This window comes from Amblyraja radiata, chromosome 5 (assembly GCF_010909765.2).
Source record: "Amblyraja radiata isolate CabotCenter1 chromosome 5, sAmbRad1.1.pri, whole genome shotgun sequence".
NCBI classification, from domain to species: Eukaryota; Metazoa; Chordata; class Chondrichthyes; order Rajiformes; family Rajidae; genus Amblyraja; species Amblyraja radiata.
In genome coordinates, this window is record NC_045960.1 from 27368033 (window position 1) to 27440121 (window position 72089).

Here is a 72089-nt window from a genome sequence, read left to right on the forward strand (position 1 = left end):
AAACAAAGTATAATGCAAATTGAAGGAACAGCACCTCATATTTACAGTAGCTTGGGCAGCTTACAACACACTGGTATGAATATTGATTTCTCTAACTTCAAGTAACCTTGCATCCCCACTCTATCCGTCCCTCCCGCACCCAAGTCATTGTACTAGTTTCAAAGTCACCTTGTTGAGTCTCATTGTCTGTAACTAATTTTCACCTTGCCCACAGTGAGCAATGGCCTGTTTCCTTTATCATCGTTAGTTTTTGGCATATCTTTCATTCATTTGTTCTCCCTCTCTCTACATCACAATCTATATCTCTCATTTCCCTTTTCCCTGACTCTCAGTCCAAGGAAGGCTCAACCCTATTCCTTTTCTCCAGAGATGCTGTCTGACTCGCTGAGTTACTCCAGCTTTTTGTGCCTATCTAAAAGCTGACATCTCCAGTTCCCTTCTACAGAGTATGAGCTACCTTGGGTTTAGTTTACAGGTGACACAGGCTTTGGTAGCATCTAATAGAAGGTAACATTGACATGTGATTTTCATGAAAAAAATCTCTTTACATTCAGGACAGGAAAATCGTGTATTTGAGGTTGTTTCTCACAGTTCCAAACGGTATTTTATTCCCCAACCAGAGGGCATAGGTTTAAAGTGAGAGAGGGAATATTAAAAGACGATTTGGTAGTCAAGTTTTTTTTAAACACAGAGAGTGGTGGGTGCCTGGAATTCATTGTCATACGGTCATAAGTGATAGCAGAATTAGGCCAATTGGCCCATCAAGTCTACGCCTCCATTCAACCATGGCCGCCATTCAATCTCTCCCTCCTAACCCCATTCTCCTGCCTTCTCCCCATAACTTCTCTCACTTGTCCTAATCAAAAATCTATCTATCTCTGCCTTAAAAATATCCACTGACTTGGCCTCCGCAGCCTTCTGTGGCAAAGAATTCCACAGATTCACCACCCTCCAACTAAAGAAATTTCCCCTTGTCTCCTTCATAAAAGAATGTCCTTTAATTCTGAGGCTATTCCTAGACTCTCCCACTAGTGGAAACATCCTCCCCACATCCACTCTATCCAAGCCTTTCACTATCCTGTACGTCCCCCCTCATTCTTCTAAACTCCAGTGAGTACAGGCCCTGTGTTGACAAACGCTCAACATAGGTTAACCCGCTCATTCCTGGGATCATTCTCGTAAACCTCCTCTGGACCCTCTCCAGATTCAGCACATCCTTCTTCAGATATAGTGTACACAATTGCTCACAATATTGTCAGGGAGGTGATGGAAGCAGGTATAATTCCAATGTTTAAGAGACATTTCAACAGGTACACGAATAGTCAAGCTATTGAGGGGTAAATACCACGTACAGGCAAATGACATTAGTTAGATTGCCGTCATGGTTGGCACAGACATTGCGGGCTGAAGAGCCTGTTCCTGTGTTGTATTGTTACTGTTCCAACTATGTAGGAATGAACTGCAGATGCTGGTTTAAAATGAAGATAGACACAAAAAGCTGGAGTAACTCAGTGGGTCAGACTGCATCTATATTTTTCAGATGGAAGAAGGGTCTCGACCCGAAATGTTACCTATTCCATTTCTCCCCAGATGCTGTCTGACCCGCAGAGTTACTACAGCTTTTTGTGTCTTCCTTCTGTACTGTTCTATGTTCTATGTAGCTGTTCACACGATGAGATTGCATGAGATGAATCACACTCTTGTGATCCTGGAATTCTTCACACTTCCCTTAGAAACTATAACATTTGGAATCACTTTCTGGGACAGGTAATTGCCTTGGACAGGACATGTTTAGAGGGATATGTGCAAACGCAGGCAGGTGGGATTAGTGTAGATGGGGCATGTTGGTCGGCGTGGGCAAGTTGGGCCGAAGGTCCTGTTTCCAAGCTGTATGACTCTCTTGGACTCTATTTGTCTTTCACATCCTGAACTATGATTGAGAGAATAATATAACCACGACTTGCATTGCAAGGCCTGAGCTTTGAGTGTCTGACACAAAGTGCCATTGTTTTCTAAGGAGGCCCTTACTGAACAAAGCTAGCAATAGTGTTGACAGAATTAATTCATCTTCCAAAGCACGTGGAAAGAATGTTTCCACTAGTGGGAGAGTCTAGGACTAGAGGTCATAGCCTCAGAATTAAAGGATGTTCTTTTAGGAATGAGATGACGAGAAATTCATTTAGTCAGAGGGTGGTGAATCTGTAGAATTCTTTGCCACGTAGAATTCTGTGGAAGCCAAGTGAATGGAAAATTTTAAGGCAGAGATAGATAGATTTTTAATAAGTACAGGTGTCAGAGGTAATGGGGAGAAGGCAGGAGAATGGGGGTAGGACAGAGAGATAGATCAGCCATGATTGAATGGCAGAGAAGACCAGATGGGATGAATGGCCTAATTCTACTCCCATCACTTATGACCTTATGACCTTATAATCATCCTGACTGTGATTTCAGAGCCAAATGCCGTATGCAATTAGCCTGGACTTCTGCTTGTGTTATATCTTAACGTATGGAAACGGTGGAGGCTGTGTTTCATCTTTTAGAAAGTGTATTTATTTTACCCAAGCTTGCTGAGTTCACAAGCCTAAACAACCCTTGCCAGGATCAACTAAAATGGCATCTGCCAAAGATCAAAGAATTATACTAGAGAAACTCCCAAAAGCGCGATGAGCCCTGTTAGTTTTCTACACTGCCTTATATATATACCTGTATATATTTCTACATAAATGATATGCACTGCCAATGCCCATTCAGCACAAAAAGATCTGAGAGACTGCTGAAAATTTAATAAAAGGCACCGCTATTTGTTGCTGAGTCAACAAGATACTGAGCAACCAAAAATATTTACAACATTTATCCCATCTCATCAAATTGTAGAGGCAATCTGAAACTAATCTTGTTGCCCCCTTGGTCTCTGCATAACCTATATATGGAGAACTGAACAAGCCCACAAATTCATGAACACAAAAGGACACAAAGTGCTGGAGTAACTCAACGGGTCAGGCAGCATCTCTGGGGAACATGGATAGGCCATGTTTTGGGTTGGAACATTTCCAATCTGAAGAAGGGTCCCGACCTGAAATGTCGCCTATGCATGTTCCCAAAAGACGCTGCCTGGCCCGCCAGGTTACTCCAGCACTTTGTGTCCTTCTGTGTTCAGTATACAGCATCCTCAGTTCCTTGTTTCTACTCTTGAGCACACCAATGGTCTTCATGACGAGGGCATTTTTGAATTGTTCTGTTAAGCCTCTGCGTACAATTCCTACAGTAACCGGCCGGCACGGTGGCGCAGCGGTAGAGTTGCTACCCTACAGCGCAAGAGACCCGGGTTCGATCCAGACTATGGGTGCTGCCTGTACGGAGTTTGTACGTTCTCCCTGTGACCGCTTGGGTTTTCTCTGGTTGCTCTGGTTTCCTCCCACACTCCAAACACATGCAAATTTTGTAGGTCAATTGGCTTCTGTAAATTGTCCCTAGTGTGTAGGATAAAAACTAGTGAATGGGTGCTGGTCAGTGCGGACTAGCTGGGATGAAGTGTCTGTTTCCACGCTGTATCTCTAAATCTAAAACAAAAAAAATAACCCTTCTACAGCTAATATCAAAGTCTTGTTCCCCTTTTTAAGAGGAGGCAAAAGAACGTTAACAAAGGTGCCATACAATTACAGTGCAGAATATTGGGGGGGAATTTCTGTTACCACTTCCTGTACAGCTTTTTCATTTTGTACTTAGTATATTGTGTTATGTTTGTATTATGTTCCCTTTTAGTATATTTTAAGAATCGTGCCCCCGTTATTCCTGTTTCCAATTCTTTTGAAAAATGCCTTTGTTCAACTTTGGCCTGGATTTCATGATCACTGTGAAAAAGGAAATAGAACCACGAAGGACAGCCAAAGGCATCCTCATCCTCGATGGACACCAAATGCTGGAGTAACTCAACAGGTCAGGCGGCACCTCAGGAGAAAAGGAATAGGTGGCGTTTCAGGTCGAGACCCTTCTTCAGATGAAGGGTCTCTACCCATAATGTCAACCATTCCCTTTTCCCCAGAGATGCTGCCTGACCCACTGAGTCACTCTAGCATGTTCGGCATCAGTAGTTCCTTCCTACGCATCCTCGTCCTCTCCATCCAAGGATTGACAAGTTTTTTGAAGGATGATGTGAATATTTAGCAATAGTGTACATCATTCATTTCCATCGCTGCCTTTTGTCCAGCGTTGGATCCTCTGGCCCAGCAATCACCTCATCACCTCTTGCATTTGCATTGAGCACAGTGCTGTTTAGTAGTTAAGAGTTTCCATATTTTCTGTTGTTAATTCAACTCATTTTTGATCCTCTTCAGATGCAAAGTCCTTCGGATCCTAAAATTCTACGAGAACCCGTGTCTTGCCTTCTACCATTGTTAACAGAGCTCTTGACTGCACTTAATCCATTTCCCACTGTCCTGAAAACGTCTGCTCCTGAACAGAGCAAGTTGTCCTTGCCCGCCACCCGTCTCTGCATTCAATGGATCATCCTTCACAACATCCACCAGTTCTACTAGATTCCAACATCAGACACATATTTTTCCCTCTGCCCCCTCCCTCTTTCAGCATTCTGAAGGGGTTTGTCCCTTTCTGGCTCCCTTGAGCATTCATCTATCTTCACAAACAACCCCCTGCCATGTTGCACTTTCCCTTCTGATCATCGGAGCTACAATACATGTGCTATCATTGCTTCCCATTCTACCGTGCAGGGACCCCCTTCAAAGTGAAGCATAGCGGCAGGGTGGCACAGTTGTAGAGTTGCTGCCTCACAGCGCCAGAGGCCCGGGTTCGATCCTGACTACGGGTGCTTGTCTGTATGGAATTTGTACGTTCTCCCCGTGACTGCGTGGGTTTTCTGCGGGTGCACCGGTTTCCTCTCACACTCCAAAGACGTACAGGTTTGTACGTTAACTAGCATCGGTAAAATTGGAAATTGTCCGTAGTGTGCAGGACAGTGCTATTGTACGGGGATCACTGGTCGGCGCGGACATGGTGGGCCAAAGGGCCTGTTTCCACGCTGTATTTCCAAACATATTTGCCTCTGCTCCCTTCCTCCTTCAGCATTATGAAGGGGATTTCTTCCTTTCTGCCTCCCTTGAGCATTCGTCTTTCCTCACAAACAACCCCCTGTCATGTTGCACTTTCCCTTGTGATCACAGGAGCTGCAATTCATGTCCTATCATGGAATCCCATTCCATGCAGGGACGCAGTCATTCCAAGTGAAACAGTGATTCACTTGCACGTCGTCCAATCTAGTGCACTGGACTTGGTGTTCACATTGTGCTCTCCTCCATATTGGGGAGACCAAGCAGAGATAGGATGTCTGCTTCGTGGAGCACCTGCGTTCAGTCCTCAGGGGTGACCCTGAGGTTACTGTTGTCTGCCACTATAATGGTCCATCCTACATGGAAAGGTCAATGTGTGGCCTTCTGCACAGTTACAAAGAGGTCCTCTGCAAACCTGAGGAGCAACATCTTACAGTTATGAAGTCCGGATGGCACAAAGACAGTCATGAGAGTCATAGACAGGGTGGACAGTCAGAACCTTTCTCCCAGGGTGGAAAAATCAAATACTAGAGAGCAGAGCTTGAGATGAGAGGGGTAACATTTAAGGGAGATGTGTGGGGAAATTTTCCTTACACGCAGGGTGGAGAGTGGCTGGAATGGGCTGCCAGGCCTGATGGTTGAGGCAAATACGATAGGCGCATTTCAAGGTCTTTTGGATAGGCATATGGATGTGAAGCAAATTGGATATGTATTGTATTGTACAGGCAGTTAAGAGTTGATCTTGACATTATGCTCAGAACAGACATTGTGGGCCAAAGGGCCTGTTCTTGTGCTAAAATGTTGAAAAATTCACGGCGACCATAATGAGGCCGCGACTAGTTCCCAGAATGCGGGTACTCCTCACACCTGTGAAGGCGACTCCCCGGCAACCACAGGCAAACATGTGGCGACCATGTGGCAACTGCTTAGTCTCCTGCAGTCGCCTAACAAATCGCCTAAGTGGGACAGGCCCATAAGGCAGCAACTACTGCTGCGCCACCGTGCCGCCCCTACAGAAACCAATTGCCCAGTACATACTTGGAGTGTGGGAGGAAACTGGAGCACCCGGAGAAAATCCACGAGGTCACGGGGAAAACGTACAAACTCCATGCAGGCTGCACCTGAGGTCAGGATTGAACCCGGGTCTCTGATGCTGGGAGGCAGCAGCTCTACGACTGCACCACCGTGCTGCCACTATTTAAGGCAAACACTGGAACCATGTTGCGTTGCTTGTCTTGTTGTGTAGATTGGCTTTGTGTTAACAATGAAATCAACAACATGGGGTGGCACAGTGGTAGAGCTGCTGCCTCACAGCACCAGAGACCCGGCTTCCACCCCGACTACGGGTGCTGTCTGTACGTAGTTAGTACGTGCTCCCCGTGGCCTGCGTGGCTTTTCTCCGAGATCTCTGGTTTCCTCCCACACTCCAAAGGTGTACAGGTTTGCAGGTTAATTAGCCTGGTATAGATGTAAATTTTCCCATTGTCCCTGGTGTGAGTAGGATACTGTGTTAGTGTGCGGGGATCGCTGGTCGGTGCGGACCCGGTGGACCAAAGGGCCTGTTTCCACGCTGTATAAACTAAAATAAACTAAACTAAACAATGGAACACTTGACCTTCGTGCTCAGCTTCAGTTTCAGTGCTGTTATTAGATGGCAAAAGCTGGCTCCCTGGGCTGTGGAATTCCAATGCCAGTGACACATTAGAAGATTTATTTGTGGCTCCTCTGCTTTATCTTATGCGTTTGGTTTTGACACATTACGTTCTCAGTTTGTTTCCCTGGTCACCTGCTGTGTGAGGAATGACTGTATTCCCCAACGCATTGTTTCCATTGAGCTCCAATGGCCTTTCCACTTGTTGCTGAGTCTCACGGATTACATTACAAATTCTTGTTCAATCCAAATTGCACAACTAAGTGAGATACAAAATGCTGGAGTAACTCAGCGGGTCAGGCAGCATCTCTGGATAGAAGGAATGGGTGACCTTTCGGGTCAAGACCCTTCTTCAGAGTCAGAAGTTCGAGAACCAAGATGTCCCAACTAATTTAGTCCCATTTGCCCGTGTTTGGCCCACATCCCTCTAAACCTTTCCTATCCATGTACCATGTATCAAAGGGCATAGGTTTAACGTGAGAGGGGAAAGATTTGGAAGGAACCTGAGAGGTAGCATTTTTACACAGTCTGAAGAAGGGTCTCGACCTGAAACGTACTCCATTTCTTCTCTCCAGAGATGCTGCCTATCCCGCTGAGATGCTCCAGCATATTGTATCTATCTTCGGTATAAACCAGCGGCTGCAGATTTATGCTACACATTTTTTCCTACACATTTTTACACAGAGGGTGGCGGATATATGGCATGAGCTGAAGATAGACACAAATTGCTGGAATAACTCAGCGGGACAGGCAGCATCTCTGGTGAGATGCAATGGGTGTCGTTTCGGGTTGAGACCCTTCTTCGGACCATGTGCTGCCAGAGGAGGTTGATGTAGGTACTATAACGACAATTAAATTACACTTGGACAGGTACATGGATAGGAAAGGATTGCAACATGGGGCATCTTGGATGGTATGGGCAAGTTGGGCCGAAGAGCCATGCTGGATGACTCGATGATTGATACATTTATCTCCTTTGGACAGTTTCAGCTATTTTCATTGCAGATTTCAGCTTCATTGCTGTCTTCCTTCACTGAGCCTGCCTTTGTTTGCCCTGATAAGGGTGACAGAATTGTGTCTTCCTTATCCTATATTGTGAGAGTGTGTGATCAAGAGATACAAAGCATTGGGCTCAATTTCAACACATTTTGCTGAGGTGGAGAAAGAATTTGAGTATAGGAGCAGGGAGGTTCTACTGCAGTTGTACAGGGTCTTGGTGAGACCACACCTGGAGTATTGCGTACAGTTTTGGTCTCCAAATCTGAGGAAGGACATTATTGCCATAGAGGGAGTGCAGAGAAGGTTCACCAGACTGATTCCTGGGATGTCAGGACTGTCTTATGAAGAAAGACGATAGACTTGGTTTATACTCTCTAGAATTTAGGAGATTGAGAAGGGATCTTATAGAAACTTACAAAATTCTTAAGGGGTTGGACAGGCTAGATGCAGGAAGATTGTTCCCGATGTTGGGGAAGTCCAGGACAAGGGGTCACAGCTTAAGGATAAGGGGGAAATCCTTTAAAACCGAGATGAGAATAACTTTTATCACACAGAGAGTGGTGAATCTCTGGAACTCTCTGCCACAGAGGGTAGTCGAGGCCAGTTCATTGGCTATATTTAAGAGGGAGTTAGATGTGACCCTTGTGGCTAAGGGGATCAGAGGGTATGGAGAGAAGGCAGGTACGGGATACTGAGTTGGATGATCAGCCATGATCCATATTGAATGGCGGTGCAGGCTCGAAGGGCCGAATGGCCTACTCCTGCACCTAATTTCTATGTTTGTATGTTTCTATCCTCAAGCAGATGTTAGTTTTGGAGTGTTAGAGCTTATTTAGTTTGTTAGTTTTAGTGATACAGTGTGGAAACAGGCCCTTCGGCCCACGGCGCCTTCGCTGACCAACAATCACCTTTACACTAGTTCTATGTTATCCCAGTTTCACATCGTACACACTAGGGGCAATTTACAGAAACCAATTAACCTACAAACCTGCACAGGTTTTGAATGTGGGAGGAAGCTGGAGCACCCGGAGGAACTCCACGCAAAAACCCAAGGCAGTTAGACAGGTATATGGAGAAGACAGGTTTGGAGGGATATGGATCAAACGCAGGCAGGTGGGACTAGTGTAGCTGGGACATGTTGGCCAGTGTGGGCAAGTTGGGCCAAAGGGGCGGTTTCCACGCTGTATGACTCTATGACTCTGAGTTAGGAAATTTGCAGCCCAACCAAAACCAGTCTATAAGTTCATTGTTGAATGAATGAACTTGCCAGACATTATGTTATATGTCTAGGTGATGTGCTATAAAATTGATTTGTGTGTGGACTTGTCAACGAGTATACTATATTTAGATTCACTCCTAAACAGAGTTCACCCCGGACAGAATGTGCAAGACTGCAACAAGACTGGAAATACTGCCAGTAAATTTGGGAAATTCCTTTCAGTGACGGGAGCAGATGTTGCTAATGGTTTATTATTGTCACTTGTATCACGATACAATGAAAGCTTCGGAGTACTACGTGCAGTACTAAATGTAACCATGAACGCTCTCATCCACAAAATGGGCCCAGCACCTAAACCTGAGGCACACCATTAGTCACAGGCCTCCAGTCCGAGAGGAAACCTTCCAATAGACAATAGATGCAGGAAAAGTCCATTCGGCCCTTCAAGCCAGCACCGCCCTTCAATGTGATCATGGCTGATTATCCACCATCACTCTCTGCTTATTTCCAAGAAGCTAAGTTTCAATCCATTCAGCTATCTCTCCGTGGGTCCCATGCGATCTAACCTTCCAGAGCAGCCTACCATGCGGAACCTTGTCGAATGTCTTACTGAAGTGCTGGAGTAACGCAGCAGGTCAGGCAACATGTTACAGCTACAGAGAAAGTGCGTGTACGTGTTCATGCTTAGAATAAAGCAAATGTGAGAATGTAGGAGTTGCTCTCATCAGGCACATGTTTAGTTCAGTTTAGTTTATTGTCACTTGTACCGAGATACAGTCATTAGCTTTTGTTGCGTGCAATCCAGTCAGCGGAAAGACAATGCATGGTTACAATCTATCCATTTACAGTGTAGAGATGCATGATAAGGGAATAACGTTTAGTTATCAATGAGGTAGATATTAGTTCAGCACTACTCTCTCGTTGTGCTAGGATGATTCAGTTGACTGCTAACAGCTGGGAAGAAACTGTCCCTGAATCTGGCGGTGTGCATTTTCACACTTCTGTAACTTTTGCCCGATGTGAGAGGGGAGAAGAGGGAGTGGCCAGGGTGCGACTGGTCTTTGTTTATGCTGCTGGCCTGCAGAGGCGGCGTGAAATATAAATGGAGTCAATGGAAAGGAGGCTAGTTTGTGTGATGGTCTGGGCTGCGTCCACAATTCTCTGCAATTTCTTGCGGTCTTGGATGGAGCCGTTCCCAAACCAAGCTGTGATGCATCCTCATAAATTGCTTTCTATGCTTTGTAAAATGCTCACATGTCACACGAGAACAAGGGCTGTCTAAAAGGGGATAGCCGTTAACACTGCCTGGCAACCATTCAGCTCAATCACAGCCAGTCGAGAACAGCTTCATGCTCTCACTGCTGCAGAGCAAGCACAAAGCTGTCACTGGCAAGAATAGGCACGGCAGAGTGTGTGGACAGCTGCAAAACCCTGCTCTCCACACACTAAGGGAGTAAACCCACTGGACAAAGGCTGTCGACACAACATTGCACACAAAATTTATGCCAAAGGAAGCAACCAATCAGGGGAGGGGGGAAACAGTGACTTTAAGATGAAATGCGTTGGAAGGAACTGCAAATGCTGGTTTACACTGAAGATAGACACAAAATGCTGGAATAATTCAGCGGGACAGGCAGCATCTCAGGATAGAAGGAATGGGTGACGTTTAGGGTCGAGACCCTTCCTCTGATGTGGACATCAGACATCAGTCTGAAAAAGGGTCTAAACCCAAACCGTCATTCATTCCTTCTCTCCAGAGATGCTGCCTGTCTCGTAGAGTTACTCCAGCTTTTTGTCTATCTTCAGTGACTTTAAGGCTACTTTTCAGGTGAATGCCATGAGACGTCCATGAGAAAAGACATACACAGCAAAAGAACATAGAACATGGCGGCACGGTGGCACAGTGGTAGGGATGCTGCTTCACAGAGCTAGAGACCCGAGGTTGATCCTGACTACGGGTGCTGTCAGTGCGAGGTTTGTACGATCTCTCCAGATCTACGTGGGTTTTCTCTGGGTGCTCCGGTTTCCTCTCACACTCCAAAGGCGTACAGCAGGGGTGGATATGGCCCCCTGGCCGAATGCGGCCCGTAACACGAAATCATACGGCTCGCAGGCGTACTTTATTTTCCGTAGTCATCCGGCCCGCAGACTTCCTTCATCTCCGGTATCTCCCGGGCCTGAGGCGCCCAGGCGCAGTGATGCAAGAAAGCGAGGAGGCCACAATTGCGGTGCCGCCGAGCACCAGAGCGGGGCCGAGCGCCGAGCTCTGGCTGTACCGCATCCTGTGCAAAACCGCCGGCATGGCCGTGCGCCTTCTGTATCTGGGCTTCACTGTCGGGATCGGGGTTGTCAATAGGCCGGGGACGAGTGAGTGTGAGTATTTGAGCCACTGCCTTCAGGACAGAGCCAAGGCAATGGTCCGTAGGTGGGCCGTGTTCGTGAGCGCCCGTAACTAGGGGCCAGTGCTCCGGGTGGCATCCTCGAAGGAGCAGGAATCATGTGAACACGTGATTTGATGCCTGCCATCCGGGGTGGGATGGGGGCGGGATCCATGTGAACACATGGTAGATGTGGCCCTCCATCCGCTCACAGACATGCGTCCCGGCCCCTGTGCAGAATAAGGTTGCCGACTCCTGACGTACAGATTTGTAGATTAATTGGCTTGTGAAAAAAATGTGAATTGTTCCTAGTGTGTAGGATAGTGCAAGTGTATGTGGATCGCTGGTCGGTGCAGAGTTGGTGGGTCGAGGTGCTGTTTCCACGCTGTATCTCTAAACTAAACAAAATATTGATCAGTACTGTGCAGTATCAGGGCCCTTCAGACAACAATGTCCATCTCCGCTGCCTGCATGTCATCCTTATTCCTCCATTCCCTGCATATCCATGTGCCTATCTAAAAGCTTCTTAAATTCCACATCAAATGCAGCTTATCATAATAGGGTGGCACGATGGCGCAGCGGTAGAGTTGCTGCCTTACAGCGCCGGAGTCCCGGGTTCGATCTTGAATAGGGGTGCTCTCTGTACAGCGTTTTTATGTTCTCCCCGTGACCACGTGGGGTTCCTCCGGGTGCTCCAGTTTCCTCCCACATTCTAAAGATGTGCAGGTTTGTAGGTTAATTGGTTTCTGTAAATTGCCCCTAGTGTGAAGATGTGAAACTGGGATAATATAGAACTAGTGTACAGGTGATTGTGGGAGAAACATTTTTGGTCTCTTCCTTCGGGGGGATGTGACCTTTTCATGTCGTATCCCCCCGTCTCCGTCTCCGTCTGCGCTGAGGCCTAATGGCGGAGCTGGCGGCTTCCAACTAGGACCGACCTCGAGGCTCCGGAGGCAGAGCCAGGACTTACCAACGCAAGGCTGGCCGACTTCGGGGCTGCGGTGGCGCAGTGGCGGCGGCGACCCGACTTCCAACCCGACTGCGGGCCCAGTGGATGACAACATCGGGAGCTCGCAGGTCCCAGGTTGGTGACCTGATTTTCCGGAGCTCCCGCAACATCAGCTTCATCCGCTGGACTGGAGGGCGGCAGCTTCGGCAGCTTCGACCACCCCGGGCTGTGGAGTTTGAACCGGCCCGCTCGCGAAGTCGGATTCAGCCGCGGGGACTTACTTACCATCACCCGGCGGGGTCGCAACATCGGAAGCCTGGATCGCCTCAACGCAGAGGGAGAACAAGGAGGGAAGAGACAAGGACTTTAAGACTTTTGCCTTCCATCACAGTGAGGAGGACCTGGTGGACTCACTGTGGTGGATGTTAAATCTGTGTTTATTGTGTGTTTTGTTGTTTTATTCTATGTTATGACTGCAAGGCACGAAATTTCATTCAGACTGAAAAGACAATAAAGGATACTTGATACTTGACTTTACCGGCTAGATACAAAATGCTGGAGTAACTCAGTGGGACAGGCAGCAACTCTGTAGAAGAAGGATGGGTGGCGTTTTGGGTCGAGACCCTTCTTCAGACCCGAAATGTCACCCATTCCTTCTCTCCAGAGATGCTTCCCATCCCGCTGAGTTACTCCAGCATTTTGTGTCTATCTTCTGAATGTAAGCAGCATCTGAAGTCCCTTCCTACACAATACATTTAGAGTGCAGTGCGTCATATGACTGTGCTTAATGAGACAGCACCCCTGGGGGTAAAAGAGCCCCGGTCAGTGACAGCCTGGTACTCTCCATACATCTCCACTTCAAACATTTCCCCCTCCCTTAAAAGCTGCCATGATCTCTCTTGTAATTATCCCCTCAGGCAGCAGACAACACCTCGCAGCCTGAAGAAGAATTTCCTTCCTCGTTCTCACTTACTATCTCAAATTGACAACCTCTTCCCACTGACTCTCCCGCCAGAAAAAAATAATGCTTCAACATGTATACCATCAAAATGTCTCATTATTTTTTAATTATTTATTGGCGTGGATGGGCGTGTAGGAAAGGCAGTGCTACGGTGGTCATGGGAGATATCAATATGCAGGTAAATTGGGAGAATCAGGCTGGCACTGGAGCCCAAGAAAGGGAATTTGTAGAGTGTCTCTGAGATAGTTTCTTAGAGCAGCTTGTAGTGGAGCCTACCAGGGATAAGGCAATTCTAGATATAGCATTGTTCAATTAACTTGATTTAACAAGAGAACTCTATAACAAAATCCTTCTTCAAATTCCTAATTGAGGAAGGACATCCTTGCTATTGAGGTAGTGCTGCATAGGTTCATGAAGTTAAACCCCGGGATGACGGGACTGTCATATGAGGAAAAATTGGAAAGAGTGGGCTTGTATTCACTAGAATTTAGAAGGGTGAGAGGGGATCTTATGGAAACGTATAAAATTATAAAAGGACTGGACAAGCTAGTTGCAGGAAAAATGTTCCCAATGTTTGGGGGAGTCCAGAACTAGGGGTCACAGTCTAAGAATTAAGGGGAGGCCATTCAAAACTGAGATGAGAAAAAACAACCAGAGAGTTGTGAATTTGTGGAATTCTCTGCCACAGAAGGCAGTAGAGGCCACTGGATGAATTGAAAAGAGAGTTAGACAGAGCTCTAGGGGCTAGCGGAATCAAGGGATATGGGGAAAAGGCAGGCACGGGTAACTGATTGTGGATGATCAGCCATGATCACAATGAATGGCTTGAAGGTCCAAATCGCCTCCTCCTGCCCCTCTTTTCTATGTTTCAATGTTTAACAGCATTTAAAAGACACTTGCACGGGTACATGGACAGGAAAGGTTTAAAGGGATATGGACCATACCCAGGCAAATGGGACAAGCTTAGATGGGGTTTCTTAGACACCATGGATGAGTTAGGATGCAATACTGCTGATGTTACCCTGAACAAGTTCATTGTGTTTCTTCTACGTTCTGCCATTATTTATACAGCCCATACAGGCAAACACAAATATTGTCTATTTCTCATGCAAATGTATGGAAACCATCTCTGTTGGTGAATCATCGACTTGAATTTCTAACTCCTTCCACCTAATTTGTTTAGGTACGCAGCTAAGGCAGTAGCTTATTCAATTTAAGTCCATTGGCTCCAGGCTTTGCCCAGTTATTAAGCATATATTTTGAAAAGAAGACACAAATTGCTGGAGTAGCTCAATGGGTCAGGCAGCATTTCAGGAGACATAGATAGATGGCGTTTTGGGCTGAAACCTTTCTTCAGACTGCAGTTCCTTCCTTCACAAACTGAGGCAAACCTTGCATGAAGCTTTGTAGTCCTGGCCCCCTATCAGACCCACCAGGTTAGTTTCAAGTTTGCATAGTTTGGCCCATTTTTTGTGTTGGAATGTGTTTCTTTTGACCAACAATTTGCACGTTTTTTTGAAGTTTAGTTTAGTTTAGTTTAATTTAGTTTATTGTCACATATGCCGAGGTACAGAGAAAAGCTTTTGTTGCTGCCTCACCAGTCAACAGAAAGACAATGCATAATTACAATCAAGCCATTCACAGTGCATAGATACACAATAAAGGGAATAACGAGTCTGAGGAAGGTCTCGACATGAAACGTCACCCATTCCTTCTCTCCAGAGATGCTGCCTGTCCCGCTGAGTAACTCCAGCATTTTGTGTCTAAGTCCGATCAAAGATAGTCCGGTGGTTTTTATTACCAATCTTCATCAACTGAAAATCATGCACTTACTTTATCAGCAATCTCACTGATGTTATATGAAGATAACAGTGTTTTATTTTTCCAAAGCTGGAAAGACACATAATTCTCCAAAGGTTAAACAGTCACAGCCTGTTGTTTATTACTGGAAGAATGACTAAAATATGCAAACCACATACAGTGCTTGTTCCAGCTGTATCATGTGTCACATATTGTCACCCTGTTCCATTAAAGAGATATGCCTGTGCGGCAGATTCCCTGCTCTAATGAATACATTACGTGACGGGGTGGCACGGTAGAGCAGCGGTAGAGTTACTGCCTTAGAGCGCCAGTCACCCGGGTTCGATCCTGACTTTGGGTTCTGCTGTCTGTACATTCTCCCCGTGACCTGCGTGGGTTTTCTCCGAGATCTTCGCTTTCCTCCCACACTCCAAAGACCTGCAGGTTTGTAGGTTCATTGGCTTGGTATAAATGTAAATTGTCCCTAGTGTGTGTAGGATAGTGTTAATGTGCGGGGATCGCTGGTCGGCGCAGACTCGGCGGGCCGAAGGGCCTGATTCCACGCTGTCTCTCTACATGAACTAAAAGAACTAAACTGAACCAAACCCTTCCTGACAACCTGCTCCATATTATCTCTAAATAAGCCGGCAGCAAAGATAACATGACTGTCAACTCTTCATCATGTGCCAAAGGTGTGGAATGTTCTCATAGCTGTTGACAGAATCAACCACCCATTTTAAGGTCTCTATGTTCCATCCCACCCCTCCCCCATCCTAGTTCTCCGACCAGTTCCACTGTCCTCCTGATTAAATATTACTGATTGTATGCTTCATTGTCAGCTTCCCCTCAGCAAACAATGTACCATTCTACATTTCCTTCATCTCATCCCCTTTTGTCTGTCGTTTCCACGCCTTACCCTTTCATATCTCTGTGTCTCTTCTTCTTCTTGCATATGGCGTGCACAGCCTAAAGTTGTATGACAACTTGTTCTATTTGATCTTATTTGATTGTGCACGTCGGGTTGATTGCATTCGTCGAAACAGGGCGGACCACGTGAAGGTTGCAATCTCCAACCCCATTTCTGTGTCTCCTTCTGCCCTGACTCTCAGTCTGAAGAAGGGTCTCGACCAAAAATGTCACTCTTTCCTTCTGTCCAGAGATGCTGCCTGTCCCACTGAGTTACTCCAGCATTTTGTGTCTGTCTTTATGACCTTCATAAACAATACATCGGACAAAGGATTTGAACTTTAATCTGTTTTTAAAGGTGATTATGGAGCACTCCAGTGATAAACAAAATGGGGATTTCTGATAAGGCAATTATTATTCGGCTGAGGAAGTCACCGGAGAAAGGATGCAAATTCCCCAGGGCTTTGTTAAGGAATTATTGGTTGCATCCTGGCCAGCATCATTATGTGATCATTATATTATCCGCAGCGACAGGAGGAATGTGTATTTTTACATCGGAAATGGAATTAGGAGAATCAGGGCGGCACGGTGGTGCGGCGGTGGATTGGCTGCCCTACAGCGCCAGAGTTCCGGGTTTGATCCTGAATACTGGTGCTGTCTTTTTCCGGAGCTTATACTGTGATCACATGGGTTTTCTCCGGATGCTCTGGTTTCCTCCCACACTCCAAAGATGTACAGGTTAGTACGTTAATTTGTTTCAGTAAGTTTTAAAATTGTCCCTAGTGTGTAGGATAGTGCACATGGATCGCTGGTCATTGTGCTCGGAGGGCCGAAGGTCCTGATTCCGCCCTGTACCTCTAAACTAATCTAAACTAAACTAAACTAAACTAAACTAAACTATACCAAACGAAACACCACCCAACCAGATGTTCCATCACCATCCTGTACGCTGAATCTTCACCATCTGTGATTTGGCCGACCACAGTGGCGTCATCGGCAAATTTATAGAGTGCAGTGAAGTTGGCTTAACTTACTCTTGAGTCTAAAGAGAGTAGAGCAAGGGGCGAAGCATGGAGCCTGGAGGTGCATCTGTGTGGATGTTCATTAAGGAGGAGATGTTGTTACAACCTAACTTAGGTCTGCCGTTGAGGAAGTCCAGGATCCAGTTGCATTGGTCATTTGTTCGGGTATTGGCTTGGTGCAGCTGAGATTAAAGAGATAAGAATAGCGACATGTATGATCTGTCATATTTATATTGATTAGAATGATGGAGACGGCTCTATTTCTATGTTTTGTTTAGGTTAGAGATAGCGTGGAAACAGGCCCTTCGGCCCACCGGGTCGATGCCGACCAGCGATCCCCGCATATTAACATTATCCTACACATACTAGGGATAATTTATACATTTAATAAGCCAATTTCCCTACATACCTGTGCGTCTTTGGCGTGCGGGAGGGCAACAAAGATCTCGAAGAAAACCCACGCAGGTCAGGGGGAGAACGTACAAACTCCGTACAAACAGCACCCATAATCCGGATCGAACCCTGGTCTCTGGCACTGCATTCACTGTAAGGCAGCAACTCTACCGCTGTGCTACTGTGCCGCCCGTGTCTATTCAACCCACAAGTAACTGACTGATACCCAAGCCCAAATGCTCCAGCTTCATGAATGAATGAATGATTGAATAAATGAATGAATGAATGAATGAATGAATGAATGAATGAATGAATGAATGAATGAATGAATGAATGAATGAATGAATGAATGAATGATACTTTAATGTCACATGTGACAAGTCAGTGATATTCTTTGTTTTGCACATCCAAGGTATACAAAGAGTCGCCACATAAAGGGCGGTGTCAAAGTTACAAAGTAACCCACGTCGGGTCCTCCTTTGTTCACCCCCAAACACTCCCCCCCACTCATGGCGGTGGTTCCCCCACACCATTGCATTTTAGGTGGTGTTCCATATAAAGAGGAATCCTATCCATTGCTTTTGCCCATAGATTATTATTTACAGATTATTGTGGACAGGTAATGTCCCTCCACTGCACAGGCAATGTCTTATTGGAACAGCAAATATAATAACTTTATTTCATTTGTCATACGGTCATAGAAACAGGCCCTTCAGCGCAACTCACCAATGCTGACCAAGGTTCCCCATCTCAGCAAATGCACAATGAAAATAAATGGAAATATATTATGTACTTTCTATCCCCAATTACTGCAGGGAATTCACAGCCAATCTGAAATAAACACAGAAAATGGTTAGAAGAGAAATAACGGGAAGCAATAATGCAGCATTTTTTGTTGTCTAGAAAAAAGCTTTTTTCCATGAAGTATCACTATATCTAGTCATGCTTGCAAATATTTACCATGTCTGTACTGATGTTCCATTATAGTCAATATAAACTGCTGAAGCTGCAATAAGGCAGACATTTACATGGAAATCCCCATGTGCCAGCCCAAATGCATTAGTAATAATGAGGACGGGCCAATTTATTGCTGATTCTTTGAAAGGAAGTCAAGTTCCAGATATTCTTAAAGGGCTATAATAGAGGATTACTATGAGAGCTTCAAGCAGTGGGATGCAAATCAGGGCTCATTCAGAATAAGGAGACTACATTTATTATTTTTTTATTTTTTATTTATTAGAAGCAAGTGTACAAAATATAACCAGTGGCATATGACATAATACAGTTATTGTACAGCTTGAATATTGACTTTTATCTATAGTTAAGAGAAAAGAAGAGAGAAAAAGCAAGAGAGATAAAAAGTGGAATGAGCAAGGATAGAACCCCTAGACTACCAAAGTGGTGTAGCCAAAGAGTGAGTACGTAAAATAAATAAGGAAGACGTAGAGAAATAAAAAGACAAAAACAGAAAGGAATACAAAAGGTGATGATATACCTGCCTCACATCCCTCCCCACCCATCACCCAAACCGTAATTAGATTTAACTCCAAAGTTGTGTTGCACCATACTATCCTTGTAATAAATCAATGAATGGTGTCCATGTCTTCAAAAAATGCTCTGGTTTTTCTGCAAAAACAAGTCTAATATTTTCAAGATGTAGCGTCTCAGACATGTTTGTAATCCACATTTTAAGAGTAGGGACAGATGTATGTTTCCAAAATTTGAGTATTATTTTTTTTGCCGTTATCAGGCCATAATTGAGGAAACGTCTTTAAAATATTGAAAGCTTAGAGCAGGCTTCTGACGTTCCTAGAATAATCAATTCCGTGTTGGGGTCCAATTTTGTTTTTAGTGTTTTTGAGAGAATTTCAAAAATTCCTCTCCAAAAATTATGTGATTTTATGGAAAAGGTGAAGGAATGTGTTATAGTTGTTTCTTGAAGGAGACATTTATCACAAATTGGTGATACATTTGGAAAGATCTTATTCAGTTTAAACTTTGAATAGTAGAGTCTATGCAGTATTTTAAAATGAATTAACGAATGCCTACATTTCAACAAGGATGGCGGGAAGTATTTAATCCAGATGTGTAAACCAGTTGGCAATGCGGTCTGGAATCCAGATGTTTGCAATGCTCTGTGACGTGATCAATATATGGATCTATATTGCAGATGTTTATCGATGTTCACAATCAAACTATACTTCAAAGCATTTTTGCACTATGGCTAAATGGCATTTAAAAGTGAAAGGAATAATTTTTGCATAGTTACATAATTCACATCAAACCAATATTATCAGTATTAAAAATAATAGCACATTCTTCTTTTAATTACTGCAGATAGAATATAGTATATCAAAATGTGGAGTCATGCATTTTGGTAGTAGGAATAAAGGTGTTGACTATTTTCTAAATGTGGTGAGAATGCAGAAATCGGAGATGCAAAGGGACTTGGGAGTGCTGGTGCAGGTTTCCCAAAAAGTTAATTTGCAAGTTGAATCGGTGGTAAAGAAAGCAAATGCAATGGTAGCATTTATTTCGAGATGACTAGAATATAAAAACAGGGATGTAATACTGAGGCTTTGTAATGCACTGGTCAGGCCACATTTGGAGTATTGTGAGCAGTTTTAGGCCCCATATCTGAGGAAGGATGTGCTGGCATTGGAGAGGGTCCAGAGGAGGATTACGAGAATGATCCCAGGAATGAGTGAGTTAACATATGATGAGCAGTGCGAGAGGGGAGGTGAATACCGAGGTCAAAGTGTTGTATATGAATGCGCGAAGTATAAGAAATAAAATGGACGAGCTTGAGGCTCAGTTAGAAATTGGCAAGTATGATATTGTGGGAATTACAGAGGACATGGCTGCAAGAGGGCTAGGACTGGGAACTGAATATTCAAGGATTTACCTCCTATCGAAAAGACAGACAGGTGGGCAGAGGGGGTTGGGTAGCTCTGTTGGTGAGGAATGAAATTCAGTCCCTTGCAAGGGTGACATTAAAACAGGAGATGTGGAGTTAGTATGGATAGAACTAAGGAATTGTAACGGTAAAAATACCCTAATGGGACTTATCTACTGGCCCCCAAACAGTAGTCTGGATATAGGGGGCAAGTTGAATCAGGAGTTTAAATTGACATTTAGTAAAGGTAATGCTATGGTTGTTATGGGAGATTTCAACTGGGAGACTGGGAAAATCAGGTTAGTACTGGACCCCAAGAACGGGGGTTTGTGGAGTGCCTCCATGATGGATTCTTAGAGCAGCTTGTATTGGAGCCTACCAGGGAGAAGGCAATTCTGGATTTAGTGTTATGTAATGAAACTGATTTGATTAAGGAACTTGAGGTTAAGGAGCCATTAGGAGGTAGTGACCATAATATGGTCAAGTTTAATCTATAATTGGAGAGGGAGAAGAGTAAATTGGAGATGTCAGTGTTACAGTTGAATAAAGGGGACTATGGAGCCATGAGGGAGGAGCTGGCCAAAGTGGACTGGAAAGATAACCTAGCAGGGATGACAGTGGAACAACAATAGCAGGTATTTCTGGGAATAATACAGAAGGTGCAGGATCAGTTCATTCCAAAGAGGAAGAAAGATTCCAAGGGGAGTAAGGGATGACCATGGCTGACAAGGGATGTCAGGGACAGTATAAAAATAAAAGAGAAGAAGTACAGTGTAGCAAAGATGAGCGGGAAGCAAGAGAATTGGGTAATGTTTAAAGAGCAACAGAAGATAACTAAAAATGCAATACGGGGAGAAAAGATGAGGTACGAAGGTAAGCCAGCCAAGAATATAAAGGAGGATAGAAAAAGCTTCTTTAGGTATGTGAAGAGGAAAAAATTAGTTAAGACCAAAGTTGGCCCTTGAAGACTGAAAAAGGTGAATTTATTATGGGAAACAAGGAAATGGCAGATGAGTTGAACAGGTACTTTGGATCTGTCTTCACTAAGGAGGACACAAACAATCTTCCTGATGTACGAGTGGCAGAGGATCTGGGTGACGGAGGAACTGAAGAAAATCCACATTAGGCAGGACATGGTGTTGGGTAGACTGATGGGACTGAAGGCTGATAAATCCCCAGGGCCTGATGGTCTGCATCCCAGGGTACTTAAGGAAGTGGCTCCAGAAATCGTGGACGCATTGGTGATCATTTTCCATTGTTCTATAGATTCAGGATCAGTTCCGGTGGATTGGAGGGTAGCTAATGTTATCCCACTATTTAAGAATGGCGGGAGAGTGAAAACAGGGAATTATAGACCAGTTAGCCTGATATCGGTGGTGGGGAGGATGATGGAGTCAATTATAAAAGATGAAATAGCTACACATTTGGATAGCAGTAACAGGATCAGTCCGAGTCAGCATGGATTTACGAAGGGGAAATCATGCTTGACTAATTTTCTGGAATTTTTTGAGGATGTAACTCAGAAAATGGACAAGGGAGAGCCAGTGGATGTAGTGTATCTGGACTTTCAGAAAGCATTTGATACGGTCCCACATAGGAGATTAGTGGGCAAAATTAGGGCACATGGTATTGGGGGTAGAGTGCTGACATGGATAGAAAATTGGCTGGCAGACAGGAAACAAAGAGTAGGGATTAACGGGTCCCTTTCAGAATGGCAGGCAGTGACTAGTGGGGTACCGCAAGGCTTGGCGCTGGGACCTCAGCTATTTACAATATACATCAATGATTTAGATGAAGGGATTCAAAGTAACATTAGCAAATTTGCAGATGACACAAAGCTGGGTGGCAGTGTGAACTGTGAGGAAGATGCTATGAGAATGCAGGGTGACTTGGACAGGTTGGGTGAGTGGGCAGATGCATGGCAGATGCAGTTTAATGTGGATAGATGTGAGATTATCCACTTTGGTAGCAAAAACAGGAAGGCAGATTATTATCTAAATGGCGTCAAGTTTGGAAAAGGGGAAGTACAACGGGATCTGGGGGTCCTTGTGCATCAGTCAATGAAAGTAAGCATGCAGGTACAGCAGGCAGTGAAGAAAACGAATGGCATGTTGGCCTTGATAACAAGAGGAGTTGAGTATAGGAGTAAAGAGGTCCTTCTGCAGTTGTATAGGGCCTTAGTGCGACCACACCTGGGGTATTGTGTGCAGTTTTTGTCCCCTAATTTGAAGAAGGGCATTATTGCTATTGCGGGAGTGCAGCGTAGGTTTACAAGGTTAATTCCCGGGATGGCGGGACTGTCATATGCTGAGAGAATGGAGTGGCTGGGCTTGTATACTCTGGAGTTTAGAAGGATGAGAGGGAATCTTATTGAAACATATAAGATTATTAAGAGTTTGGACACGCTAGAGGCAGGAAACATGTTGCAGATGTTGGGGGAGTCCAGAACCAGGGGCCACAGTTTAAGAGTAAGGGGTAAGCCATTTAGAATGGAGACGATTAAACACTTTTTCTCACAGAGAGTTGTGTCTGTGCAATTCTCTGCCTCAGAGGGCGGTGGAGGCCGGTTCTCTGGATATTTTCAAGAGAGAGCTAGATAGGGCTCTTAAAAATAGCGGAGTCAGAGGATATGGGTAGAAGGCAGGAACAGGGTAATGATTGGGGATGATCAGTCATGATCATATTGAATGGCGGTGCTGGCTCGAAGGGCTGAATGGCCTACTCATGCACCTATTGTCTATTGTCTATTGAATGAAAATTCTATGAATCTGAGTTTCAAACTTGAGCAAGAATATTTTAGATTTCTCATATCTTTTGTGTGAAGAGCTGCTTCAAGATGTCACTCTAGAAGGGCTCGCAAATAATTGAAGGTAGGGATCCTTTGTCCTTGACCTTGAAACCAGAGGAGATAATTTCTCCACCATTTGCATTATCAAATCCTAAACACTTCAATTACACCAGCTCTGCTCAAGGGAACGCATAACTGGGCGTCTATCATGTTCTCTTGATGTCCGATGATCAGAACTGAACACAATTTTCAATCTACGGCCCATCTGGGAGTTTGAGAATGGCAGTATGACTATTACATTTTTGCATTTATATAGAAGTCCCGTTGCAGAAAACACTTTAAGATAATAGAAAGTAGACAATGTTGATTCATCAGGATGATAATATCAGGAGCGGGGGAACTATCGGAATGAGAGCAGCAAAAAGTTAAAAGATATTTAATAGATGTTTTTGAAATTGTGATAGGGTCCACGGAGGGAGAGGCAATAAGGCTGCACAGAGAAATTGATCCCGAGACAATAGAACTAAATGTGTTATGTAGTTATGTCAACACACTGTATTATGCCTTTGGCAGAATGAGAATTGGAAGACAGTGCAATGAATATCGAATTGTTTAGTGCTATCGACCTGGTATAATTTCCAGGCAGATTTCTCTTTGGGCGGTCTGTAACCAGGAGTTATCAATCCCACAGATTCACATCTCTCTGGGTGAAAACGTTTTTCCTCATCTCAGTCCTAAATGGCCTACCCCTTATTCTTAAACAGTGACCCCTGGTTCTGGACTCCCTCAAATGATGGTGAAGGAGGTGTATAGTATGTGTGTCTTCATGGGAGGGATCACTGAGTACAAGTCTTGTGAGCTTAGTTCAGTTGCAGCTTAGTTTAGATTAGAGATACAGTGTGGAAACAGTCCCTTCGGCCCACCGAGTCCACGCCAACCAATAATCACCCCGTGCACGAGTTCTATCCTAGACTCTAGGGACAATTTACAGAAGCCACGTAACCAAGAAACCTGTACGTCTTTTGAATGTAGGAGGAAACTAGAGCACCTGGAGAAAGCCCATGCAGTCACAGGGATGAAGTGCAAACACTGTACAGACAGCACCTATAGTCAGGATCGAACCGGGGACTGGTGCTGTAAGGCAGCAACTTGTGCAGCCCACTGTACAAGATGAGGTGAGATCGTGCTTGGAATATTTTGTGAACTTCTGGTACCTTGTACCTTGTAGTTGGACAATTTTATACTGGACAATTTTTACATTTATCAAGCCAATTAACCTACAAACCTGTACGTCTTTGGAATGTGGGAGGAAACCGAAGATCTCTGGAGAAAACCCACACAGGTCATGGGGAGAACGTACAAACTCCGTAAAGACAGCGCCCGTAGCCGGGATCGAACCCGGGTCTTCAGTGCTGCATTTTGCTGTTAGGCAGCAACTCTACCGCCGGGCCTCCGTGACTTCTGGTGCCCCTACTATTAGAGAGATGTGACTAAGCTAGAGAGGAGGCAGAAAACATTTATAAGAATGTTGCGAGGACGGGAGAGACTGAGTTATAATGAGAACACATTTGGATAGCAGTAACAGGATCGGTCCGAGTCAGCATGGATTTACGAAGGGGAAATCATGCTTGACTAATCTTCTGGAATTCTTTGAGGATGTAACTAAGAAAATGGACAAGGGAGAGCCAGTGGATGCAGTGTACCTGGACTTTCAGAAAGCCTTTGATAAGGTCCCACATAGGAGATTAGTGGGCAAAATTAGGGCACGTGGTATTGGGGTAGAGTGCTGACATGGATAGAAAATTGGTTGGCAGACAGGAAACAAAGAGTAGGGATTAACGGGTCCCTTTCAGAATGGCAGGCAGTGACTAGTGGGATACCGCAAGGCTCAGTGCTGGGACCGCAGCTATTTACAATGATTTAGATGAAGGGATTCAAAGTAACATCTGGGTCTGGGACGTGTCTGAACGTGTCCAATATATCCTGAAATGGGAGGGAGAGGAGCCTGAGGTCGTGGTACATATAGGTACCAATGACATAAGTAGAAAAAGAGAAGAGGTCCTGAAAGGAGAATTAAGGGAGTTGGGAGGAGAGTTAAGGAGAAGGACCAAAAAAGTAACAATCTCAGGATTACTGCCTGTGCCATGAGACAGTGAGAGTAGGAATGGAATGAGGTGGAGGATAAATGCGTGGCTGAGGGACTGGTGCAATGGGCAGGGATTCAAGTTTCTGGATCATTAGGACCTCTTTTGGGGAAGGTGTGACCTGTACAGAAAGGACGGGTTGCACTTGAACCCGAGTGGGACCAATATCCTGGCGGGGAGATTTGCAAAGGCTACTGGGGAGACTTTAAACTAGAACGGTTGGGGGGAGGGACTCAAATAGGGAAAGCTAGTAGTCAGTGTGCGAGGCAGGAGGCAGAGAATGGTAGCAATCGGACCCAAAATGTAGGGGAGAAAGAAGAAAAAGATAATAAACAGAGAATAAGAGGGGGTGGGTTTCTTAAATGTGTATATTTTAATGCTAGGAGCATTGTAAGAAAGGTGGATGAGCTTAGAGCCTGGATTGACACCTGAAAGTATGATGTTGTGGCGATCAGTGAAACATGGTTGCAGGAGGGCTGTGATTGCAAACTAAATATTCCAGGATTTTGTTGCTTCAAGTGTGATAGAATTGGATGGGCAAGAGGTGGAGGTGTTGCATTGCTTGTCAGGGAAGATATTACAGCAGTGCTTTGGCAGGATAGATTAGAGTGCTCGTCTAGGGAGGCTATTCGGGTGGAACTGAGAAATGGGAAAGGTGTAGCAACATTTATAGGGGTGTATTATAGACCGCCTAATGGGGAGCAAGAATTGGAAGAGCAAATATGTAAGGAGATCGCAGATATTAGTAGTAAGCACAAGGTAGTGATTGTGGTAGATTTCAATTTTCCACACATAGACTGGGAAACACAGTCTGTAAATGGGCTAAATGGTTTGGAGTTTGTAAAATGTGTGCAGGATAGTTTTTTGCAGCAATACATAGAGGTACCTACTAGAGAAGGGGCGGTGCTGGACCTCCTGTTAGGAAATGAGACAGGTAAGGTGGCGGAGGTATGTGTTGGGGAACACTTCGGGTCCAGTGATCACAATACTATTAGTTTCAATATAATTATGGAGAGGGTCAGAACTGGACCTAGGGTTGAGATTTTTGATTGGAGAAAGGCTAACTTTGAGGAGATGCGAAAGGATTTAAAAGGAGTGAATTGGGACATTTTGTTTTATGGAAAGGATGTGGAAGAGAAATGGAGGACATTTAAAGGTGAGTACAGAATCTTTATGTCCCTGTTTGGTTGAAAGGAAATAGTAAAAATCGGAAAGAGCCATGGTTTTCAAGGGAAATTGGACACGGTTCGGAAAAAGAGGGAGATCTACAATAATTATAGGCAGCATGGAGTAAATGAGGTGCTTGAGGAGTATAAAGAATGTAAAAAGAATCTTAAGAAAGAAATTAGAAAAGCTAAAAGAAGATATGAGGTTGCTTTGGCAAGTAAGGTGAAAGTAAACCCAAAGGGTTTCTACAGCTATATTAATAGCAAAAGGATAACGAGGGATAAAATTGGTCCATTAGAGAGTCAGAGTGGACAGCTATCTGCAGAGCCAAAAGAGATGAGGGAGATATTGAACAATTTCTTTTCTTCGGTATTCACCAAGGAGAAGGATATTGAATTATGTGAGGTAAGGGAAACAAGTAGAGTAGCTATGGAAACTATGATATTCAAAGAAGAGGAAGTACTGACACTTTTGAAAAATACAAAAAGTGGATAAGTCTCCAGGTCTGGACAGGATATTCTCTAGGACATTGAGGGAAGTTAGTGTAGAAATAGCAGGGGCTATGACAGAAATATTTCAAATGTCATTAGAAACGGGAATAGTGCCGGAGGATTGGCGTACTGCGCATGTTGTTCCATTGTTTTTAAAGGGTTCTAAGAGTAAACCTAGCAATTATAGACCTGTTAGTTTGACGTCAGTGGTGGGAAAATTAATGGAAAGGATGCTTAGAGATAATATATATAAGCATCTGGATAAACAGGGTCTGATTAGGAACAGTCAACATGCATTTGTGCTTGGAAGGTCATGTTTGACTAATCTTGAATTTTTTGAAGAGGTTACTCGGGAAATTGATGAGGGTAAAGCAGTGGATGTTGTGTATATGGACTTCAGTAAGGCCTTTGACAAGGTTCCTCATGGAAGGTTGGTTAAGAAGGTTCAATGGTTGGGTATTAATGGTGGAGTAGCAAGATGGATTCAACAGTGGCTGAATGGGAGATGCCAGAGAGTAATGGTGGATGGTTGTTTGTCAGGTTGGAGGCCTGTGACGAGTGGGGTGCCACAGGGATCTGTGTTGGGTCCACTGTTGTTTGTCATGTACATCAATGATCTGGACGATGGTGTGGTAAATTGGATTAGTAAGTATGCAGATGATACTAAGATAGGTGGGGTTGCGGGTAATGAAGTAGAGTTTCAAAGTCTACAGAGAGATTTATGCCAGTTGGAAGAGTGGGCTGAAAGATGGCAGATGGAGTTTAATGCTGATAAGTGTGAGGTGCTACATCTTGGCAGGACAAATCAAAATAGGACGTACATGGTAAATGGTAGGGAATTGAAGAATGTAGGTGAACAGAGGGATCTGGGAATAACTGTGCACAGTTCCATGAAAGCGGAATCTCATGTAGATAGGGTGGTAAAGAAAGCTTTTGTTGTGCTGGCCTTTATAAATCAGAGCATTGAGTATAGAAGTTGGGATGTAATGTCAAAATTGTACAAGGCATTGGTGAGGCCAATTCTGGAGTATGGTGTACAATTTTGGTCGTCTAATTATAGGAAGGATGTCAACAAAATAGAGAGAGTACAGAGGAGATTTACTAGAATGTTGCCTGGGTTTCAGCAACTAAGTTACAGAGAAAGGTTAATCAAGTTAGGTCTTTATTCTTTGGAGCGCAGAAGGTTAAGGGGGGACTTGATAGAGGTCTTTAAAATGATGAGAGGGATAGACAGTGTTGACGTGGATAAGCTTTTCCCATTGAGAGTAGGGAAGATTCAAACAAGAGGACATGACTTGAGAATTAAGGGACAGAAGTTTAGGGGTAACATGAAGGGGAACTTCTTTCCTCAGAGAGTGGTAGCTGTGTGGAATGAGCTTCCAGTGGAAGTTGTGGAGGCAGGATCGATTTTATCATTTAAAAATAAATTGGATAGGTATATGGACGGGAAAGGATTGGAGGGTTATGGTCTGAGTGCAGTTAGATGGGACTAGGGGAGAATAAGTGTTCGGCACGGACTAGAAGGGCCGAGATGGCCTGTTTCCGTGCTGTAATTATTATATGGTTATATGGTAACATTAGCAAATTGGCAGGTGACACAAAGCTGGGTGGCAGTGTGAACTGTGAGGAGGGTGCTATGAGAATTCAGGGTGACTTGGAGAGGTTGGGTGAGTGGGCAGATGCATGGCAGATGCAGTTTAATGTGGATAAATGTGAGGTTATCCACTTTGGTAGCAAAAACAGGAAGGCAGATTACTATCTAAATAGTGTCAAGTTTGGTAAAGGGGAAGTACAACGGGATCTGGGGGTCCTTGTTCATCAGTCAATGATAGTAAGCATGCAGGTACAGCAGGCAGTGAAGAAAGCGAATGGCATGTTGGCCTTCATAACAAGAGGAGTTGAGTATAGGAGCAAAGAGGTCCTTCTGCAGTTGTATAGGGCCCTAGTGAGACCACACCTGGAGTATTGTGTGCAGTTTTGGTCCCCTAATTTGAGGAAGGACATCCTTGCAATTGTGGGAGTGCAGCGTAGGTTTATAAGGTATTTCCGGGATGGCGGAACTGTCATATGCTGAGAGAATGGAGCAGCTGGGCTTGTATACTCTGGAGTTTAGAAGGTTGAGAGGAGATCTTATTGAAACATGTAAGATTATTAAGAGTTTGGACACACTAGAGGCAGGAAACATGTTCCCGATGTTGGGGGAGTCCAGAACCAGGGGCCACAGTTTAAGAATAAGGAGTAAGCCATTTAGAACGGAGATGAGGAAACACTTTTTCACACAGAGAGTTCTGATTCTGTGGAATTATCTGCCTCCAGGCGGTGGAGACCGGTTCTCTGGATACTTTCAAGAGAGAGCTAGATAGGGCTCTTAAAGATAGCAGAGTCAGGGGATATGGGTAGAAGGCAGGAACGGGGTACTGATTGGGGATGATCAGCCATGATCAAATTGAATGGCGGTGCTGGCTCGAAGGGCCGAATAGCCTACTCCTGCACCTAGTGTCTATTGTCTATTGTCTATTGAGAGAGTGGATAAGCTAAGAATGTTTTCAGGAGGTGTGACTTTACAGAGTTTTTTAAACCAAGAGAGGCGTAGATAAGATGAATTATCACAGTCTTTTTTCCCAGGGTAGAGGAGTCTCAAACGTAGAGGGCATAGGTTTAAAGTGAGAGGTGAAAGATTTAAAGTTGACTTGAGAGGGAGGTTTCACACAGAGAGTGTGGTGATTACTTGAACGACCTGCCAAAGGAAGTAATAGAAGCAGATACAATTGCAATGTTTGAAAGATATTCGGACAGGTATGTGGATAAGAAAGATTTATAGCGATACCAGCCATGTGCAGGTAACTGGGACTAGCTCAGAAAGACACTTGGTCGGCATGGATGAGCTGGGCCGAAGGGCCTGTTTCTGTGTAGGAAGGAACTGCTGGTTTAAACTGAAGATAGACACAAGAAGCTGGAGTAACTCAGCGGGACAAGCAGCATCACCGGAGAGAAGGAATGGGTGACGTTTCGGGTCGAGACCCTTCTTCAGACAGGTTAGGGATAAGGAAAATTAAAGATATAGGAGGTGATGATCCCTCCCCCACCCAAGTCGAACTAGCTTCTTGTTTTCACCCAACAAACAGCTAACAATGGCCTGTTTCCTTCATCATCGTTACTTTTTTGCATATCTTTTATTCATTGTTCTTTATGACTCCACATCACCATCTATATCTCTAATTTCCCTTATCCCTAACCAATCTGAAGAAGCGTCACCCATTCCTTCTCCCCAGAGATGCTGCCTGTCCCGCTGAGTTACTCCAGCAATTCGTGTGTATCCTGGGCCAGTTTCTGGGCTGTTTACCACTCTGACTCCATAACCATGACCACATGTAGAAGATCGTTGATCTTCTGCATTTTCTCCCAGACATGAATAGAGCCTATCTTTGTCCACCAACAAAAACAACAGGATGCTTCAAAGGATATAATTGAAACAAAGAATCTTGCAGCCACTCTGTGGGAGAGTGACACATCAGCAACGGTTTCTTCAGAGCATAGCTTTCTTGTAATGAGTCACTTGAAGATTGCAAGAGATACATTTCTGCAGAATGAGAACAGACCACAGGAAGAATCCAGGCAAACATCTGACCCTCATTTGGGCTCTCGCTGCCTTGGAGACAATTGTGGCTGCATCACTCAAAGGAGGAGGGGGAACCATATATATATATATCTACTAGACTAAGTAGGATCCCCCAACGCAGTATTCCACCTCTCCACCAATTTCAATATTGATGGCCAGTGGGGGGGGGGGGGGGGGGGGGGGGTTTCCAGAGGGATAGTATGGACTGTGGGCCGAATGGAATATTGGGCTGGCAGCTCGGTCACTCAGGCCTGGTGGGCTGGCAGCTCAGTCACTCAGGCCTGGTGCGTTGGCAGCTCAGTCACTCAGGCCTGTTGGGCTGGCAGCTCAGTCACTCAGGGCTGGTGGGCTGGCAGCTCAGAAACTGCAAGAAATTCTGCCCAAAACCGGTGAGCGACTCTGTGAGAGAGAGAAGGGAGAGAGGGTGGAGAATCAATTTTAGACAATTTTCATCTTTTTCTGCATGTTTAATACTTGCAGGGGGAATACTTACTGATGGGCCAAAGGGACTCCTCCTGGGCTAGTACAGGCCTGATGGGCCGAAAGGGCTCTTAAAAAAAAATCTCAGTGAAAGGCACTTTTTCCAGACTTTTCCTGGCCTGGCACGGGCCTTTTGGGCCAAAATGCTCCTCCTGGGCAAATACGGGCTTGTGTACAGAAATTAATGGTTTCAGGCAGGCCAAACAACTCATTTCATTTCCATTTCAATTTCAAGCACAGGGCAAGCCAAACGACTCATTGCATTTTCATTTCATTTCCATTTCCATTTCCATTGCAGTTTCAAGCACAGGGCAGGCCAAACAGCTCATTGCATTTTCATTTCATTTCCATTTCCATTGCAGTTTCAAGCACAGGGCAGGTCAAACAGCTCGTCGCATTTTCATTTAATTTCCATTTCCATTGCAGTTTCAAGCACATGGGCAGGCCAAACAGCTCATTGCTTTCATTTCATATCTATTTCCATTGCAGTTTCAAGCACAGGGCAGGCCAAAAATTCATTGCATTTTCATTTCAGTTCCATTTCCATTGCAGTTTCAAGCACAGGGCAGGCCAAACATCTCATTGCATTTTCATTTCATCTCCATTTCCATTGCAGTTTCAAGCACAGGGCAGGCCAAACAGCTCATTGCATTTTCATTTAATTTCCATTTCCATTGCAGTTTCAAGCACAGGGCAGGCCAAACAACTCATTGCATTTTCATTAAGGGCTAGCAAATCATTTTTTGCAAGTAAATTGGCTGAACATATAAAATCAGTACTGCGTTCCTGCTTTCTCCCCATGTCCCTTGATTCCTTTAGCCCCAAGAGCTAAATCTAACTCTCTCTTGAATACATCCAGTGAATAGGCCTCCACTGCCATCTGTGGCAGCGAAGTCCACGGTTTTTCCTCATCTCAGTCCTAAATGGCTAACTCCTTATTCTTAAACTGTGACCCCCTGGTTCTGGACTACCCCAACATCGGGAACATTTATCCCGCATCTTGCCTGTCCATGTAGGTTAAGGTTCAGTGTCAGCCAAGCTGTCGTGACCACTATTAATCATTGTTGTAAATAAACAAATTACACAGTGGAGTTCAAAGTCATCTTTAATCTGTACACATAGTATAGCGGTAAAGCAGGTTGTTAGTTGTTAGTTCATCGTTACTGCTTCCAAGACTGCCTAGTGTAGGAAGTGGGTGTTAGTATAAAGCATACAGTAAGGTGGGATTAGTGATGCTATTTCTACTATGATTGATTCACATGCAATAACCAATCTACATCCTTACCCGTAAAGAGCGAATATAGTTAAACACACATGCGACTTCCAAATTTAAACCTACTCGCCGTATCTGTCAGGCGGTCTACTAATGCGGCCCGAACGCGTACGGACCAACCCCTCTCCCCCTTCGCCAGAAAAGTTAGTGGGGGAGGGAGACGGTGAACCCGGAAGTGAGAAAGCAGCTAGGGACACTTGAGGTGACTGATAGGGAGAGCATGCGGGAGAGGTAGTGTTGTTGTTAGTCATAGCCGCCGGTCGTGGTGGAGTAAGGGACACGCTGGGACTAGTGATGGCCACGGCAGCAGACGGCTGGAACAATAAAGGTGGAGCAAAAGGATCGGCTGGTGGAGGACATGGTTCCTTCACAGACAGCAAGTGTTGGCGGCTCTGCCGGTACAGGGCGCCATCGACGTCGACAAGGTAGGATCGGGGTTCCTTGGACGGGCCAACAATGCAACCTAGACGGGAATGTCCCAAAGTAGTTTGCAAGCGGACGACTTGGCCCCGCAATAGTGGTTTGAGCGGTTTGCTGGACTTGTCATATGATCTTTTCTTGATGTTGTTTTTCTCCAGGATGTGCTTCTGGACCGCGGCTGGCTTCAGCACCTGTGGCACCAGCTTCTGATGGGCAATTGGTATTGGAGGTCGCGTTGTTCTGGACATCAGGCGTTAGGCTGGTGAGCCCAGGACCCCGTCTCTAGTGATGTTTCTGAAGTTTAAAAGGTCGAGGTACACATCCAACTTAACTAGGTGGGTGCGTTCCATTAGTTGTTTTGCGTTTCTAACGGCCCGTTCAGCGAGCCCGTTACTTTGTGGTTACCATTCGGGGCTGCTCGTGACATGGTGTAGCAATGTTACAAAATTTTGAGATTTTAAAAATCAAGTCTGTAATTTATCCCATCAGATAAAGCATAAAAAGAAGTTTAATTTGTCACCTAATTCACTTTCATATCTTCAGTATTAAAAAAGTTATGGCCATTTCATACTTGGAAATTAGCATCTTGTTCCCTATTGCTTTTCCATTGACTTAACACAAAAGTTGTGATCGCGGACAGTCAAATGGCCATAACTTTCTTAAAAATTAAGAGAACTAAAATAAATTTTCAATTATTATAGATTGAAGCATTCTGATACAAATATGAAACAATCTTACTTAGATGACTTGAAATTAAAGCATATAATTAGTTAGTTACCTAGTTGTAGCTAATTACAAAATTCAATTACTAGATCTAAACATCTATCCATTTCTTAAGAATAGATTAACATTTTTAAATAGCTTAAGTGTCCAAATAACATTCACACAAGAATTCACAATATAACATAATTTTTAAATCTCATTGTCATAGGCCAAATGGAAGGAATTTAATGTTTAATACCTGTAAATTAATGGCCATTTAAATCATCTTGCGAGTGGGTTTTTCTGGAACGCGACCATTTGGAACGTTGCGGTTTGCAGTGATTTAGACACCCATATCTGCATGAAAAACACTGCCGGTTGGTATGGGGACTAAATCACCGTTTCGCAACTTAAAATGTGAACTAAAGGTATCTTAAGGACCACTTTTATACATAAAAATAAACCGCTTTCTTTTACCTGTCACCTACCTGAAATTAGTCCCCGTTGTCGGCGTTGACGGCTTTAGAAGCTGATTTAAAAATGACTCCAGCGCTGAACGAGTCGGGCTAAAAAATAGACAGAACGCCCGTCGGAACGATTCTTCAGCAAAAGCTTGCACTCCAACCAAATATAATCCAAACAAGGTAGGGGAAAAAAACGCGTTTTAACCCCGCCCCCCCCCCCCCCTCAAAGGCGCCAAAATCGCGCACACGGCCAGTGGCAGAATTGCAGCGCCGCTGAAGGTAAGTATTGTAACATACCTACATGATGGAAATTCCATCGGTTGGCAAAGTGTTTGAACGTGTGGCTGGTAAATTGTCGGTTTGCAGATGGACAGGTGCACCGAATGTGGAGAAGTGTCTCTGTAACTTTTGAATTACCATTTCTGATGTGATAGTGGGCAGTAAATCAAGTTCGAACCAGTTAGAGTAGGAGTCGTCCAGGACTAGATAATGTTTACCGTGCCATTCGAAAATGTCTGCCGCCACCGACGTCCATGGCAGTGCCGGTGGGGGTTGTTGTAGCAGAGGCTGTCTCTGTTGGTGCGACGCCAGGCTGTTGCAGATGGGGCAGGAGGCGGTCCTGTCCCGTATGTCCTTGGCCATGCCAGGCCAGTAGAACATATTCTGTGCATGGGTCAGCGTGGCATCGATACCTGGGTGACCGTTGTTGTCCCTCTTTGTAGTATTCGTCTCACAAGGATGAAGGGATCACGACTTTGTGGCCCTTAACTATGACACCATCCTGTATTACCAGCTCATCGCGGACTAGTAAGAATGGCTGCACCTCCAGTGGTGTGCTGGATTGCCTGTCTGGCCAGCCTCTTTTGATTATGGATGAGAGTAGCTGGAGAGTGCCATCCACATGGTGTTGGAAAGCTTGGAGTAACCCACTGCATCTGTATATCGGGTTTTATTTCTGTTTATCAGTTTTACTTGCATCACCATGGCTCAATCATGCAGTAAGCATGCACAGCTTATCTTCGATTCTGACATCAGGGAATGATGGAGACTCTTTGAAATTGACTACGAACACTACATCAACATTGTTCACCGAAATGAACCAGCTGCTGTCAAGGCTTCCCTCCTACTTAACCTGGTGGGACCCGAAGCCATGATGAGAGCGCGGACCTTTGAATATGCACCAGCCGTTCACAATGCCAACGATCAGGTAGTTACACCTGATTAGTCAATGCATGATCCCACTTCTGACACCATGTAAATAAGCAAATTACACAGTGGAGTTCAATGTCATCTTTAATCTGTACATATAGTACAGCGGTACAGCAGGTTGTTAGTTGTTAGTTCATCGTTACCACTTCCAAGACTGCCTAGTCTAGGAAGTGGGTGTTAGTGTAAAGCATACAGTAAGGTGGGGTCAGTGATGCTATTTCTACTATGATTGGTTTACATGCAATAACCAATTTACAATTGTCTATTTGGAAGTTTACAGGGAACATTCTATTGGCAACTCGTGAACAAAACTTTGAAAGAAATCATCTGGGACAAATAGGCTAGTTAGTAAAATAGGCTAGTTTAGGCAACTGAATCCTCCTACCACAACGAGAGAGCAGTCATGAGCTAATGTCTACCTCAGTTAGACCCTCAGACTATCCTTGATCGGACTTTACTGGCTTTGTCTTGACTTACTGTTATTCCCTTATCATGTATCTGTACACTGTGGGCGGCTCGATTGTAATCATGTATTGTCTTTCCGCCAATCGGTTTGCACGCAACAAAAGCTTTTCACTGTACCTCAGTCTTCGTGACAATAAACCAAACTAAACTAAACTAAACTAAACTAAAGTAACTTTCATCTTGTCTTGGTCCAATCACATTGTTGTTATGGCCAAGAGAGCACGCTAATGCCTCTATTTACTCAGAAGACAAAGGACATTTGGCATCACTCCAACGACCCTTACCAATTTCTACAGATGCATCAGAGAAAGCATCCTATCGGGTGGTTACAACGGTTTGTTTATTGTTACGTGTACCAAGTACAGTGCAATATGTTTTTTACATACAGCTCTGCAAGACTATCCCGACAATCACCCCGGTAAGTACAGAATGTACAGAGCAGCCCACTGAGTCCATATGCATGAGCCACCGTTCCTGGATGGCCTTCCAATAGAAAAGGCCCATGCCAAGGTGAACGTGGAGAAAAAGAGGGGAATAGATTTGTTGTGGATTGAACGTTCACCCAAACGCTCTTTTGTTGGAGCAAGCATGTGGAGGCAAATCTCGGCTGCTGAGTACAAGAGGTTCTTAGGTTGTACAATATTTACTTTATAGACCCAGATTAGCTGGTATCACAGCTATCCAGATGATTCATTTTAGTACTTAAATATTTGTTAGATATAACTAAATAAATGCTACAGTGAGGACAAAGTGCAAGTGAAGTAGTCTGTCGGTGCTGTGCTGGAAATTTAGACAGCTCTATTTGTCACACTGGCCTCAATAAATGAAAAAAAACTATGATTTATACTTCATATGTTCCCTCTTAATCAGATTGCTTCTATTTGTGTGACCATCAATTGTCGGCAATGAAATGATCTGGGAGATGCGTGTTTTATTTATGAATTCAGTTAGACGAGAGAATGGGATTTAAAAATTCACATCTTTCGTTCCCTTCGGTTTGGGGAGCCGGCCCCCTCGTGAAATTTGCACGAAACAAACACACTTTAACGAGAATTAGACGAGAAAAGATTCTTGGAGGAATCGTATCGGAACCAAAGGAAGATTCACTACAGCGTGGGGCAAAGCCTGAAGCCCTCCTTGGCAACGAGCAAACCAATGCCATGGGGAATTGCCTATGGAGCTCAGGGCCTGTACGCAAGCAATCAGCATGCTTCATTAAAGCCGTGGGTGTCAAGCGAAGCAGTGAAAAAGTGCGTAAGGCAGCATAAAGCATAACAGGGTTGAGGGGAGATTTGTTAGCACAGCGCTTTCTTAAAGTGGCAAATCCTTTGAGCCATTCCATAATTGTTTACAACTTGAGTTTAGTTTATTGTCACATATGCAGGAAATACATTGGGCAAAAGGTATAGAAGTGTGAAAATGCAAACCTCCAATTTCAGGGACAGTTTCTTCCCATCTGTTATCAAGTAACTGAATCATCCTACCACAACTAGAGAGCAGTCCTGAACTACTATCTACCCCATTGGTGACCCTCAGACTATCTTTGATTGGACCTTACTGGGTTTACCTTGCACTAAATGGTATTCCCTTATCACTACACCGTAAATGGCTTGATTGTAATGATGCATTGTCTTTCCGCGGACTGGTTGGCACGCAACAAATGCTTTTCATTGTACCTCGGTACACGTGACAATAAACTAAACTGAAGTGATGGTCTTTGAATATTACCATTTCATCAGTAATAGTAGCTTTTCCGTATTACCTTCAATGATGTGCATCTTTAAGATCTTTAAGTTGCCCTAATAATTATCTTCCAGTGTTCTAGATAATACTGAAATGCTGTGATCATATTGAAAAGAAAGTTCTGAATTACTTTCTTTGCAGCAGACAAGAGCACTCACAATAAACTAGGCCAACAAACCATACTCCACCTTTATCACTTCCTGCATCTTACTTCCTTGCAAGAAATACTTCATGCTGAGAGTGCAAGAGTATGGAATGCACACGAGTATTTGTTCAATTTATTCTGAAATCAGGTGTTTCCTGTTGTCGGGGCTTGGTGGAGCTGCAACGGTAGTTACGGTTTTTCGTCTGCTGTGGTGCATCATCAGTTTCAATTTGCTGAACTTCTTCCTCAGTCTTCCTCATATGATCAAAACGCAAAGTGCTGGAGGAACTCAGTGGGTCAGGCAACATCTGTGGAGGGAATGGACTGACGACGTTACCGGTCAAGTTTTACGGGCAGTTGTTTGATAAAGATTCTAGCATCACAGCGAATGGCAGGTACGTGGCTGGGAAATGTTGCAGAGCAGAGGGGTCGAGGAGTGCAGGTGCATTTTTTCCTTGAAGGTGACATCACAGGTAGAGAGGCCGGCCAAGAAGGCTTTTGGCACATTGGCCTTCATCAGTCAGAGTACGGATATGGAAGTTGGGTGTTATATTTCATAGAATATGTTGGATCTTATAGAAACTTACAAAATTCTTAAGGGGTTGGACAGGCTAGATGCAGGAAGATTATTCCCGATGTTGGGGAAGTCCAGAACAAGGGGTCACAGGTTAAGGATAAGGGGGAAGTCTTTTAGGACTGAGATGAGAAAAACATTTTTCACACAGAGAGTGGTGAATCTGTGGAACTCTCTGCCACAGAAGGTAGTTGAGGCCAGTTCATTGGCTATATTTAAGAGGGAGTTAGATGTGGCCCTTGTGGCCAAGGGGATCAGGGGGTATGGAGAGAAGGCAGGTACGGGATACTGCGTTGGATGATCAGCCATGATCATATTGAATGGCGGTGCAGGCTCGAAGGGCCGAATGACCTACTCCTGCACCTATTTTCTATGTTTCTATGTTTCTTTGTTACTTTACGGTTGTACAAGATGTTGGTGTGGCCACATTTGGTTCAGTTTAACAAGTGTGTTCAGTTTTGGTCACCCTGTTATAGGAAAGTTGCTGTTAAGCTGGAAAGGGTGCAGAGAGGTTTGACGAGAATGTTGCCAGGATTCGAGGGCCTGAGCTTTAGGGAGATGTTGAACAGGCTAGGACACCATTCCTTGGAGCACAGGAGGATGAGGGGTGATCTTATAGAGGTGTATACAATTGTGAGAGGAATAGATTGAGTTGAAGCACAGTGTATCGAGCCCAGAGAAGGTGAATTGGGAAACATAGGTTTAAGATGAGGGGGAAAAGATTTAATAGGAAGGAACCTAATTTACAGAGGTGGGTGTATGGTACTATCGCAACATTTAAGAAACATTTAGACAGGTACATGGGTAGGATAGGTTTAGAGAAATATGGGCCAAATGCAGGCAGGTGGGACTAGTGTAGATGGGACATGTTGATCAGTATGGGCAAGTTGGGCTGAAGGGCCTGTTTCTACCCTGCATGACTATGTCTCTAAGCTGAAAAGGATTCAAAGAAGATTTATGAGGACATAGGCTTATGGTAAGAGGGGGAAGATTTAATAGGCACCAGAGGGACAACTTCTTCGCACAAAGGGTGGTGGGTGTATGGAACGAGCTGCTAGAGGAGGTAGTTGAGGCAGGTTCTGTCACAACATTCAAAAGACATATGTCAAATGCAGGTAGATGGCACTGGTGTAGATAGGGCATTTTGGTCGGCATTGGCAAATTGGGCCGAAGGGCCTGTTTCCCTGCTGCATGACTCTATGATTCTCTCCACAGGTTCTTAGTGTTCCCAACATGATGCCTGCTCCTGTGTTGTGAAACACCATCACCCGACAAGACCAAGGTCATGGCGATGGTCAAATGGCAGTGACTTTCTGCTAACTTTCTTGTGTTGTTAAACTTTTCCACATCGCCTGCTTCAAAGGTCAGCATCTCCTTTGCTGTCCTGATGTGGGACAAAGCTTAGATTTAGAAACAAGGATCTACAGATGCTGATTTACACAACAGAATGCTAATTGCTGGAGTAACTGGGGAATGACAGGTCGAAACGCGACTGATCCGTGTTCCCCAGGGATGCTGTCTGACCGGTTGAGTTACTCCAGCAGTTTGTGTCTTTTTGTGGGAATAAACTTAAGGGCCTGTCCCACTTTCCCAAGTTACTCACGATTTCTCCCGAGTTTTCCCCATGATTCAAACTCAGAGAATTACGTTAATAGCCAGCCGGAGGTACTCGGGGCTATCCTGAATGAGTGGATTCTCAGTTTGTGCAAAGTTTAAAATCTCAGCTGCAACAATGTTTTGGTCTCCACATTCTTGTCTGGAATATAGCACCTTGTAAAGCGAGTCCTCACTTTGTGTTTGGGGTCAAGGAAAGAGCGTTCACTTCGCGGCCCTGTTTCCACCAATCTTTCCGCCACCACGCTACAAGAAGCACAATAAGCGATAAGACAGACAACATTGTGTGTAGATGCTGAGAAGCGTGTTCAGCTCTGACTGAACAACGTTTAATCTTGTGTGTGGACTAGATAAGAAGACTTTATGTTTGATAGCTGAAGACCTTGTGAAAACCTTTCGGGAAATAATCGAGTATGACCAGGTGATTTTTGGTCATTACTGCGAGGAGTCAAGAGGATCTATTTGTCATATGGACGGAAAACAGAACAATGAAGTTATTACTTGCAGCAGCATAACTATCAGGCAACACAGTATGCATGGATCTGCTGCCACCCTCAACTGAGGTTGATAGAGTCATAGAGTCATACAGCATGGAAACAGGCCATTCAGCCCAAATTGCCCATGCCGACCAACATGCCCCATCTACACTAGTCCCATCTACCTGCATTTGGCCCATATCCCTCAAAATCTTTCCTATCCATGTGCCTGTTCAAATGTATTTTAAATGTTGCTATAGTACCTGCCTCAACCACCTCCCCTGGTAGCTCATTCCATAGTTCAGTTTAGTTTAGTTTATTGCCAGGTGTACCGAGGTACAGTGAAAAGTTTGATCATTTGACGTATGCAGCGGACCTGGCGTTATCTTGTGAATGTACCTCGCGGTTCATCCATGGTTTCCGGTTGGGGAAAGCTCGGATTGACTTGGTTCCCATGCACTCCTCTATTGATGAAGTCAGTCCCGGCAGTGGCGTATTTATTCAGGTTAGCTGCAGAACCCCTGACTATGGACCAATCCGCTGGGAGATTGCAACCTTCACGTGGTCCGATGAATACAATCAACCTAGTGTGCACAATCAAATAAGATCAAATAGAACAAGTTGTCCGACAACTTTAGGCTGTGCACGCCATACGCAAGAAGAAGAAGAAGAAGACCAATCTGCTGACAAAGCAGTCGCGTAGGATGTCATCCGTCAGCCTGCATTGAACAATTCTCCTGCAGCATCAGTTTTTGTGTGTAGGCAGGGAGTAGAGGCACAGCTAGGTGATCAGATCTCACGAACTGCGGCTAGCGGGACATAGCCATTTTTCATTGATGTACAGCAGTGATCGAAGGTGTTCTGGCCCCTGGTGGGATAAGAGACATGCTGCTCGTACTTTGGTAGTAAGTCCCTGAGGGTGGCTTGATAGAAGTCTCCGGCTACAACGGCCAGCGCTTCGGGGTGTTTTGTCTCAAGGCTTTTGATAATGGAGCACAGTTGGTTCAAAGCAAGCTTGACGTCTGCATGAGGAGGGATGTGGACTGCTGTCAGGATCACTGAGGTGAATTCCCTCAGCAGGTAGTAGAGACGGCACTTCACAGTCAGATATTCCAGGTCCGGGGAACATGAGCTCGCCAGGACTGCTACGTCTGAACACCACCAGGTATTGATTACAAAGCAGAAACCACGACCTCTAACCTTGCCCGAGATGCTGTACGGTCCATGTGGTGAAGGGAGAAGCCCTCGGGCTGAATGGCACAGTCAGGTATGTCAGGGGTGAGCCACGTCTCTGTGAAACAGAGCACACAGCAGTCTCTCACTTCTTTGAGGTAAGTCAGTCTGGCACAGACACAGACACAGACACAGTCTGAAGAAGGGTCTCGACCTGATCTGTCACCTATTCCTTTTCTCCAGAGATGCTGACTGACTCGCTGAGATACTCCAGCTTTTAGTGTCTATCTTTGGCTTTAAGTTTGTTTGTATGTTTCCAGCTTGTTTTCCACATTATGCCTACCACCCTCTGTGTGAAAGACCTGCCCCTCCGCCTCCTATTAAATGGGGTTTCAGTTTTGTTTTGTGATGCAACAAGATTTACAAAGCAGTTCGACTAATGTTTTAGACTAATTTGCTCAAAGCCCTCAATCCAATAAGTTATTTATTTTGCAGCGCAGGCGACTTCTGTTGCTCTTCCCTTTGCAGCTTTGCACCACAACTTGGCTTCACAGAATCACAGAAATTTATATTTCATACAATATATAAAAATATATTATACAAAATGAATTCTGTGATAATATTTAGGAAAAGTGGAATGATAATCGGAAAATATACGAATGATTGAAAGTTAGGAGATATTGATCAGTTAGTGAGATGCCTGAAAATGCCTGATGGAATTTAATTGTGATGACGAGTGAGTTGAGATGTGCTTTCGGAGGAGGGAGAAGGGCGGAGCATAGACAATGAATGGTGCAGCACCACCAAGTATTGACAGATGGTGAAACCTCACAATACAACCCAGAGATCACTGAAGATGGCAGCACCCGTACAGCACAGTGGTGCAGATGTAGAGTTGCTGCCTTATGCCCCTGTCCCACTTAGGAAACCTGAACGGAAACCTCTGGAGACTTTGCGCCCCACCCAAGGTTTCCGTGCAGTTCCCGGAGGTTGCAGGTGGTTGCCGGAGGTTGCAGGTGGTTGCCGGAGGTTGCAGGTAGTGGAAGCAGGTAGAGAGACTGACAAAAACCTCCGGGAACCTCCGGGAACCGCATGGAAACCTTGGGTGGGGCGCAAAGTCTCCAGAGGTTTCCGTTCAGGTTTCCTAAGTGGGACAGGGGCATAACAGCACCAGGGACCTGGGTTTGATCTTGACCACGGGTGCTGTCTGTGCGGAGTTTGTACGTTCTCCCCGTGACCTCCCACATTCCAAAGATGTACAGGTTTGGAGGATAATTGGCTTTGGCAAAATTGCTAATTTTCCTAGTGTGCAGGACAATGTTGGTGTACGGGATGATCGCTGGTTGGTGCGGACTCGGTGGGCTGAAGGGCCTGTTTCCGCGCTGCATCTCTAAATTCTAGAGATTTTGCACCTGATCGAGAAGGATAGACAGTGACAGGAGACACAGTCACTGCCGTGTATCTAGACTTCCAAAAGGCATTTGATAAAGTGCCGCACAATAGATGGCATGACGATTGAAGTGGATGGAATCTAAAGGGTTGCATTAGCACGGATAGAAAATTGGCTAAATAGAAGGAAACAGATGTCATGAAATATTGTTTCTGAGACTGGAGATACAGAGTAATTCTCCCTGCCTCATCTAACGGTTAACCAGAAAAACTGTTTGAGATTTAAAAGTTCAGCTTGAAAAGACTCCACAATCTGCTTGAAGGACAGTTTACAATGCACAAGGGACTGTCTACTGATAAAACTGGGCTAGTGGATTTATCAAAGACTAAACATTTCACAGGAGCTGTGAAAGAAGCGCAAATGTGCCGGGAGATTGCAGACAGCTGCTGGTCAAATAAGGTTGTCGTAATAGGGGATTTCAATTTTCCCAATATAGACTGGGAAAATCATAGCGGGAAGGATTTAAATGGGGTGCAATTCCTCGAAAGTGTTCGGGAGAGTTTTCTTAAGGGCCTGTTCCACTAGATGATATTTTAGGCGACTGCCAGAGACTACGACAATGGAATTCACCAAAGTCAGCACCGTCGACAACCTACGTCACCTGGCGACAACCTACGCCATTCTGGTGACAACCTACGACAACCTACGACAGCACCTACGTCAGGAGAAGACAAGCTACGTCAAGCCCACGGTTGCCGACTGTCGCCGAAAAGTTTTGAACATTTCAAAATCCAGTGGCGACCAGAAAAACACTACGACTCTTTGGGCGCTGAGGAAACTACTCACGACCATACAGGCGACTCCCCGGCGACTGTGTGGCGACAGCCTAGTCGCCGGCAGTTGCCTAAAAAATCCCCCCCCGGACAGGCCCTTTAAGCAGTATGTGGAGGCCCCCACACGTGCAACGTCAACGCTAGATCTAGTATTGGGAAATTGGGAAGGGCAAGTTAATGAAGTGTGTGTGGAGGAGCCTTTTGGGACTAGTGACCACAGTTCGATTAGGTTTAAGATAGTTATGGATCAGGACGGAGAGGGTCCACGTGTTAAAATGCTCAACTGGTGTAAGGCCAGCTTCGAGGGTATGAGAGAAGGTCTTGCTCAAGTTGACTGGAGCAGGTTATTAGAGGGGAAAGGAACATCGGCCAAGCGGGATGTTTTTAAAAGTGTACTGAAGAGAGATCAGGATGTGTACGTCCCCGTTAGAGTGAAGGGCAAAGCAGGCAAACGCAAGGAAGTTTGGCTGACGAGGGAAATTTGGACGTTCGTCAAAAACAAGAAGGATGCATGGGACAGGTATAGGCAGCTGGGATCATGTGCATCCCTGGAGGAGTTTCGGGAACTAAGGAGCAAACTAAAAAAGGAGATCAGAAGGGCAAAAAGGGGCCAGGAGATAGGTCTGGTGGGTAGCATTAAGAACAATCCCAAAAGATTTTATAAATACATAAGGGGGAAAAGGGTAACTAGAGAGAGAGTGGGATCTCTCAGGAATAAAAGTGGTCACCTCTGTGTGGAACCACAGGAGATGGGCAAGGTCCTCAATGAGTATTTATCCTCTGTATTTACCGAGGAGAAAGACAGTTGGACGGAGAAAATTGAAGCAGTCACTGGAAGTGTTATGAGAGCAGTCAGAGTTACCGTCGAGGAAGTACTGAAGGTACTGCCGTGTTTGAAGGTAGACAAATCTCCTTGGCCTGATCAGATATATCCAAGGACATTGCGGGAAACTAGAGAGGAAATTGCGGGAGCTCTGGATGAAATTTGTGAGTCGTTCTTAAATACAGGAGAGGTGCCAGAGGATTGGAGGGTGACAAATGTTGTGCCTCTTTTCAAGAAGGGCTGCAGGGAAAATGCTGGGTAATATAGGCCGGTGAACTTAACATCTTTAGTTGGTAAGTTACTGGATAGTATTCTGAGGGTTAGGATATACTGGCATTTGGATGGGCAAGGGCTGATTGGGGACAGTCAACATGGTTTTGTACTTGGGAGGTCGGGTCTCACAAATCTGATTGATTTTTTTGAAGACGTGAGCAAAAAGGTTGATGAGGACAGATGTAGATGTTGTGTACATGGACTTCAGAAAGGCATTCGACAAGGTGCCGCATGATAGGCTGCGCAGGAAGGTTAGATCTCATGGGATCCAAGGAGAGATAGCTGAATGGATAGCTATTCGGGTCCATGGAAAGAAAGCAGAGGGTGATGGTGGAAGGTTGCTTCTCAGAACGGAGGCCTGTGACTAGTGGAGTGCCTCAGGGTTTGGTACTGGGCATATTACTGTTTGTCATCTACCTCAATGATTTAGATGAGAACATACAGGGCACGATTAGCAAGTTTGATTATGATACAAAAGTTAGTGGTTTTGCAGACAGTGAAGATAGTTGTGAACGATTGCAACAAGATCTGATCGATTGGCCAGGTGGGCTGAGGAATGGTTGATGGAATTTAATACTGAGAATTGTGAGGTGTTGCGAGGGCAGGACCTACACAGTAAATGGTTGGCCCCTGTGTAGTGTTGAAGAGCAGAGGGATCTAGGACTACAGGTGCATGGTTCCTTGGAGGTCGAGTCGCAAGTAGATAAGGTGGTCAAAAAGGCTTTTGGCACTTTGGCCTTCATCAGTCAGAGTATTGAGTATAGAAGTTGGGAGGCCATGTTGCAGTTGTATAAGATGTTGGTGAGACCGCATTTAGAATATTGTGTTCAGTTCTGGGCACCATGTTATAGGAAGATATTGACAAGCGCGAAAGGTTTCAGAAAAGATTTACGAGGATGTTGTCAGGACTAGAGGGTGTGAGGTGTAGGGAAAGGTTGAGTTGGCTGGGTCTCTATTCCATGGAGCGTAGGACGATGAGGGAAGATCTTATATGGGGGATACAAAATCATGAGAGGAATAGATCGGGTAGATGCACAGTCTTTTACTCAGAGTAAGGGAATCGGGGACCAGAGGATATAGGTTCAAGGTGAAGGGGAAAAGATTGAATAGAAATCCGAGGGGTAACTTTTTCACACAAAGGGTGGTGGGTGTCTGGAACAAGCTGCCGGAGGAGGTAGTTGAGGCTGGGACTATCCCATCGTTTAAGAAACAGTTAGAGAGGTACATGGGTAGGACAGGTTTGGAGGGTCTATTGACCAAGCGAAGGCAGGCGGGACTAGTGTAGCCGGGACATTGTTGGCCCATGTGGACGAGTAGGGCCGAAGGGCCTGTTTCCACACTGTATCACTCTATGACTCTATGACAATGAGCTAACAGCCCAGGCCCATGTGACAATGGAACAACAGAGATACAAGGCACTGATGACACATCCAGTCCTGGGGAACACCGTCTGGAACTGATCAAGTGTCCACGCTAGTGGACAATGGTGAGAAAGAGCTGCAGGGATAAATATGATACCTTCAGGGTAGATGGGACGAGTTGAGGGTGGAGTCATAAGTTCACAAGTTGTAGGAGTAGAATTAGGCCATTCGGCCCATCAAGTCTACTCCGCCATTCAATCATGGCTGATCTATCTTTCCCTCCCAACCCCATTCTCCTGCCTTCTCCCCGTAATCCCCGACACCCAAACAGAGAATCTATCTATCTCTGCCTTAAAATTATCCATTGGCCTCCACAGCCGTCTATGGCAATGAATTCCACAGATTCACCACCCTCTGACTAAAGAAATTCCTCCTCATCTCTTTTCTAAATGTGTATGTCCTTTTATTCTGAGGCTATGGCCTCTGGTTCTAGACTATCCCACGTGGAAACATTCTCTCTACATCCACTTTATCCAAGCCTTTCACTTTTCTGTAAGTTAGGGGCAGTCGGGAATTGTTGGGGGAAATTGGGTTTGCAGTTGGGGCAGTAGACTGCTCTTGGGGAACTGGACCTGCTTCCAGGGGAAACCCATGTGATTACGGGGATCATGTTCCATCTCCACATGTATAGCACAGGATGTTAGGGTTGAATGCAGACTGCTGAATCTCTGAGACAGCAACAGTAAATGTTGTGCCACTGTGCTGCTTCAAATTTAGTTTATTTTTAGTTTGGAGATACAGCGCGGAAACAGGTCCTTCGGCCCACCGAGTCCATGCTGACCCCGCACACTAGCACTATCCTACAGTCACCATGGACAATTTTGCACATACACCAAGCCAATTAACCCACATACAGTGCCCTCCATAATGTTTGGGACAAAAACACATCGTTTATTTATATGCCTCTGTACTCCACAATTTGAGATTTGTAATAGAAAAAAACACATGTGGTTGAAGGGCACATTGTCAGATTTTAATAAAGGCCATTTTTACACATTTTGGTTTCACCATGTAGAAATTACAGCAGTGTTTATACATAGTCCCCCCATTTCAGGGAACCATAATGTTTGGGACACAGCAATGTCATGTGAATGAAAGTAGTCATGTTTAGTATTTTGTTGCATATCCTTTGCATGCAATGACTACTTGAAGTCTGCGATTCATGGACATCACCAGTTGCTGGGTGTCTTCTCTGGTGATGCTCTGCCAGGCCTGTATTGCAGCCATCTTTAGCTTATGCTTGTTTTGGGGGCTAGTCTCCTTCAGTTTTCTCTTCGGCATATAAAAGGCATGCTCAATTGGGTTCAGATCGGGTAATTGACGGCCATTCAAGAATTTACAATTTTTAGCTTTGAAAAACTCCTTTGTTGCTTTAACAGCATGTTTGGGATCATTGTCTTGCTGTAGAATGAACTGCTGGCCAATGAGTTTTGAGGCATTTGTTTGAACTTGAGCAGATAGGATGTGTCTTTACACTTCAGAATTCATTATGCTACTAACATTTTCCCTGCAGCCCTTCTTGAAAAGTGGTACAACATTTGCCACCCTCGAGTCTTCCGGCGCCTCTCCTGTATTTAGAAACATAGAAACATAGAAAATAGGTGCAGGAGGAGGCCATTCAGCCCTTCGAGCCAGCACCGCCATTCATTGTGATCATGGCTGATTGTCCCCTATCAATAACCCGTGCCTGCCTTCTCCCCATATCCCTTGACTCCATTAGCCCCTAGAGCTCTATCTAACTCTCTCTTAAATCCATCCAGTGACTTGGACTCCACTGCCCTCTGTGGCAGGGAATTCCATAAATTCACAACTCTCTGGGTGAAAACGTTTTTTCTCACCTCAGTCTTAAATGACCTCCCCTTTATTCTAAGACTGTGGCCCCTGGTTCTGGAATGAGGACGACTCGTAAATACGTGGAACTTGACCTGCTGTCTGAAGAAGGGTCTCGATGCGAATTGTCATCTATTCCTTTTCTCTACAGATGCTGCCTGACCCACTGAGTTACTCTAGCCCTTTGTGCCTACCTGCACACACATCTGTGCAGCTGTAGAGACTGCTCACGTCTACAGTAAATATTCTCATTGTGTGAAAGCACAGGTTAGGGTGAACGCTCTGTGAAAGTGCAAGTCCGTGATGCCAGGGGAAGGTCATTGAAGTTGCATAAGCTGACTACCTGGCCCGCACTGATGACTCATTTGTCCTTTGGTCTTCGAGACTTGGAAGGAAGTCTCTTCAAGGGCAACTTAACTTCCGAATGGCTGTTCAGTGAAGTATTAATTCGTGAGTCACTCACACCTTTCGTCCTCCATTCGTGTTGCTTTTCATAAGCAGCAGCTTTCAACTTGCAGGTCACAAAGGCTAAGATCTGAGTTCACAATTTAGACCCAAAGCAGATCATACTTAACAAAAAGGTAACAGTGGGATGAATGCTAAAAAAAAAAGAATTTTAAATTTCAGGGAGCTTTCCTTAAGCTCTGAGTGCTTTTGTGGCATCTCATGCCACATGGCAGCTCTCCATGGGTATGGCTGCCAACCTGTCAGAGGGCAGCAATAGCAGATGGAGGGTGGCGGGTGGAAACCAAGGGGTGCAGGAACCAGAGCATGGCTATTTATGAAGTCATCATCCATAATCCCTCCTCTAGCAGGTTACTGGGACTTTGCCCCATGGCAATGTTACAGATCAAGGTGAGCTGAGCACCTGTCAAGCTTTTCATCCTCATAGGAAATGAGTACGGTATTTAGACCTTTAAACCTTAAGGGCGGCACGGTGGCGCAGGGATAGAGGACAGCGCCAGAGACCCGGGTTCGATCTTGACTATGTGTGCTTGTCTGTATGGAGTTTGTACGTTCTCTCCGTGACTGCGTGAGTTTTCCCCGGGTGCAGCGGTTTCCCCCCCCAACTCCAAAGACGTACTGGTTTGTAGGTTAATTGGCTTTGGTAAAAAAAGTTGTAAATGATGCCTAGTTTGTAGCGTATGCTAGTGTAACAGGGATCACTGGTCGGAGCGGCCGGCCGAAGGGCACGAATCCGTGCTGTATCTCTAAACTAAACTTTAAAAAAAAAAAAACTATTCTCCAATTCAATAAATTCACCAGTTTATCAGTGAACTGAGATTATATTGCCAGTTTTTCACCATGTCCTTCAATAACTTTAGTTATTAAAAGTCTATTCATCGTAGATTTAAAATTAACTATTGATCCAGTGTCAATTACGCGTTGGGGAAGACAATTCCACTTTCTATCAGCCTCTGGATTAAGAATTCATTGATTGATTGAAAGTTGCCAACTATTGATCACCCTGGTCTTTTCTTTTCTAACTCAGTTTTTGCATCCACTTGGAGCAATTTGCAGAGGCCAATAAACTGATTTATCCGCACATATTTGCGAAAATGAAGCACCCATAGGGAAACCCACACGGTCACGGCAAGAACGTGCAAACTCCACACGGGCAGCACCGGAGATCAATATTGAACCCATGCCTCTGGCACTGTGAGGCAGCAGCTCTACCAGCTGAGCCACTGTGCCTCCCTTAATTCCCCTTAATTATTTCTCAAATTCACAGTTGAAAGACTAGGTTTAGTTCTTAGACTGTGTTCCCGAATCCGAGGCGCTATCACGAGAGGAAATAGTTTTAGTTTCAGTTTTAGAAATACAGCGTGGAAACAGGCCCTTTGGCCCATTGAGTCCAACCCAACCAATGATACAGTAGTTGGAACCTGCACCCTAGGGACAATTTACAGAGGTCTCGATGTTGATTGAGGAGAGGAGCGGGAGGTCAGTGCGCGGGAACTGCGTCAGCACATTGAGCTTGCGGGCTGACTGGACTTTGAATAATGGTGCCAGGAATAGCGGTGCCTGCATGTGTGATATATGCAAAAGAATTTCACTGCGCAGTTGCATAGGTGACAAATAAAGCACAATTGAAGGATTGAACAATTAAATTAATCTACAAACCCAAAAGTCTTTAGAGTGTGGGAGAAAACCAGAACAATCGGAGAAAACCCACGCAGGTCACAGGGTGAACGTACAAACTCCGTACAGCCAACACCCATGGTCAGGGTCGAACCCTACTGCTGCGACACTGTACAGCCCTAATGTGCTGACCTAGTAAAATCAAGTATGAACACCTGAGAAAGTGGAATCAGTGGAGATGTCATGAGTTGTTTGGCCTGCTGCCCTGCCTGTGCTTGAAACTGCAATGCTAAATTGGAAATGAAATGAAATGACAATGCCATGAGTTGTTTGGCCTGCTGCCCTGCCTGTGCTGGAAACTGCAATGCTTTGTTAGGTCCGACTGTGCTTGGAAGGAATAAATGCTTTATTAGGTCCGACTGTGTTTGGAAGGAATAAATGCTTTGTTAGGCCTGACTGTGTTTGGAAGGAATAAATGCTTTGTTAGGTCTGACTGTGTTAGGAAGGAATAAATGCTTTATTAGGTCCAACTGTGTTTGGACGGAATAAATGCTTTATTAGGTCCAACTGTGTTTGGAAGGGATAAATGCTTTATTAGGTCTGACTGTGTTTAGTCCAAAGGTCCCGCTCATTCCGTGACTTCCGCTTAATGGACAGGTTGCGCTGATTGCGTAATTTCTGGTGCGTGAATGCTGGCCTGCATTCTGCTTGAAATGCTGTGAAATTGGATTTCCTGGCCTGCACTCTGCTTTAAATGCTGTGAAATTGGATTTTCTGGCCTGCACTCTGCTTGAAATGCTGTGAGATTGGTTTTGCTGGCCTGCACTCTGCTTAAAATGCTGTGAGATTGGATTTGCTGGCCTGCACTCTGCTTGAAATGCTGTTAGATTGGATTTGCTGGCCTGCACTCTGCATGAAATGCTGTGAGATTGAATTTGCTGGCCTGCTTGAAATGATGTGAAATTGAATTTGCTGGCCTGCACTGAATGATGACTTTTGAGGTTATTGCTCAGATTTTCTTTATTAAAATTTGACCGCTCAATTTCTCTATATTAAAATTGTCTCTTTTTTTTTAACAAAAGCAAAGAGCCATCAAGAGGCAATGAGCAGCAGAACACAACAAGAGGCACAACAAGAAAGAACTGCACTTCATAAATCTCATCTTTAACATTTAAATTGTTGTTATATTTTAAGAATCATTCACATTTTAAACTTTAATAAATCCTTTTTCCACTTGCCATGCATGCGTGCACTTCATCACAATGGGGACCTAATAGGCAGGAATGGCTGCACTGTTGGAGAGCCACTAATAGTGCAGAGGGTGAGGGAGGTTGAGGGGAGATGGACTGAATGCGTGGGGGGGGGGGGTGGGATGAATGGTAAGGAGCAGAGTGGGGGGTGAAGGGAGGAGGGGTGACTGTGTGAACTGCCACCACACCAGCCATAAGTGACTGGAATGCCAACACACAAGCCATGAGTAAGTGAAGTGCCAGCCCACCAGCCATAAGTCACTGGACTGCCAACCCACCAGCCATGAGTAAGTGAAGTGCCAGCCCACCAGCCATGATTCACTGAACTGCGAGTCCAAGAATCCATTCAGTCCACAATGTCCATACTAGCCCTCTGGAAACCAGTCCCTTCAGCCCACAACACCCATACTAGCGCTCCAGAGATCCAGGCAAGCATAGACTTTTCTCCTTCATTGCTGTGATCTGTAAAAAGAGATGAAAATGTTTAAAATTGATTCTCCACCCTCTCCCCCTTCTCCCCACAGAGTCTGTCACCTGTTTTGGGCAGACTTTCTGGCAGTTTCTGAGCTGCTAGCCCACCAGGCCTGAGTTACTGAGCTGCCATGCCTCAATGACTGAGCTGCCAGCCCAAGAATCCGATCGGCCCACAATGTCCATACTAGCCCTCTGGTAACCAGTCCCTTCGGCCCACAACACCCATGCTAGCGCTCCAGAAAGCCCCCCCCCACTGGCCAGCAATATTGGAATTGGTGGACAGGTGGAATATTGCGTTGGGGGACCAGCCCTCCCATGTGAAGCTGGGGCCCAACGGGTCCCACTTAGTCTAGTTCCAATATAAAGTTTGGAACTTTATCTCATCTTCCTTTCCAACCTCATCGTCTTTCCTAATCGTGACGGTACGGTACTATTGCAGGCCAGGGAGTCAGGTGCTAAGTGTGAGGGTGTGATGTAATGGGTAGGAGATATCTAACACAAAGAAAAAGATGGTGGATACACCACTTTCTCGAAGGGCAAGCTGAAGAGAAATGTCATCTTCATTGGGTGGTTGTTTGCTCTGAATAATTAGATTTTCTAGTGTCTCAGCCACTTTCCTTGTGCAGCAAGCGAATGTTTTTATGATCGGCAGGCTCACTCTAAGACGGAACCAATGTGATACAGTCATCACTACACCTGCCCCAGGGACTTGGCATTTTAGTTCATAAGTCTTCGGGGCAGAATTAGGCCCTTCGGCCAATCAAGTCTACTCCGCCGTTCAATCATTGCTGATCTATCTTTCCCTCTCAACCCCATTCTCCTGCCTTCTCCCCGTATCCCCTAATCCCCGTACTAATCAAGAATCTACCTATTTCTTAAAATACCCCTTAAATTGGCCTCCATAGCCGTCTGTGGCAATGAATTTCATGGATTTACCACCCTCTGACTAAAGAAATTGCTCCTCATCTCCTTTCTGAAGGTGCCTCCTTTAGACGTGCTTAATTTAAACACATATGTGATTTATGCATTTTCGGAGTAATGCACTTGATCATTTTAATACCAAAGCCTGATTTACCCGCTCGTGTTTTTGGAATAACACGGCTAAATTTACACCTGCAGTGTAGTTGCATATAAGATTATTTTACGCATTTTGAATTTGGCGCTGGTTTTCAACAAACAGAATCCCCACATAAAGCACAAGGTGCCTGAACTGCCCAGAAGAATGAGTTCTCCATGGGCGAGCTGATGGTGAAACTGTGAATGAGGCCAAGAGAAAGCCCTGGCCCGTGACACAGAGAGAGACAAAGTAATCCTCTTTCAATGCCGACTTCAGAAAGATGCAATCTTCTCGAAAGCTGTGATCGCAAGGAAGGAGTAGGGAAAGCAAACTCACCAGATTCCTTCTTCTTACTGAGTACTTGGTGTACAGTCTTCTCACAGTCCAAACATTGGTTCACACTGATTGAGGAGAGTATGCATCATAACCATGAAGGAAATTATTAAACAAGATAAGAACACACGAGAGTGGGATAATATCCTGGCATAGACTGAAGTTTAGTTAATGGATTCAGTTAATCGGGCGGCAAGGTGGTGCAGCTGTGGAGTTGATGCCCTACAGCGCCAGCCACCTGGGATTGATCCTGCCTCTTGACTACATGGAGTTTGTACCTTCTCCCCTGCATCAGTTTTCCCCGAATGCTCCGGTTTCCTCCCACACACCAAAGACGTACAGGTTTGTAGCTTAATTGGTTTTGGTCAAAATTGTGAATTGTCCCTAGTGTGTAGGATAACGCTAGTGTACGGGGTGATCGCTGGTCGGCATGAATTTGTTGAGCTGAAGGGCCTGTTTCCACGCTGTGTTTCTGAAAAGTAAAAATAGAAGGGAAGAGATGGAATAAATAGCTAATTTTTGATTTGAGAGGCTGTGACTAGTTCAGAGAGACAAACCTAAGACCTGATGGCAGCACCCTTGAACCAGGTTTTGGCACGGTGGCACACGATCAATTATGTTATCATTGAAGAGTGAGACTGCAATGATGTCCATATCCTTGCGACCATAACTGGTCCCAATACCCAATGGATTGATGGTCGCTTAATCTCCATTAGTCTGGCCTCAAAATAACGGTGGTAAGCGAAATGTTATGTTATGTTATGTTATGTTATGTTATGTTATGTTTAGTTTAGTTTAGTTTAGTTTAGTTTTGTTTTGTTTAGTTTAGTTTAGATTAGTTTAGTTTAGTTTAAGTTAGTTTAGTTTATGCATGCCAAATTTCCCCAGGCTCCTAAGAAAGTAGTTAATTAATTCGCTTAGTTTATTGTCATGAGGTACAGTGAAAAGTCTTTGTTGCGGGCTATCCAGTCAGCAGAGAGACAATGCATTATTACAATCGAGCCATCCACAGTGTACAGATACATGATAAAGGGAATAACGTTTAGGCCCGATTGGGAATAACGATAATGTCCAGTAAAGTCAGATTAAAGATAGTCAGAGGGTCTCCAATGAGGTAGATGGTGGCTCAGGACAGATCTCTAGTTGTTGATAGGATGGTTCAGTTGCCTGATGACAACTGGGAAGAAGCTGTCCCTGAATCTGGAGGCATGTGTTTTCACACTTCTGTACCTCTTGCCTGATGGGAGAGGGCAGAAGAGGGAGTGAAACTCATCCTTGATTATGCTGCTGGCCTTGCCGAGGCAGCGTGAAGTGTAAAATGTTGCTGCAGAAAATCGACGCTGAAGGGGTCAAGGATCTCACAAAGAAATGTTCTTAGCCAGTGCTGCACAAGCCATCTGATACTTCTAAAATAGTGGAGTCACAGAGCACCCACTGAGCTCTAACTGCCCTGTGTCCAACATAATTAGCACCAGAGAAGAGAGGTGTTTCATCTTTACCAGAAGGCACCAATATTGACCAGGAGATAAATAACTGCAATACGGAGTACTGGAAACGTCAGCATTCCTCAGGAGATAGCACACAGTTCCAGAGGTACCTGGAGGCCAAGGTCCAAGTGAAAACTCAAGGCCAAGAGAGCAGATGGTTTGCTGAAGAAGCCTAAGAGATCCAGCACCTTACTGGGAAGTGTGATGGGCAAAGATACAAAACCATATGCAGCCCAAGCACCCAAGGTGGGAGGTGGGAGTCCCCGGAGGGTTTATCGAGGGCAGGGAGGCCAATGAGCATCTGCTGGAAGAAGCGCTCCAAAGAACATCGTGTCCATGACTGTCTTGCTGCCATTCTACAGAATGGTGTCTGCTCCATCCCTACATCAGGAAGATGTTGAAAATAAAATTGGTCAACTGAAGAACAATGGAGTCTCCAGACCTGCTGAAGTTCTCTAGTTCGCTTAAGATGAAGTTCAAGATAGAAAGCCATCAGCTCGCCCATGGAGAACTCATTCTTCTGGGCAGTTCAGGCACCTTGTGCCTTATGTGGGGATTCTGTTTGTTGAAAACCAGCGCCAAATTCAAAATGCGTAAAATAATCTTATATGCAACTACACTGCAGGTGTAAATTTAGCCGTGTTATTCCAAAAACACGAGCGGGTAAATCAGGCTTTGGTATTAAAATGATCAAGTGCATTACTCCGAAAATGCATAAATCACATATGTGTTTAAATTAAGCACGTCTAAAGGAGGCACCTTCAGAAAGGAGATGAGGAGCAATTTCTTTAGTCAGAGGGTGGTAAATCCATGAAATTCATTGCCACAGACGGCTATGGAGGCCAATTTAAGGGGTATTTTAAGAAATAGGTAGATTCTTGATTAGAACGGAGATTAGGGGATACGGGGAGAAGGCAGGAGAATGGGGTTGAGAGGGAAAGATAGATCAGCAATGATTGAACGGCGGAGTAGACTTGATTGGCCGAAGGGCCTAATTCTGCCCCGAAGACTTATGAACTAAAATGCCAAGTCCCTGTAGTTAGTATCAGGAAATATCAGAAAGGCCTTCTACCTCCAGCTGCCAGGGTTTTCACTGCCTCTTCCATCCTGCCCATCCTGCACGTCATGGGCACAGCGGTAGAGTTGATGCCTACAGCTCTTACAGGGCAAGAGACCCGGGTTCAATCCTGACTACAGGTGCAGTCTGTACGGAGTTTATACCTTCTCCCCATTACCTGCGTGGGCTTTCTCTGGGATCTCCGGTTACCCCCAGACACTCCAAAGATGTACAGGTTTGTAGGGTATTTGGCTTGGTATAATTGTAAATTGTTCCTAGTGTGTGTAGGATAGTGTAAGTGTGTGGGGAACGCTGGTCGGCACGGACTCGGTGGGCCAAAGGGGCCGTTTCCACGCTGTATCTCTAAACTAAACTAAACTAAATCTGGTTCTCATTGCTGTTAAAATTCTCAGCCTTGCTTTCGCTTATCCTTCCGTGTGTGTGTGTGTAATGTGTAGGAAGTAACTGAAGATGCAGAGATGCTGTCTGCACCGTGCAGTTACTCCAGCTTTTTGTGTCTATCTTGGAGTTTGTAATGTGTTGGACTGAAGCTTTGTGCTGTGTCCTAAGGGCAGGATGTACACACCACACAAACACAGACCAGTTGAAGAGGGAAGAAACTGCTCTTTGAATCCCAGTCTTAAAACCCGGGCTCAATTATTTATGCAATTAATGAATTGACAGGTGCATTGTTGATATCTAGGTGTCGAATGATAAGTTGTACACAACCCATCTGTGCACTTTCTTCCATTTCCTTTTTCCATTGATGGTCTAAAATTTCAAGGCACTGCGTGGTTCAGCGCACAGTGGCCATTTACAATATCTAATACAGTATGACTGACAACTCCGGGCTACACGCAGTCAAGTGTTTATTTATCTAATATTTTATTAATTTTTAATACGATTGTCAATTCAGGTCATGGGAGCAACTTCATTGTACTGACACTTAGGATGAATGACAGAGGAATAGGCAAACCAGTCCGTGCCAGTGTTTACAATGCACTCAAACCTCAGCCTGTCCTTCCTCAAGGGCGGCACGGTGGCGCAGTGGTAGAGTTGCTGCATTACAGCGCCAGAGGTTCGATCCTGACTATGGGAGCTTTCAGTACAGAGTTTGTATGTTCCCCCTGTGTGTTTTCTTCGGGTGCTCCGGTTTCCTCCCACGCTCCAAAGACGTACAGGTTAGTAGGTTAATTGGCTTCAGTAAAATTGTAAATTGTCCTTAGTGTGTAGGGTAGTTAGTGTACGGGATGATTGCTGATCAGCGGGGACTCAGTGGGCTGAAGGACCAGTTTCTGCACTGCATCGCCGAAAAAAAATCTAGTCCAGAGTGTTTTATTGTCATGTGTCCTGAAACAATGAAATTCTTACTTACAGCAGTACAACATAATTCATTGCTACAGATCAAGACATTGGGTATTTTTATCCGACACGTTACGATGTGATAGAACTTTATTCTTCTCCGAAGGGAAATTGGCCTGCCAACAGTCACAACACACAACAAGGTATACGAAAACTTGAAATTAAACTAAAATTAAAAGTGAAAAAAAGAAAAAGACAAGCGACTGTTGTCTGGCTGCCATATGCACAGCGCCTTCACTGGAATAAACAAACAAACAAACACAGACTTATCCCCTGGGCAGAGGATTCTAAACTAAAGTGCCCCCTCCCCACACCGGGTCCCCATTGTCTTCCCCTCCCCCCTCACGCTCATCGACCGCTGATCGCAGGTCAATCGCGAGGCCCCGCTGCTGCCGAGGCTCCTTCTGCCCATCACTGCCGAGGCTCCCGTTGCTGCCGAAATTGTGTCAGAGATTGATTGGTTCTTGATTAGGAAGGGCGTCAAAGGTTACGGAGAGAAGGCAGGAGAATGAGGTTGAGAGGGAAAAATAGACAAGCCAGAGTAGATTCAATGGGCCGAATGCTCCTGTCTTATGGTCTAAGAATTTCAGTACATAGAATACAAACGATAATAAGTCAAAGACAAAAACAATTCCGCCATGTCTATGTCAGGTGTTTATTTATATAATATTTTATCTAATTTTATTAATTTTGAATATGTAGTAGTAGTAGTCACAGTAGTAATTTTGTAGAATGGACACATCTACAAATCTAGTAGGACAAATCTACCAGCCTAACTCATTCATTTCCATTTCACAAAATAGCCTGGCCTTCCCTTAAACACATCAGTGCCATCGGCTTCAATCACTGCCTGTGGTAGCAAGTTCTGCATTCCCATCACTCCGAGTAGTTTTTCCTAAATCCACCATTGGATTTCTTGCTGACCACTTGCACTGATTGCATCCATCGATGCTCTTCCAAGTGGCGTAGGATGGAACTGCAGATGCTGGTTTACACCGAAGATAGACACAAAATGCTGGTGTAACTCAGCGGGTCAATCAGCATCTCTGGAGAAATTGAATGGGTCCCTTCGTCAAACTGAAAGTAGAGGGGAGGGAACCAAAGGTTAGAAAAGACCAGAACAAAGCAGGGCCGGCAACAGGTGACCAAGGAAGGGTGGAGACCACAATGGCGCATTGTTGGCTGGGGAAGAGGTGATAATGGGGATAGCGAACAGTGGAACTAGTAGGACAACTAGGGTGGGGGAGGGAGGGGGGGGGGGTTGGGGAGGGAATGTAAGGATTCCTTGAAATTAGAAAAATCAATGTTCATACCACAAGGTTGTTAGGTGCCCAAGCAAAATATGAGGTGCTGTTCCTCCAATTTGTATGTGGCCTATCTTGTGTCTAACTCTTCCAAGTAGATTTTTTTTCCTCTTCGTCTATCTATCTTTAATAGGACTCATCTTAATGCAACTATCTTTAATTAGATTTTACTGGACTTTATCTTGCACTAAACATTATATCCTTTATCCTGTATCTGAGTACAGGACGACGATTGTAATCATATTTCCGCTTACTAGATGGCACACACAAAAAAAATGCTTTTTACTGTATCGTGGTACATGAGACAATAATAAACTAAACTAAACTAAATCTATCAGACCCCTTCATAATTCTAAAGATCTCCATTCGATCACACTTGAGATTTTCTCGTTGCACTTGGTTGGTTGCCCTACTGCCTACAGCCTGTCTGTCATTTATATCTTTTATTTTATTTTCAGTTAGTCCAAAGTCTGTTTTGGGGGGGAACTTTAACTTTTCTATGTGGGGGAGGGGGGCAGGGTAAGGGGGAAACTATTTCACCGAGTCGCGTCCTCGCCCCCCACCTCGCGGCCTACCAGCCTTTCCTGCCGGGGACCGGGAACCGGACCAGGGCTGCTATAGCGGCGGCGCAGCGCTGGAGTCACCGCGGAGCGGGCGATGCCTACCTGGGTCGCCGTTTGGAGCTCCGGAGCGTTGGGCCGCTGCTCCAACATCGTGGAGCTCTGGTGCGGAGAGCTTCCAACGCGGGCGGCGCTGAACAGCATCGTGGAGTCCTGGGACGCCTTGCAGAGGGTCTACAGCAGCAGTCTCCACCCGGCGCGGCCTACGGACTTTGGAAGCCGCCGACTCCGGTAGGAGGGGGCCGACTCTGTGTCCACGCCGCTGAGGACGTCCCGCAGCCCCGACGTCGGACTTGTATCACCTCGGCGAGCGGTCCTGGACATCGGGCCGCCCGTAGCTGCAACTGCGGAGGGCTTGGGGAAGCCCTGACCACGAGGAACAGTGGAGGAAGAGACTGACTTTGGTGCCTTCCCACACAGTGGGAAACTCTGATTCTGCTGTGTGGGGATGTTTTATGTCAAATTCTATAGTGTGTTGTGTTCTTTATTTTTATTGTATGGCTGTATGGGAATTTCATTTCACTGTGCCATCTGGCACATGTGACAATTAAATCTATCTTGAATCTTGAATCTTGAATCTATTACGAGTGATTTAGTACAGTACAAATTGACCCAAAATATCCCAGTAGATATTAGGAACTGCTGATGCTGCATCTTGAATAAAATACAATAATACATTATTAGCCAGGAATGTTTTGCAACATACGAGGAATTTCATTTGCCATACAGTCATACAAATAAAAAAGCAACAGAACACACAAAATACATTTAAAATAAACATCCACCACTGTGATGGAAGGCGAAAAAAAAGTTAAATCTCTTCCTTTCTTTGTCCTCCCCACGGTCGGGGGCCTTGAGCCTTCCGTTGATAGAAACATAGACATAGAAACATAGAAAATAGGTGCAGGAGTAGGCCATTCGGCCCTTCGAGCCTGCACCGCCATTCAATATGATCATGGCTGATCATCCAACTCAGTATCCCATCCCTGCCTTCTCTCCATACCCCCTGATCCCTTTAGCCACAAGGGCCACATCTAACTCCCTCTTAAATATAGCCAATGAACTGGCCTCAACTACCTTCTGTGGCAGAGAATTCCATAGATTCACCACTCTCTGCAACAACCAGGTTCAGGAATAGCTACTTCCCCTCAGCCATCAGGCTATTAAACCTGGCTCGGACAAAACTCTGATTATTAACAACCACTTTCTGTTATTTGCACTTTACCAGTTTATTTATTCATGTGTGTATATATTTATATCATGGTATATGGACACATTTATCTGTTTTGTAGTAAATGCCTACTATTTCCTGTGTGCTTAAGCAAAGCAAGAATTTCATTGTCCTATACAGGGACACATGACAATAAACTCACTTGACTTGACTTGACTCTCTGTGTAAAAAATAATTTTCTCATCTCGGTCCTAAAAGACTTCCCTCTGATCCTTAAACTGTGACCCCTAGTTCTGGACTTCATCAACATCGGGAATAATCTTCCTGCATCTAGCCTGTCCAACCCCTTAAGAATTTTGTAAGTTTCTATAAGATCCCCCCTCAATCTTCTAAATTCTAGCGTGTACAAGCCGATGGGGCGATCTTACTCACATAGCTTGCGACGTTCATGCCCTCCGCGTCGGGGCGATTACTACTCCCAGCTCCCCCACATCATCCGATTGGACCCCTGATCAGGTCTGGTCGTACCTTCTGCGTCGGTGGAGCTCCCGACATCCACAGCCTCTCCCGAGACTGCGAGCTCTCGATGGTAAATTCCGTAGGTCACGGTTGAAGCGATGCCAGACAAGGGATCGGCTCCGATGGTAAGTCCACGCCCCGCGGTGGGGCTCAAAGTCAGTCCCGAGCGACGCCTCCAGCTTCAAGATGTTAGGCCGCAGAGCGACCGGAGATATGACCCGGAAAGTAATTGGATCTCCGGCAGGGTACCAGGTTGAAAAAAAAAGTTTCCCCCGACCCCCTCCCCCACATAAAACAAACCAGAGAACGTTAAAACAAACTTTCAAAACACACTAAAAATTACAAAAAAACAGACTGTCTGTTGTCGAAGCTGCAAATCATACGGCGTCCCTGGTGGCAACACAATGTGTTCATAAGTTCTAGGAGTGGAATTAAGCAATTCGGCCCATCAAGTCCACTCCACCATTCAAACATGGCGGATCTTTCTTTCCATCTCAAACCCATTCTCCAGCCTTCTCCCCATAACGCCTGACACCCATACTAATCAAGAATCTGTCAATCCCCACCTGAAAAATATCCATAGCCTTAGCCTCCACAGCTGTTTGTGCAATGAATTCCACAGATTCACCACCCTCTGACTAAAGGTTTTCCTTCTCATCTCCTTCCCAAAGGTACATCCTTTAATTCTGAGCCTATGGCCTCTGGTCCTAAACTCTCCCACTAGTTGATGCATCCTCTCCACATCCACTCTATCCATGTGCTGGAGTACCTCAGCTGGTCAGGTAGAAGCTGTGGTGTTGGGCTGGGATAGGACCGTCATCATGAGACTGTGGACTACATCCGCGGGAGGTGAATTTAAAGGACTGACCAGATCAGCCTCGCCACAAGGAGATTCATCAGCCCCATTCATCGTAACCCAAGAGTGCACCAAATAAGCCATTTTCTAATTAAATCCTCTGAATTACAGGCATGCAATCAAGTCATAGAGTGATACAGGGCGGAAACAGGCCCTTCAATACAACTTGGCCACACCGGCCAATGTGTCCCATCTACACTAAACCCACCTGCCCGCATTTGGCTCATATCTCATAAACCTGTCCTCTCCATGTACCTGTTTAAATGTTTCTTGTACGTTGCAATGGTCCCTGCCTCATCTACCACCTCCGATTTATCCATACACCCACCAGCCTTTGTGTCAAAAAGTTATCCCTCAGGTACCTATTAAATCTTTCCCCCTCACTCTAAACCTCCGTCCTCTGGTTATCAATTCCCCTACTCTGGGCCAGAGACTCTGTGCGTCTACCCGATCTGTTCCTCTCATGATTTTGTACACTTCTATAAGATCACCCCTCCAAGGCCCAGTCTGTTCAACCGCTCCCTATAGCTCAGACCCTCAAGTCCTGGCAACATCCTTGTAAATCTTCTCTGCACCGTTTCTAGCTTGACAACATCAATATTGTCGGTATGTCACAGCAAAGTACATAAGATACTCCAACAATTGTACTGTGACGACTTTCTGCTATACATTCATGAGGGTGCGCATAAACATGAGGGTTGGTGGGTGTATGGAACAAGCTGCCAGAGGAGGTAGTTGAGGCCGGGACTATCGGAACGTTTAAGAAACAATTATACAGGTGCATGGATTGGACAGGTTTAGAGGGATACTAGACAATGTGGGACCCGTTGGGTCCCATGTTCACACGGGAGGGCTGGTCCCCGACGCAATATTCCACTTCTCCACATATTCCAATATTGGTGGCCTGTGGGGGGGGGGAGGGGGCTTTCTGGAGCGCTGGTATGGGTGTTGTGGGCTGAAGGGACTGGTCTCCAGAGAGCTAGTATGGACATTGTGGGCCAAATGGATTCTTGGTGTGGCAGCTCAGTCCCTCAAGCCTGATGTGCTGGCAGCTCACTCACAGCTGGTGGGCTGGCAGTTGACTCACGGCTATTCCTTGAAATTTCATTTCAAGCAGGGTGCAAGGCCACCAAATTCAAGTGCAGTTTCATACTACTTCAAGCAGGGTGCAAGGGAACCAAATTCAAGTGCAGTTTTATACCACTTCAAGCTGGATCCAAGACCACCAAATTCAAGTGCAGTTTCATACCACTTCAAGCAGGGTGCAAGGCCACCAAATTCAAGTGCAGTTTCATACCATTTCAAGTAGGGTGCAAAGCCACCAAATTCAAATGCAGCTTCATACCATTTCAAGCAGGGTGAAACCACCATAAAACCACACTCACAATTCAGTAGACATTCAGTGTGTTCAGTTGATTCACAGCTCAGACAGAGTCATGACTTCTCCCTCCCTCCCCACTGAGCCACACCCACACTTCATGGTTTTATAATCCCTCCCCCCGGAAAGGGATTCATTCATGGCGTGATTGACAGGAGAGAGATTCTCAACATTTTTTAAACACTGATAATACTTTTATTTTTAATTGATGGGAAGAATCCTCTGCACCTGAGTGGAGGGGGACTGAGTAAGATGGCCAAAATTCACAGCCGTAAGTGGTAGCATTTTATCTAAAATCAATATACAGTGCAAACAGGAAGTTGTCAAGTTTAGACAAACAACCATTTGCAGTGCCTTTTTTACCTCAACCCAAAACCCCTAAACATCCATTTGCCGTGTCTTTTTTACCTCAACCCAAAACACCCAAACAACCGTTTGCAGTGCCTTTTTTACCTCAGCCCAAAACCCCCAAACAACCATTTGCAGTGCTTTTACTTCAAACCAACCATATTTTCATTTTCAAACCACAGTAAGGGTACTCAAGGTCAGTAAAACCACACTCACAGTTTAGTAGACATGTGTTCAGTGTTATTCACAGCTCAGACTGAGAGACGTGACCCTCTCACTTCCCCCCATCTTACAGAGAATGACTGAGGCACAACACTTCCGGGTTTTATAATCCCTCCCCCCTCCCACCAGCAGGGGCAGCAGAGAGAATGTCAACATTTTAAAAACATTAATAACTCTTTTATGTTACATCGATGGGAAAATTCCTCTGGTCCAGCTTGGCGGAGGGGGACTCTGAGCGAGGTGGCCAAAAATGACGGCCGTAAGTGGTGGCATTCCTTCAGAAATCACAAAACAGAAAGTCATAAAGTGGTCAAGATCTTGGTTTTAGTAATATAGATAAGCCCAAAATGGCTTGATTGGAATTATGCATTATCTTTCAGCTGACTGATTAGCAATCAACAAAAACTTTTCACTGTACCTCGGTACACGTGACAATAAACTAAACTGAAACTGAATCTGAAACGCAGCCAGGCGGAACTAGTGTGGATGGGACGTGTTGATTGGCGTGAGCAAGTTGGGCCGAAGGGCTTGTTTCCACGCTGTATGAGTCCATGACTCTGTGACTCGTTCCAGTCATAAGGTGCTCTCCAGCCTTGACAAAATGAAAAACAGATTCTATATTCAACCTCTAGTGATTCTGCTAAAAAAAAAGCACATTTCACATTCAGGTTGAGGGAGCACCAGGAGACTTCATTTAGCTGACAAACCTCTTGTGTCAGGTTTTCACACCAGCTTATCTTTTCAACCTTATGGGAAAAATAGCATCTTTGTTATGCCAGAATGTTATGATGCTCTGAAACATGCACAAAAGAAACAGCTCTTCCTGCAGTGTTTATAATGACATGAACATACTGTTCATTAGGAAAAATATTAAATATCCTATAATCAACTCAGTTCCAGAATTCAAAAATCTTGCTGACAATTCAACAGAGGATAATCCTTTATAATGATATAAAGCATTGATTTCCTATACACGATTAATTTCCTATTAACCCCGCACTTAATGTTTCCCGCATTTTTCTCTTCGTTCCATGTCTTGAAATAATGTCATTTTGACAAGTATATTGAATGACAAGACATTGTGACAAGGATGTTGCCAGGACTCGGCGGCCTGATCTATAGGGAGAGGGTGACATTATTCCTTGGAGCACAGGAGGATGAGGGGGTGATGTATTAGAGGTGTATAGGATAATGAGGGGAACAGATTGGGTAAATGATCTGTGTTTTTTTACCCAGTGTAGGGCAGTCAGGAACCAGGAGACATAAGTTTAAGGTGAGATGGGAAAGATTTAATAAGAACCTGAGGGGCAACTTTTTCCACACAGAGGGTGGAAGGTGTATGAACGAGCTGCCAGAGGAAGTAGTTGAGGCAGGTATCATAACATTTGAAAGACATTTGGAAAGATACATGTATAGGAAAGATTTAGTTTAGTTTATTGTCATGTGTAACGAGATACAGTGTAAAGCCTTTTTGTTGTGTGCTCTCCAGTCAGCGGAAAGAATATACATGTTTATAATCAAGCTGTCCACAGCGTATAGATGCAGGAATAACATTCTGTGCAAGTCCAGTAAAGACTGATTAAAGATAGTTTGTGGCTCTCCAATAAGGGCCAAAAGCAGATAGGTGGGATTTGTGGAGATGGAGCATCTTTATCAGCATGGGCAAGGGCTGGGGGAGCGGGGGGGGGGGGGTCTGGAGGAGTGGGGGTGGAGGAGGGTGGAGGGGGGAGCGGAGATGGGGGGTGGGGCAGGAGGAGGGGAGGTGACGGAGGGTGGGAGGAGGAGTGGGGTGGGCGGCTTGAGGAGCAGCTTGGTTTGGGAACAGCTCCATCCAAGACTGCAAGAAATTGCAGAGAATTGTAGATGTAGCCCAGGCCATCACACAAACCAACCTCCCTGCCATTGAGTCCATTTGAATGTATGAATGAATTAATGAATAAATAAATGAATGAATGAATAAGTTTATTGGTCAAGTATTCACATACAAGGAATTTGCCTTGGTGCTCCGCCCACAAGTGACAACGACATACAGTGACAGTTAAGAATGATACATAAATCAGTAAACATTAATAATAAATATTATTGATTAAACATGTGAATTAAATAAAATACCAGAGCAAAAGGAGGCTACAGATTTTTGGTTATTGAGTAGAGCTACTATTCATGGAAAAAAGCTGTTTTTATGTCTGGCTGTGGCAGCTTTGACAGTCCGGAGTCGCTTTCCAGAGGCAAGTGATTCAACAAGTTTGTGGCCAGGGTCAGAGGGGTCAGAGATGATCTTACCCGCTCACTTCCTGGCCCTTGCAGTGTACAGTTCGTCAATGGAGGGAAGGTTGCATCCATTAAGCTTCTCAGCTGATCGGATGATTCACTGCAGCCTCTGGGTGTCATGCTTGTTGGCTGAGCCAAACCAGACCATGATGGAGAAGGTGAGGACAGACTCTACTATTTACACCTCATGCTGCCTTGGCAAGGCCAGCAGCATAATCAAGGACGAGTCGCACCCTGGCCACTCCCTCTTCTCCCCTCTCCCATCAAGCAAAAGGTACAGAAGTGCGAAAACGCATACCACGAGATTCAGGGACAGATTCTTCCCAGCTGTTATCAGGCAACTGAACCATCCTACAACAACCAGAGAGCAGTCCTAAACTAGTATCTACCTCATCGGAGACCCGATCTTTGGTCAGACTTTACTGGACTTTATCTTGCACTAAACATTATACACATTGTTCCCTTTATCATGTATCTATAGTGTGAATGGCTTGATTGTATTGTCTTTCCGCTGACCGGTTAGCACGCAACAAAAGCTTTTCACTGTACCTCGGTACACGTGACAATAAACTAAACTCAAGCTAAGGAGTGAGGAGCGGAGTATGGAGTACTCAAAGACGCTTTTCCTGAAATCTTGCTGTAAAAGTCTCAACCTGGGAAAATCCAAATCTAAGCAAAGACTTAGTTAACCTTCAGCACTTATTTAGGGACCTCAATGGATAACACAAAAGATCATTCTCCCCTCTTCCTACATTTTTAGCATTGTGAGCAATTTTGGGTCCCATATCTGAACCTATCAGCCCTATCCTGCCCTGGATGTGCTGGCCCTGAGAAGGTCCATAGGAGGTTTACAAGAATTATCCCAGGAACGAGTGGGTTAACTTATGATGAGCGTTTGACGGCCCTGGGCCTGTACTTGCTGGAGTTTAGAAGAATGAGGCGGAACCCAAGCCTTTCACAGAAAGTGAAAGGCTTGGATGTGGAGAGGATGTTTCCACTGGTGGGAGAGTCAAGGACCAGAGGTCATAGCCTCAGTATTAAAGGACGTTCCTTTAGGAAGGTGATGAGAAGGAATTTCTTCAGTCAAAGGGTGGTGAATCTGTGGAATTCTTTGCCACAAAATGCTGTGGAGGCCAAGTCAGTGGATATTTTTGAAGCAGAGATTGATAGATTCTTGATCAGTATGGGTGTCAGAGATTATGGGGAGAAGACAGAAGAATGGGGTTTGGAGGGAGAGATAGATTGAATGGCATTATGAATAGCTTGATGGGCCGAGTGGCCTAATTCTGGTCATATCACTTATGTCCTTATGACTTATAATGTCACACAGGTTAGAGTGCTGAAACACAATTGAACACAAGAGAACGCAGTCTACACTGCCCTCAGTGGTCAGCAGAGTGAACAGCAGGCACCCTGACAATGGAGGCACCTCAGCACTGGCCTGCACTCACAGTGTGGGCCAGGATACTGTCCTGAGCCCACACTGCACGAACCTCCCCCACTGCAACCTCCGCTGGCAACCAGCCCACCCCGTGTGATGAGTCATTCTTGGATGGGCGGCAAGAGGCAGCAAAGTTGTCTCTCATGTGGCATGGAATGGTGTAGTACATTAGTTGTCACATGTACCGAGGTACAGGGAAATTACATTTTGTTTACAGCTCAGTACCACTATCAACCTACATAAGCTCTTAGATACACATAAGGCAGCGGTAGAGTTGCTGTAGAGAACCGGTTCAATCCCGACCACGGGCGCTGTCTGTACGGAGTTTGTACGTTCTCCCCGTGACCTGCGTGGGTTTTCTCCGAGATCTTCGGTTTCATCCCACACTCCAAAGGCGTGCAGGTTTGTAGGTTGATTGGCTTGGTATAAATGTAAATTGTTCCTAGACAGTTAATGTGCGAGGATCACACGGATATGGTGGGCCGAAGGGCCTGATTCTGCGCTGTACCTCTAAACTAAACTAAACTAAACTATACACGTAGGTCATGCGATTTGCCTGTCCTGAATATAAAGAGTATAAGTGTATAGCAGTAGTACTCTGAGACAGTGCACAGCCTCGCCAGTTTGGCGTCATTTTCAAGTCCAAGTTGTTGTAAGTGCAGGGATTTTGATTTGCCCATGAAGGTCTGTTGTTCTGGCGGCGTTGCAGGGTCGGCCGGGTCAAGCGAAGCCATGATGTTCTACGCCGCTGCTCCACCGCTGTAGGGGCGCGTGAGGTCCACGTGCTCAGCCTCGTAGAGCGGTGCCTGGTCCAACCGAGCCCCAGGCTGCAGTAGGGGTACTGCGCTCCCTCCCGCATCCGGTCTGCTGACTGGCCCTCTATCCGACTCCTTCCACTCTGGGCAGGTGAGCTGGGCACCCAGGCAGGTTCCTTTGTTCACTTCCCCGTACAGCAATGCATTTCTCTACACACTGTGCCGCAATGACGCATTACAGCGCTCATTCCATTGGTGCTTCCATTCCCGGGACACGTCCTCAGTAATAACAAAGTTTAGTTGGAGGCCCTGCACCTTTGATAGACCTTTGCCGAATCCCCAGTAGTTTCAGGTACCAACTACCCAGCCTAATTTACAGCACCTCTGAGACACTATTCTGAAGGGCAAATAGTATATTGGGCTGCAGGATATCGTGCTGCCGTGTTTCTGCTGTGCTGATTAGTTTAGAGATTTGGTTTAGAGTTCATTACAAAGTTTAAGAAACGTATAGACAGATACTCGGATTGGATGGGTTTAAAGGGATATGGGCCAAACGCAGGAAGGTGGGACTAGTGTGGATGGGGTATGTTGGTCGGTGTGGGAAAGTTGTTCACCTATGTCACCCCACTTTTGCATCCGCTGCCTACACACCAGGGGGAATTTACAGAGGCCAATTAACCTACTAACCTGCACGTCTTTGAGAGGTGAGAGAAAATTAGTACGGGTGTCAGGAGTTACGGGGAGAAGGCAGGAGAATGAGGTTAGGAGAGAAAGTTAGATTAGCTATGATTGAATGGTGGAGTAGCCTTGATGGGCCAAATGGCCTAATTCTGCTCCTATCACATGAATATAAAAACCGGAGCACTCGGAGGAAATCCATGCCTTCACAGTGACAACGTGGAAACTCAGACAGCAGCCAAGGTCAGGATCGAACCCGGGTCTCTGGTGCCCTGAGGTAGCAGCTCTATCAGCTGTGCCACCGTGCTGCCTTGAAGAGATGAAGAATGGTGATTTTGATCCTTAGGAGGGCAAACCTTGGTCCCTTCTCAAGCACGTTGCGCCTTGTGGATCTCATTCGCGTGATGATGATGGTACTTTACTGTCACTTGTACCTAGCTACGTGCTGGGGAACAATCTTTGTTTTTGTCTTTAAGTTTCCAGCTTAAGTAGAAAAAGTGGCCCTACATTGTTCACAGGCTTTGAGTGTGTCCTGCACAGCCCTTAACAAAAACAGCATGTCTTTTGAAAGAAGTTAGCCATCAATATCCCTCGTCATCCAGTGACTTAAAAGCAACGATTACCAGTAAGTTGGCCCTGTTTCCAGTTTAATCCAGCCTGTGTTGACAGTTAGATGTACGATACTGGTGAAGATCAATGACTCTGTGATTCGGCTGCACAATCACACATCCATCCACCCGTCCTGTGAGCAGTTGCAAAATGCTTCCTATCATTAGTTGCCCAGGTGACGATCTCAACGCTCGTATTGTTGCAGACAAGGCCCACCTTATTTGCTCCATTAATGAGTTCGTACATCACAACTATCATCCCTTACCGGAGATGGAAGAGGGATGGAAATAGTTCGCAAAGGGGTCTGTGCTGTTCAAAAGTAGGACCAAGGGTTTTCCAATTCAGCTTTGAACCCCACCGCGGGACCATGGACTTCCATTGGAGCCTGCGATCCCTTGCCTGGGATCGACGCTGAGATTCCCCCCCTTGATGAAGGAGCTTGATCGCCCCGACACGTGGGCCCAAACGCCGCTGGCTATGGGAGCCAAGATCGCCCTGTCAATGGAAGGCTCAAGGCCCCCGACCGCGGGAAAACAAAGAAGGGTAAAGATTTAACTTTTTTTCGCCTTCCATCACAGTGAGGAATGTGGAGGAGTCACGGTGGTGGATGTTTGTGTTTAAATGTATTTTGTGTGTTCTATTGATTTTTATTGGTTTGACTGCATGGCAAATGAAATTCCTCATATGTTGCAAAACATACTTGGCTAATAAAGTATTATTATGATTATGTTTATGATTAATAGGCACCCCTGGCTCAGATTTTGCTGAGTACATGTGTACCAAGGACGTGTGGTCAGGGGAGGCAGAGCCTCACCTGTTATACTACCAATGAAAATAGCTGTTAAGAAAAGTAAAGAAAGAGAATAATAAAATTAAATAAATATAAAGATTTTTCCACTGATCTGTTATAAATGTAAATTCTATGTTATTTCGAATCATTTTTTATAGTAAAAATCGCAAAATTTGCGCAGGTCCGCTACAAATACATGGAGAGATGAGAGGTGAGACAGCAGCAAGTTAAGCCTCCCCTTTGATTGTGCAACCCCTTAGAAATTGCATGGAGCGCGGGCAATAAGCGTGTGCCTGTTGTTATCTCTATGCCTGTCACCAAAGTAATGTGTGTAAACCCCTTCATTACATGTCCTTACCTTCCATAGTCCAGGTAACTTATTTCGCATATAAAGATATTAAATTTGTGCTCGCTGGTCTCACATAAAACTGCATTGAAAAAGCTCCAGGGGAGGCTGCGATCACATCTGCCTCACAAGGGGGCGTGTCTTGAGCCCAGTGGAGAAAGAGCGAGCGTCAATTACATAAGCTCAGCCCAAGTAATTGACGCTGCCTCACTCTCCCTCCACGTTAGCTAGCTTCAGCAGCGGCGGCGCAGACCAAAGATCAAGGAGTGGAGCAAGATACGCCACTCGGCGAAAAAACGGTCATTGGGAAGGTAGATTTTGTCGGTACATTAGAAAGTTATCAGATTTTTTTGAAAAATAGATCTATACTTATCACAATAATAAAGTCGTCAATTTTTGTACTTCTGTACATTTTTGTTTAGTTCATGTAAGGCAGGAGTCTCCAAATTATGGCCCGCGGGACACATCAAGCCCACCACCTGATTTTTCAAGCTCCGATTCGAGTCGGGGAGCGCGGCGGCCCGGGGCTGCTCTTAGTGTTGTTACCGGTTAGATCCCTCGAATTGTCAGACCTGAGACATCACTGGGCCGCCGTGAAGAAAGGTGCAATGGTGTGGTGGGGGGTTTGGCGGCGGTCAGAATGGGATGGCTGCGGGTTATAACGTGTCATCCTTCCTCTCTCCCTTCTCCCTCTCTCCCCATTCTCTCTCTCTCCTTTCTCTCTCTCTCCCTTCTCTCTCTCCCCATTCTCTCTCTCCCCATTCTCTCTCTCTCTCAGTGTATGGGAAACGTTTCACACGAAAAAGGAATATATTATTATTGCAACACACAAAGTACTGGAGGAACTCAGAGGCTCTACCAGCTACATCACTGCGCCGCCCATATTGGTTTAAGATATTTGGGGTGGCTTGGTAGCACAGTGATAGAGTTGCTGCCTTACAGCTTCAGAGACCCGGGTTCAATCCTGACTACAGGTGCTGTATATGCATAATCTGAACGTTCACCCCGTGACCTGCGTGAGTTTTTGCTTTGAGCTCCGCATTCCTCCCACACTCCAAAGACGTACAGGTTTGCAGGTTAATTGGCTTCGGTAAAAATCGTAAATAGTCCCTAGTTGCGTAGGATAGTGTTAGTGTGCGGGGATTGCTGGTCATCTCGGACTCGGTGGGCAGAAGGGCCTGTTTCCGTGCTGTATCTCTAACTAAAAAATATTGTGCTGGAGTCTAAGCTGCAGGTTAAACCACCTTGATGTAAAAATGGAAGCTTTATGGTCCCATCAAGGAGCTGCAGTGGAGCGTGTGTTGAGTTGGTTAGCTGCATTTCTGGCAGCAGAATGAGGCCCCTGTCTAATTGTCATGGCGAGCAATTGTCAAAGTGAATGAATGAATAAGTTTATTGGCCAAGTATATTCACATACAAGGAATTTGCCTTGGTGCTCTGCCCGCAAGTGACAACATGACATACAGTGACAGTTAGGAATGACACATAAAACATGTTGATGCCATGCACAATCAGTGCTCTGAATAACGTAAATGACTTTAACTGAATAAAATGTTCAGAACCATCAGCATAAAATTAATAGTAAAGAAAGTCATACACGGTGCACCCTACTCTGACTAAGGGCATCCTAAGTCAGGGGCCCTTCTCTCATTTTAGAGAGATTGGGAAGACATTTTAAGCAGTCAATCCTCTACGCCCAACCCACATTTAAAATTCCTTCCCGATCTCTCTAAAATGAGAGAAGGGCCCCTGAGAGAAGGGAGGCTTCTTACTTAAAAACTCCATTGCTTAAAAACTATTCTGCAAGGTTAACGATGTGTCTTCAGTTTGATTATTCAAAATGAATCCCCAAAGATTAACTGGAAGTAAGAATAAAAGTGGAGGAAGGAACTGCAGGTGCTGGTTTACACCGAAGATGGAGACAA

The 72089-nt window shown here is 45.1% G+C and overlaps 1 long non-coding RNA gene across 1 annotated transcript; it reads left to right on the top strand.

Moving 5' to 3' along the window:
* Window positions 1-11996: 11996 nt before the first annotated feature.
* On the top strand, window positions 11997-34990 carry LOC116972810. Its single transcript, XR_004411890.1, has 3 exons — window positions 11997-12007; window positions 15518-15523; window positions 34785-34990. It is a non-coding gene; the product is annotated as an uncharacterized LOC116972810 (long non-coding RNA).
* Window positions 34991-72089: the final 37099 nt, after the last annotated feature.